The sequence below is a fragment of the Vombatus ursinus genome, unplaced genomic scaffold (genome assembly GCF_900497805.2).
Source record: "Vombatus ursinus unplaced genomic scaffold, bare-nosed wombat genome assembly UNPS02014812.1, whole genome shotgun sequence".
NCBI lineage: Eukaryota > Metazoa > Chordata > Mammalia > Diprotodontia > Vombatidae > Vombatus > Vombatus ursinus.
In genome coordinates this window covers 95,281,539-95,353,627 of record NW_020954590.1, presented here as the reverse complement: position 1 = coordinate 95,353,627, position 72,089 = coordinate 95,281,539, and the positions used below count along the sequence as shown (strand labels likewise).

Genomic DNA, 72,089 nt, shown 5'->3' with positions numbered 1-72,089 from the left:
TACTTCACTGTGCCATCAGTTTATACAGGGTTTCCCTGATTTCTTTGAAACCATCCCTTCATCATTTTATAGATTGCAGTAGTATTCCATCACATTTGTCACATTTTATATACCATAATCTTTTCAGCCATTCATCAATTTATGGGCACCCTCCCAAATTCCCATTCTTTGCCACTTCAAAAAGAGGTATATTTTTGTTCATCTTTAGAATTTATTTTACTTATGGCTAGTCCTTCCCTTAAGTTCCTCCTTCTCCCCTTTCTGTGTCCCTAATTTTCCCGTTTTCCTGTTGAGTGAACTCTATTTCTATATCCAACTGTTTGTCTACATTCTTACTCTGTTCATTAATTCAGATGAGAGTGAGGTTCAAGTGTGAGCTGCACTTTTTCCTCCTTGTTTGCATGTCTGCTTGCACACTCTGATTGATGAGATAATTTTCCATTACCTTCCTTTCCCCCCCCCCCCCCCCCATGTATTGCTCTTCCTGTTTCCATTGCCTTAAGATTGTCAAGACATAACAGAACTATTCTCAGGCTTGTCTAATTATATTTCGTCTATGACCTGATGTGTGATTCTTTCTGAATATAGCTCCATGGTACCAGAATTATTTTTTTTCCACTGCTTACAGTAATTTTTCTTTGACCTGGAAGCTCTGGATTCTGGTTATAATGTTTCTGGGAATTTTAATTATAGCATTTCTTTCAAGAGATGACTAGTGGATTGGTTAGATTGATGAACATTGAGTATAAACCTTTGTTCTGCTTCTGGTATTTCTCTTAGAGTTGTTGAGCAGCAAACACCATATCAACCATTCCTTGGCCGTTTTTGAAGCTACACTGGCTCTCAGGTAGATGACCATCTTCCAGGTGAAGGATCAACCTATTAAGGAGGACTCTAACAAGAATCTTGCCAGCAATGACTAAGAGAGAGACCCTCCCGCCTCCACCTTGTGATTGTCACAGGGCAACCTATTTCCTTTACCTTTATAGAGATGGACAATGCAGGCATCCTTGAACTCCTGGGAGATAATCTCCTCTTGCCATGTAACTGGGAAAATTTTAGTCAGCTTTTGTATGAGTAGACCCCCTGCCTTGTAAATCTCAGCTGGAATAGAATCAGCAGCAGGCACTTTGCCACACAAAAGGAGGCAAATGGTATTCAAAACCTCTTCTGCAGTTGGAACTTCAGCTAGGGAGGAAATGATTTCAACTTGAGGTATACAGTCAACAGCTTCAGCACTGATTGATGATGGTCTGTTTAGAACACTATGGTAGTATTCAGCTCATCTCTCCAGGATCATATCCTAAACTGTCAGTCATCCAACTCCATTTCAGAAAGCACAACTCTGACAGGCTGGCCATATTGTTCAAATGCCAAATGTATGCTTGCCTAAAATACTGTTTTACAGACAACTCACACAAGGTAGGCACTCATGTGGTGGTGAGAAGAAGCAATATAAGGAGATTTTTAAAGTCTCTCTGGAGAACTCCGGAATCAATTGCATGACATGGGAGATGCTGGTGAAGGTCTGCCTAGCATGGCATGCCTGCATCAAAGAAGATGCTAAGCTGTAAGAGCAAAACAGAATTTCAGAAGCTCAAAAGAAATGAGATGCACAAATATAGAGAATCCACCCCAAATGTTCACATGGACTGTTAGTGCCTGTCCTGTGCTACAGCCTTCTGAGCTCATGTTGGTATGATCAGCCACAGTTAGGTACAATGTAGCTTCACTCTAACCCAGTGGTGTCATTTTGGTCCTCTTCGAGAACGAACCAACTAGTGGATTCTTATTATTTCTACTTTGTCCGTTGATTCTGATCTGGGCAACTTTCTTTAAGATTTCTTCCAATATAATGTCTAGACTTTTTACTTTGGGCAGGACAGGCAAGTATGTCAATGATTCTTAAATTTTTTGTTTTCCAGGTCAGTTGTTTTTGTTGTGTGAGATATTTTAAATTTTCTTCTAGTTTTTCAGTCTTTTGATTTTAATATTTCTTGTCTCAAGGAGTCATTGATTTCTATTTGGTTCATTCTAATTTTCAGGGAGTTTGTTTCTTGGAAAAGGCTTTATATATCTTTGTGCCTTTTCATTTTTGTTCTTTAATAACTCATTTGTTCTCTATTCCTTCCTCTAGTGCTGTCATTTAATTTATAGATACTTTAACACTTAAAAAAAACCCAAACCCTTTTGCTTCATTTTTTTCCAGGAATTCTAGTTGAATTTGTGCCTGAGCTATTTTTCTTCTCTAAGGCTTTGCTTGTAGATGTTTTGGAGTAATTCTTTTTCTGGGTTTGTGTCTTCAGCATCCCTGACACTATACTAGCTTTTTATGATGGGGATTCTTTTTTCTTTCTGCTCATTCTTCTGGCTTGCTTTCTAACTTCATACTTGATGTTAGGGCCGGGCTCTGTGTACTTCTGATGGGAAAGTGTGGGCTGGTTTGGTTGCTGCTTTCTTGTGGTTTTGAGTGTTGCATAATTTCAGGATCTCTGAAGGACAGGTTGGGGATCTGCAAGCTTTCAGTGCTCCCAAAGTGGTCTGATCATGGAAAAATAAGATTGCTGACCCTTCAGCCTCATTCCCAATAATATCTCCCATCTGCGTGTAGGGTGTATTCAGAGAAGACTAGTACTTCTGGTGTGAGGGCTGCCAAGCCTTTTTTCAGGGCTGCTTCCCACCTGTGCTGTTCACATGATACACCCAACTCTCACCTGTGGTTCCAAGAAGCTGTAGGACGTGCAGCTGCCAAACCCTGGTAAACCATTTCGTCAAATGGGCTAAATCAGGTTGAGGGTAACTGACAGGCCTCAAACATGTCAGTGAGTTTGGGGGGAGGGAAGTGCCTACATCAAGCCTGTGAAAACTTCCCCCAGTGGAATGGGTGGAGAACAATTTGTTCCAGTGGCTATGAAGACGACTGAAGCAGGCACTGTGATGCTCTTAGAGCATGGTTAGACATTGAAGACACCAAGGTCATCCACTGCATCCTGAACCACCAAAAGTTATCTTGACTTTTGTCTTGCCACTGGCCTTTGATGACTCCAGAAGAAAGAGTGAACCTCACCCAACCCTGACTGGCTTGCTGTGGCCAGCAGAGATCTCACCCTTTGGTCAAAACACACACACACACACACACACACACACACACACACACACAAATACAAAAACTTTTGCAAAGATAATTCCACTCACCATTGGTACATGGAATGCGTGCACGCTTATGGACAACATAAAGTCCAGTAGACCTCAATGACAAACAGCTCTTGTTGCAAGAGAACTCAGCAGGTATTGTATCCAAACAGCAGCCCTATGGTAAATGAAGGCCAGTTTACCCAAGTTAGAGGTGGATACATGTTTTTCTAGAGTGGCCACAGTGAAAGGGAGTGCCATGAAGATGGCATTAAGTTCTGCAATCAAAACTAATTTAGGCAACAAGCTTGTATGCCTACCAAGAGGAGTGAATGACAGGCTCATGACAATGTGATTGCCACTTACAAGAAAGTTTCATGCCACCAGCATCAGTGTGTATGCTCCCACCATGATGAACCCTAATGAAGTCAAAGAAAAATTCTATGAAGACCTGGAGACCATGTGCCAAAAAAAGGACAAGCTTATAATTCTGAATGACTTTAATGCAAGAGTAGGTACAGACTACCAGGCATGGCAGGGAGTCCTTGAAAGGCATGGAGTCAGAAACAGCAACAGCAATGGTCACTTATTATTGAATACTTGTGCATCCCATGACCTCATCACCAACATTGTCTTTACCTAAATGCAACAAAACTTCATGGATTCACCCTCTCAGCAAACATTGGCATTTAACAGAATATGTGATTGTAAGAAGAGACAGAGAGGATGTGACAGTGACAAAGGCAATGTGTGGTGCAGAGTGCTGGACTGATCATAGACATCCTCTCCAAGCTAAATGTTTGCATCCAACAAAAATGGTGGCCCTAAGGCAAGATGACTACCAGAAGATTTAACATCAACAGATTAGAGTGCTTTTCTGAGAGGAACATCTCCTAGTTGCTTACTTATTATAACAAACTGCTAACTTGGAGGAAAGCTGAACCAACACGGCAACAGTGGAACAGAAAAGAAGTGGGCAGCTTTCAGAGATTTGGTGTACAGCAATGCGTTTACTCATTCGGGCCAGGACACTCGCACACATTAAGATTAGTTTGACAAAAATGATGGGGAAATCAGAAACTGCTAAATGTAAAATGAGAACTCCACTGGGTTTACTAGCAAGATAGTTCATCCATCTCTAAGAAGGCAGCATTTAACTCCATCAAAAGTAAACTGCAGGGGCAGCTAGGTGGTAGAGTGGATAGAGCACTGGCCCTGAAGTCAGGAGGACCCGAGTTCAAATGAGGCCTCAGACCAAACACTTGACACTTACTAGCTGTGTGACCCTGGACAAGTCACTTAACCCCAATTGCCTTAAAAAAGAAAAGAAAAAAAAACAAAAGTAAAGTGCAAATGAAGCTTAGAGATATGCAGGATTCTTAGCTCAGTAAGAAAGCAGATGAAATTCAGTTTTGCGCTGACTGAGTAATAATCCAAACTGCTTTTGTGATGATCTGAAGGCTATTTATGGGCCAAAGACCTATTGTGTACATCAAATACTCAGTGCTGATGGAGCCACATTGATTAATGATAAGGACAAGATCCTGGAGAGGTAGGTTACAGATCATCATCAATCAATGTTGAAGCCACAAACTGTATGCCTCAAGTTTGAAGTCAATCCCTCTGTAGCCAAATTTCCAACTGAAGAGGTTTTGAATACCATTTGCTTCTCTTGTGTGGCAAAGTGCCTGCTGCTGATTCTATTCCAGCTGAGATTTACAAGGCAGGGGGTCTACTCATACAAAAGCTGACTAAAATTTTCCCAGTTACATGGCAAGAGGAGATTATCTCCCAGGAGTTCAAGGATGCCTCCATTGTCCATCTCTATAAAGGTAAAGGAAATAGGTTGCCCTGTGACAATCACAAGGTGGAGGCAGGAGGGTCTCTCTCTTAGTCATTGCTGGCAAGATTCTTGTTAGAGTCCTCCTTAATAGGTTGATCCTTCACCTGGAAGATGGTCATCTACCTGAGAGCCAGTGTAGCTTCAAAAACGGCCAAGGAATGGTTGATATGGTGTTTGCTGCCCCACAACACCAGGAGAAATGCCAGGAACAGAACAGAGGTCTGTATACAATGTTCATTGATCTGAACAAGGCCTTTGATACTGTCAATCATAAGGGATTGTGGAAAATTATGGCAAAATTTGGGTGCTTGGAAGTTCATCAAGTTCATCAGTATTGTACATAATTTGTCATTGTTTCATGATGGCATGCTTGCTTAGGTTCTGGATAACGGACAATGCTCTTGCACTTTCCCAGTTACCAATGGAGTGAAGCTGGGCTGTGTGCTTGCTTCCATACTTTTTAGCACGATGTTTTCAGCAATGTTGTCAGAAGCCTTCAACAAGGACCCAAGGTCAGCTACCACATTAATGGTAAATTATTTAATTTGAAAAAGCTACAAGCCAAGACTAAAGTGGAAGGTGAGTTGATGCATGATTTTTGTTTGCAGATGATTTTGCATACAGTGCTCTGAAAGAAAGTAGAGAGAAGAGGTGTTAGACTGCTGACCATACTGCAGGTCTATAGACTGTTGTGCTGACCTCATTGTTGTATGCCTGTGAAACCTGGACAGTACACCATTGCCATGCCAGGACACTGAATTGCTTCCATTTGAATTGTTTTAGGAAGATTCTGAAGATCACTCAGCAGGAGAAGGTACCAGACACTGAGGTCCTTTCTCAAGCTGAACTGCCACGCATTCAAGCAGTATTGCAGGGAGTGCAACTCGAATGGGTTGGCCATGTTGTTTGAAAGCCAAAGGGATGTTTGCCTAAAAGACTTTTTTACCGAGAACTCATACAAAGCAAGCACTCATATGGAGGTCAGAGAAAGTGCTACAAGGACATTTTCAAGGTTTCTCTGAAGAACTCTGGAATCAATTGCATGACAGAGGAAACAATGACAAAGGACCGCCCTACATGGCGTGGGTGCATTGCACATCAGAAAAGGCACTCTGCTCTATGAGGAAAGCAGAATTCCAATAGCTCGAAAGAAACATGAGATGAGCAAATTTAGACAGCTCCACTCCGAATGTTCATGTGGACGCTGTGCCTGACGTATGGTGTAGCCTTCCAAGCTCATATTGGTCTGATCAGTCATTTGGACACACTGTGTACCTTGACTCTAACTTAGTGGTGTTATTTTGGTCTTCTTTGAGAACAAAGGGCAATAGCTAACCAACCAACTGACCAACAAATCTCCTATCCAAGCTCTGCAAGTTCCTGACTTGAGTTTAATTCTGAGTAACAATATATTGCTGCTCTGGTGGTTCAGAATAACAGAACTGAAAGATTCCCTTTGGTCTAGGAATACTGCCCTGGTTATCCTTTTGTAGGCTTCAGATTGGGCAAGAAGCTGGGACTAAGACCCTGTTCTGCCCCTGGGATCTGAGCTGCACCACTGCTGCTTGCTTCTTGCTTCAGGCTTTTAGGAGCAAGATTTCCTCAGTCTATTTTGGGTCTGTGACCAGGAACGTCATAGTGAGCAACAAAGCTACTTGCCACCTCTTCCTATTGAGGCGCCCAGTAGGGGCCTGGGACCTTTTCTTGCCCTGGTGCACAGCCTGTCCCAGTATTGGAATGCTTCCCACATACAACTTCTGGATAGCTACCTTCCTCAGTGTCTGTAGACTGTTTCCCTACCAGGGGTGGGCAACTTGTGACCTCGAGTATGGCTCTTTTCTGAATTCAAATTTCACAGAAGATATCCCCTTACTAAAAGGGCTGCACTTGAGGACCTTGAGGGTCACATGTGGCCTTGAGGCCGCAGGTTCCCCACTCTTGCACAAACCTGGACAGGAAACATGACTCATGGATTTCTCCATCAGAACTTGGTCTGATGCATTTTTTATATCTTTTTGAAGTTTTTTTTTTTTTTTTTTTTTTTTGGGAGGGGGGGTGGTGGTGGTGGTAGTTCACTGTACTGCTTCTTGTTACTCTACTATCTTGGCTCCATCTCCTTGGCAGTATTTTATTTAGGCACTACTACCTTTGTGATCCTGTGATTTTTTGGACTTAAACTCCTTTCTTTCTGCCTGCTGTATTTTTTTTTTTTTGATGTGGAAAGACTTTGGCCGATATTCCTGAGACTTTTCCTTTTGGGAATTCTTTAAGGAAGTGATAGGTATAGTCTTTCTATTTTTACTTTGGCTTTTGGTTATAATAGTGCTGGACAATTTTGTCATTTATGATGTCTTAAAATACAATGTCCAGGCTTTCATTTTAAAAAAAATTGTTTTAAGAAGTCTAGTGATTCTGAAATAATCTGATGAAATTTCCAGTTGAGTTGTTTTTCACACCAAATATATTTTCTATTTTTTTCAGTCTTTTAATTTTGTTCTATTTCTTATTCTCATGGAGTCATTGATTTTGCTTGGTCAATTCTAATTTTCAGGGAATCCATTACTTGGATAAGTTTCCTATTCTTTCTTCAAGATTTTATTTCATGTTTATGTCCTGCTTCATTTTTTCTAGGTATTCATGTAGTCATTTTTTTCCTGTGAGTCTCTGCTTTCAGTTGTTAGTAAGTAACTCTCTCCTTCTAGGTTGGATTTTTTGGTAACTTTAGGTATTTTGGCATTTATTATAATGCTTTGTAGTGATCTATATTTTCTTCAGTTCATTCATGTCTATAGCCTTAGTTATTGAACTGGAGCTTGTGCTAGGAACAGGCTTTGCTCTCTGCTATGCTTGAACTTAACCAAGGTCACTGGAGTTCCTACACCATCTCCCAGAGTCAGGCCCTTCTGGGTCTCTGAAATTTATAGTGGTGGTTTTTCAGGGCCATTTGTGATGGCTTAGAACTAAGTGCCAGGAAGCCTGGGGCCCAAAGTCTTGGGATGTCCCAGGTTGAATGCTGCCATGCATGGCGACACTCACTGTCCATTGTCTTTTCCCTCCTTCATTTTGTCCCAACACCCTCACCCCTCAAGGAAAACAAACAACTCCAAAAAAATCAACTTAAAAAAAGCTAATGCTTTGTTTAGGCTTCTACTAATGTTAATTTGTATTTCCTGTACCCAAATGCCAGATTTGGTAGAGTGAAGTAGTCAAAGAATGTGCTAAGAGGTATGGAGAAGTCAAGTCATGGAATAAATGTTTTTCCTTAGCTATACCACGAAGTATAAAATCTATATGTGGATGTTTAAAAAGTCAGCTCTCAATTAACAGAAATAATCAACTTTGCAAAATAATGTGTATTCATTAACATCAAATTTTATCTGGTGACATTTTAAAAAATATTGTTTCAGAAATCAAACTCTTCATTGGCAAGCTATTGGTAATCCTCGATGTCAAGGAACATGGAAAAAAGTTCGGCGAGTGGACCATTGCTCCTGTCCAGCTGTGCACAGTTTCATTTTTATTTAGAGCTTAAGCAATTTTTTAAAAAATTGTGAATATTTTTAATATCATAAAGAACATTTAACACATTTCACAATCTTAAAAAATTATCTGCTGTGTGTGCTAAACATTTAATTGTCATGTTTTGAAGAAAATAAAAGAATAAAGAAGGGAATTGTGGCATAGAATCCAGTCTCAAAATGGTGACTATCACACGTGACTGCTGTGGTTCGGTGGAGCTAAGGTCTGTCTATACTAGGTCACTTCTATGGGATCTCCTCGGTGGGAAGTCTATGAGACACACATGATGTACATTTATATTGCATTGAAGGTATTATCCCACATCCAACAAGGGTATTTACATTTCAAGTCATGTTAAATTTTTTTTTCCATGTCAAAAATCTCCTTTGAGCTTCCTAAATAGTTAGGAATGTTTCCTACTGAGTATTGGTCCTTATTCTCAAAAACTTTTCAGACAGGTTAAATTATTTAATCTTTCATAAGCACTTTATAACATTTATTGCTCTGTTAAAGTTTTTACTGGAGGAAGTAAATGGATACTAATGTTTTTGGTAGACAAGAACAATCCAACGTTAAATTGAGGGTCAAAAGAATTTACTTTTAATATTGAGTCATGAAGGAAACTTAGGAGTGGAGTAATTATGTTGGTTATAGAATTTCACTTCCATTAGCATCCAAGAAACATTTCAACTGTAAGAATTAAGTGCCTCAAAAAATATCTCAGAACTCCCATGGGGAGAGTTTTAAACCATGGGACATTGCTTAACGATGTGACTGCTTTATCTTTAAGAAATTGAAAAAGATCCTGTTTAAAAGTTGAAATAAAAATACTACTTTTGTTTCTTATGCATTGTTTTCTTTGGGATAAGAAGGGAGAAAGAGGGGTTGCAGAGGGCTGACAGCCCATTCACTATTATTATTATGATTATGATGATGACCTCAAAACAAAGTGGTAAAATATTACTGTCTCTCTTACTCAGGTCAGTTAAAAATGTATTAGGCACCTACTGTTCGCCAGCCTATTTGTTGGGTGACTGGGGCTAAAAAGAAAAATACCTTAAAGGAGAACCTACAATATGTATACAAGGAAGTAAATACAGCCTGGAAAATTGAGCACAAAGAGGTTAAATGACATAAAGCCAGTAAGGTGGCAGGATATTAAAGTTTTGGACTCTGCCAGTGACTTGCCCTGATGGAGATTCTTATCCTTAAGTCTCTGCACTTCATGTTTTAGTAACTGTATTCCAGTATAATTGGTTTCCTTTGCAATCCTATGCATTTTATTTTGTGCATTTAGAAATGTAGTTCTGAAAAAGGGTCCATAGACTTCACCAAACAACCACAAAGAGTCTATGACCAAAAAAAAAAAAAAAAAAACAAAACCAAAAAACAAACAAACAAAAAAAAAGGTTAAAACTCTTATTCTCCAAGATCCAGTTTGTTCAGGTGCAAAATATCTCTAGAAAGAGTATTACATAAGAATGACTATTTGAGGGAGAATGGAGCCTTATAATACAGCTAAGTGGCATATTCCAGAGTACTAGATGTGGAGTTAAAACCTAAGTTCAAATCTAGCCTCAGACCCTTACTAGCTATGTGTCTCTGGCAAGTCATTTTAACCCATTTGCCTCAATTTCTTCAACTGTAAAATGGGAATAACAAAAGCACCTACCTTGAAGGATAGAAAGGAAAGAGAACACAGCAAAGAAATACTTTAGAAAAGGTGAAGGAAATGTCCATCTGTTAGGGAATGGCTAAACAAATTGTGGTACATGAACATAATGGAATATTATTTTGTAACAAACATCCAGTATGATGAATACAAAAAATAGAAATATTTACAAAAACGGATGAGTGAAGTGAGCTGCATACAATCTACACTGACTACAACAATGTAAATGGAAAAAAACCCACAAAATTATTTAGAGTGAATTTTGCAAAATTAAAAGAAAAAGCATAGCCCTCAAGAGGAAGTATAAGAAGACACTCACCCTCCCTCTTTTGCAGACGTGTAAAGTCCTTGGGTATGGAACACTGCATAATTTTCTTTTTCTCTTCTCATTTTTTTTTTCTTTTAAAAATACTCTGTTATATGAGATGGCTGGATGGTGGGGAAGAGAAGAATCTTGGGAAAAATTTAGGCAATGTAAAAATAAAAGATATCAATAGACTTTTTTTTTAAAAAGGCACAGAAAAAGAAAAAAAAGACTAAAAAGGTGGAGAAGACGAGAGAAGTTTTGACTTAATCACTTAACTGAAGAGGATAAAAGAAGGGAAAAAAGGGAAACAATTATGTAACAAAAAGGGGGGAATAACAAGTAAAACTAGGAAAACGGTTGATAAATAGGAGGGAGCGGGTTTGAGGATGAGAACAAGAGAACCTCTAAGAAGCGAGCTGCCAAGATTAAGCAAAAATAAGTCATGGAGACAAGAAGAAGAAAAAAACATCTTGATTTGAAAAAAATACTAGAAACAAATGTAGGAAAATATAAACCTATCACATAATTTGAAATACAAGTGGATTAATGCAATAAAATGAGAGCAGGTGACAGAATAGAGCCAAGACAAAACTTTACAATCTATTACAATCTACACCCAAAAAACAAAAACATATATTGACTAAAAATGAGAGACTATTACAAAATTTACTATGTACTGGGTGAATTAAAAAAAAAAGGAGAAGTTGCAATCATGCTAAAAATGGCAATATAAAGGAAAGGTAATAAGCACTGATTAAGAGCATTTTATGTGCCTGGGGCCAGGACTATGGGAAATGCTTACCAATCATTTCATTTGATCACATCAACTCTGTGAGGTAGATGCTATTTTACAGTTGAGGAAACTGAAAAAGGCAGAGGTTAAGTGATCTGCCCATTATCACACAACTAATGAGTGTTCCAGGTTGGATTTGAACTCAGGTCTCAGGCCAGGTTTTTCTGACTCCAGGCCCAGTGCTCTCTCCACTGTGCCATACAGCTACCAATATAAACAGAAATAAAGAAAAAAATTACATTATGCTGAGTGGATATCTCAAAACTGATGTTCTGTGTTGTCCTTGTTTAGTTGTTTTCAGTCATGTCCGACTTTTTGTGACCCTATTTGGTTTTCTTAACAAAGATAGTAGAATAGTTTGCCATTTCCTTCTCCAGTATGTACCCATTTCACAGATGAGGAACTGAGGCAAACAAGGATTAAATGACTTACCCAGGGTCACACAGCTAGTAAATGTCTGATGTCACATTTGAACTCAGATCTTCCTGACTCCAGGTCTTGTGCTTTATTTATTGGGCCACCTACCTGACCAAGTAATTTTATTTTTTCAACTGCACATCATCCCCCTAGCATCCTGAGATAACTGAAATGACCCTTCATCAACTATAGGATTATAGGAACATAATAAAATGGTACTACTTCCCTGACCTAAGGCTACCAACTCCTATCTTATCTTCTACTTTTTAAAAAATTCAATTTTATTTGCAGTTCCAAATTTTCTCTTTCTTCCCACCCCCACCTATTGACAAGCAAAAAAAAAAGCCCATTACAAATATGTGGTTAGAGAAAACAAATTCCCACATTACTCATGTCCAAAAAACAAAAAGCAAGCAAGAAAAAGAAAATATATTTCGATCTGCACTCATCACTTCTGTCTGGAGGTAGATAGCATGTTTCATCATGAATTCTTTGAAACTGGGATTGGTCATTGTGTTGATCAGAGTTCCATCTGATCATTGCCAGTCGTCTTGACCTATGTCTTGCCACTGGACTCCGATGACTCTGGAGGAGAGAGTGAGGCCGATGACTGCACAGCTCTGTCTCACTTAAATTCAATTCAGTTGCAAGTCAAGACATCACCTTCCTCATGTCATTGGTTCTCTTAGAAAACAAAGGATGAACAACAAACAAATCAGAGTTCCTAAGTCTTTCAGAGATGAGATGACTGTTTTTCCAATATTTTTATTGTATAAATTGTTCTGGTTTTGTTCATTTCACTTTGCATCATTTCATACAAATCCTCTCAGGTTTTTCTGAAACCATCCCCTTCATCATTTCTTATAGCACCACAGTATTCCATCACATTCATATATACCATAACTTGTTCAGTCATTTCCCAAATAATGAACATCCCTTCAGTTTCCAATTCTTTGCCACCACAAAGGAGCTGTTATAAATATTTCTGTACATATAGGTGGGTCCTTTTCACTCTTTCTTTGGTTTCTTTGGGGTAGACCTACTAGTGGGATTGTTGGGTTGAAGGATATGTAATTTATTAGCTTATTGGATACAGTTCAAAATGGCTAGGAAATTACAGGAGGGGGAAAAAAACAGTCCCTGCCTTTAATAAGATTAAGGACAATTTGGGGAGTGGGGGAGATGGGACATGTACACAAATGAATATGATGCAAGGTAGACTTAAAGTGTTTCAAGAAAATGGAGAGCACTTATTTTCTTGAGGGGAGTTGAAATGAGGGAAGTTTTCTTTTAAAAGGTTACATCTGAGCTATATCTTGAAGGAGGATATGGATTTCCAGGGGAATGGTATACTAAAAACATGGAGGTTAAGATATTACAGAACAATTACTAGCTGAGTTTATCTAGAAGAAAATCCCTGAAGGGATGAAATAAGGGTGAAAACATTAGATGGTGGAGACTGTAGAGGTCCTTAATGCTAGTTTGTAGAATATGTTTTATGTCATAGGGAAAATGGGGCAACTGAAGGATTTGAGTAGGGAAGTAACATGGTCTGACTTGTGTTGCTAACTATGCATTGGTAGAGGTAGCTAGGTGGCACAGTTGATAGCATGCTGGTCTTAAAAGTCAAGAAGACCCCAGTTTAAATCTAACCTCAAATACATTTAGCAGGCTGGGTAAGTCACTTAACCTCACAGGATTGTTGTGAGGATTAAATGGCAAAAATAAAGTGCTTTATAGATTTTGAAGCACTACGTGTGTTAGCTATTGTTACTGTTAATGTTATTGGTACTACTGTAAGGATGGATTGGACAGGGGAGAGAATGGAAGAAATGGGATTGTCGTCATAATACTGGCAGTGATAAAAGAAATACGAAAGGAGATAGGAGTTATTTTCTAGGTAGAATAAATAGGATTTGGCTGCTGATTGGATTGGGGTGAGAGATGAAAGAGTCAGGTAATATTGAGGTTGCAAGCTTAGATGAGGGATATATGGTGGTGCCCTCATCTTAGAAATAGTGGATGGGGTAAGGGCACGTTTTGTGGGGGAAGAACAGATTATTTTGTACCTTTTGATTTTTAAGATGGCAAAGGGACATCCATATAGAGACTCCCCTGTGGGCAGACATATGGCTCTTTCCTCAGATAGAGCCCCTCTACTTCCTTATAAAGCTTATCCATTCACATAGCTGTAATTGTCACCGCTAAGGAAATGATTACAAATTTACCTATTTAGTCTCAAACTATTTCCCGAATTCTTTTGCTTTTACATACCCACACATGTTATTTATATGAAGATGTACTGTTAGTACTTTAAACTTCACATGCCACAAACTTTCTCCAAAAACCGCTGACTACACTTTTGATACAACTTCCTAACTTGGGTATGTTCCATTTTCGGCTTCTTTTTGTATATTGTCTTCCACCATTAAAATGTAAGCTTCTTGACGATGTTTTCATTTGAATTTATTATTAACAAATATGCTTAGCACAGTGCTGGACATATAGCAAGCACTTAATAAATGCTTGTTGCTTTATGCATAGAAAAATATTATTCTGATAAGCCAAAAGGCTTCAAACTGCCCAAGGGGCCCAAGATACAAAAAAGGTTAAGAGCTCTTGTGCTGTACTATAATTTAAGTTGACTGAAGCAAAGGGAGTGAAGAAGTTTAGCCAGTTATCAATCAGGCAATAGAGTTTGGGTAGCTATATAAATTTATGCATATTCAAATATTTGGCAACAATATGAGGATTTGAGTTTTTTTATTTAGTAATACACAATTTCAACAGCAAAAGGGTAGACTGAGTCTTTAAATAGAAAATGGAAAAGACAAAGACACAACTATTCTTATGCTTTCTTATATTCAGTCTACAAACTCCAATTTCTAATACTTGCAAGGCAATTCTAGAGTTATCATAAATAAATCTGCCATGTTACTTTCTTCCTGGTTTGATAATTTAACAAAGAAAAACATTCCTGCTAGTCCAACTAACGGGATGCATTCATGCATACAATTAAGTAATTCTATATGTTCCTCGACCAAGACATTAAGAACAAAATGCCTGAGATGAACAAAACAAACAGTGATGATTCCAAGAGCTATTCTAATCAATTTTTACCTAAGTGATATTAAAATTGCTAATTTGATCTATCAGAGTTCAAGTGTTTCTAGTACAATTAATACATTTTGTTGGTACTATGTTAAATAAAATCACAGAACTAGATATTTATGATGTATGTTTTCATATATACTACAAAAGTCAAGCTTAACATTTAACTTAAAAGTCTATCAGAACAAACTCAAAACAATCTGTCATGTAAGAAAATTTATTAGCCAATATTATGTTATTTCAGGTATGAAATAACAACCTCTCTCCTATTATGAAAACATACAATGCACAGAAATAACACTGTAGATTTATGATTTTATCAATGAGGCTTTGAAAGTAAGTGACACACTGACGCCATAAAGTCAAGCAACTGTATCTTAGCAGAACATTACTGTTCGACTCAAAACATTCAAATTTTGTTTGGCAGATTTTTTTTCCAGACTATTCTATATCAAACTGAGCAGAATGATAATAAGTATGTGGCATGGTTCAAAAAAGACAAAGTACTAAGAAGCCTGTCCAATGACTTCGTTACACAGAAAAATATACTATCACACCAAAACATTTAAAAATTTCAAAATACATTAACTGCCAATATTTTAAACCAACCAATTGATCCAGATGTTTTTCCTCATTTAACCCACCTTTTACAAACACATTCAGTCAGTCTTCACTGTCTGAAGAAACTAATTCTAACTTCTTCAAAGTCCGCCACCTGTCCTTTAACATAACATTTGTTCGATTGCAGAATGCGTAACTTGAGAGAATTTTCTGCCAACGTCCCTCTCCATATTTTCTCACCCCTAATTTCAGTTTCCTGTCTTCATCCGAACTCCACGTCTTTAGACAAAAATAAGAGAAAGTAAGTTTACCCTATTGTTCTTGATCCTTTGCCATGTATATTTCTAGATTCTATGTTGTACTACTGTCCAATTTCAACTATTTTGGTGATTTAAAATAAAATTTATTGATTAAATGTATGGAAACTATAATTCTTCCAGCACAGAGTACTGGTGGAAGAATTATGACTATTATTGTAATCAACAAAGATCATGGCAGTAGTATATTGAAAAGATTCAGAGATCTGTATTTAATATTCTTTAAAAACAAAACCCCCAAAACTATGGCTACAGACCCTCCAAAACTAAGGGTTAAACTCATTTCAATATTCATTACTTATTTCCAGTAGTGGCACATTCTCTACTACTGTTAATCAAGTAGTTCCTCCTCCTCTCCCTCCCTTCCCCACCCACATGTGATAAAATTCTCATAGTAAAGAAAAACTAGGAATCTATATTATTATCAATAGAAAACATTAAAAAAGTATTACCAAAAGCAATTCATTAAATATTGGTATACTGTATTTTTTTAAAAAGATAAACTATTTTCCACAGAAGGATATAATTAACTTATGATTAGTTACTAAAATATTCATCCCTAAGGTGACTAATATACACAATTCATCTAGGAGGCTATTTCTTTGATAGGAAGAGAAATGGTGTAATATTTTTGACTTACTTTCATAGTTATTAAGTCCAGATTTATGACAATCCCTTCACATATATTTTGACCTGGGAGCACCAAACATATTTACATAAAACATGTGGCCAGTGCTATAATATAGCCTATGAGTATGGGCAGGGAAAAAAGCTAACTGGCTAACATGGAGACTAAACTATTATCTTATTAGAATGGTGCTCTAATCAAATGAGCCAGTAAGCAACAGACGAGTATTTACTTTAAAGCCCTTTACTGTTTTAGATGAAGCCAATAAGCAAGGAGAGAATTTTTATAGCTTCTGAAAGAGGGGAGGCATAGAAAAAAATATGACATTTTAAAGGTATCCAGGAGAATATTAATAATTATGGAATTATTTACCCACTTTCCTACCTCAAAATTTTTATTAGAATAATCTACATATAAATCAATGGCATTCATGAAGAAGGCATGAAAAGGAAGCAAGCCTGTTTTTGTAAATGATTCTGTACATCAGACTTTTATAAAGAGGAAATGGGGGCAGCTAGGTGGTACAGTGAATAGCGCACCAGAGTTCAAATCTGGCCTCAGACACATAACACTTACTAGCTGTGTGACTCTGGGCAAGTCACTTAACCCCAATTACCTCACATTAAAAACAAAACAAAACAAAAAGCAAAACAAAAAAAAAACATACAAGTGAGATTTTGGGGCAGCTAGGTGGCACAGTGAATAGAGCACCAGCCCCGGAGTCAGGAGGACCTGAGTTCAAATGCGACCTCAGACACTTGACCCTTAGTAGCTGTATGATTCAGGGCAACTCACTTAACCCTGATTGCCTCATGAAAAAAAAAAGTGTATATACAAGTCACTTAAGCCCAATTGCCTCATTAAAAAAAAAGCATAAATATATATATATAGATAGAGAGATAGATATCTCTCTATCTATATATATATATAGATACAGATATATATAAATAGAAATTAACGGAAGGTGTAAAGAACACAATATCCTAATACACTTATTGTTGGCTATAAAAAAGCATTTGATTCAATAGAGTAAAATGTTGCCTTAAACTGTCTCACACTCACACACACAATTCCTTAAAAGATGTAACAGACCTAACTGCTTGCTTGATGACCCTCTGAGATGAAGGAAGGCATAAAACAAGGAGACCTATAGCTGAGAAAGGTGTTTGCCACCATCCTGGAAAAACTACAGCATCACATCATAACATCAAAATCAAAGAAATAACCCCTAGAGATGGCTATATCCTCCAGAAGCTCCTATTTGTGGATGACATTGTACAGGTTGTACCAATCCCTGGAATATAACAAAGCCTCATAAAGAGATCAATAATCACTCACGAACTATGGCCATCTAACTACACTGAAAAAAAAAAAAAAACAAGTGGAGAAGAGTTTCTGTTGTTCAAACTGCAATAAATGAACAAACTACCCATAGAATTTGTCCATTAGGGTGTATCTTAAACAATGAACAGAATCCCACAACTAAACAAAAGAGAGAAAAGCAGACTAAATTAAATATCTTAACTAAACAAGAGCCCATTTTTAAAACAAGTAATCTGTTGATGTTGTATGGTGGTGAGTCATAGGCTGCACTTAGCAATCAAGTAGTTACAAGAACAGCAGTATTCAAAGGATGTCATCAGAAAGATATATAAGCAAAAAAGATGTACTGATCATTTGATAAATGCAAGGGTAACTGAGAGATAGCCTGGGTATTCTATGTGATGTCTAGAGAATTAGGAAAAATATCAGTGGCATGACAAATGGGCCCACTGTGATGGATATAGGGGAACATAAACAAATGCCATATAGGATGAGAAGGCATAAAAATGTCATGAACTTCATTATGAGAATGTACCTACCTTGATAAAACCATAGATTTTCTGAAGAAAATTAGATCTTTTGTTTTTGGGAAATATAGTAGTAACACACGGACTTTACCAAAAATTAAAATTTTATTCTGAAAATCAATAAAAGCAAAACTTTTATAAGAAAAAACATTTAATAAGTAGTAGATAAATTTGATGAATTCTACAGACTATCAACTAATACACTCCTGTTATGGCAAAAACTACTGGAAGTGCATCACTGAGTAATTATTTTATTTCTGACCTTTGGGATTATTTTAATATTGCTACCATATGAGATTCTAACTGGTACATGATGACAACTAGATTCCTCTTAAGTCTTCTCTTTACACTAAGAAGACCCAGTTTCTCCAATTATTTTTCATAATTTTTTTGAACATTTAAAATGTTGCTTTCGAGTACAGATTCTTAAACTTTCTTTGTGTGTAATGGAAATCTTTTGATAGTCTGGTCAATCCTATTGAAGCCTCCAAAAATGTTAAATGTATTAAAAAATCACAAAGGGAACCAATTAGATCGAAGAATGTAATTGTCCCCCCTTCAAATTCATGGACTCGCTGAAAGCTATCCATAGATCCTATTGGCTCTGAAAGCCCTTTCCCCACACCACCAGAGGTACAGCAAGAAAAGATATCTTTGAAAGCAAAGTTGGAACTCCGGATAAAAATGAGTAGTACAACATGTAAAGATGTGTAGATTATATTTCTTTTTTGCCTTGTTCTGTGGCTTATGTAGTTATTTTATTTTATATTTTCCTCCAGAATTTTTTTTTAACATTTTTATTTAAAGTTTTGGGTTCTAAATTCTATTCTATCTCTCCCTCCCTGAGATGGTAAGCAATCAGATATGTTATACATGTGCAAATATGTAAAACATTTCCATATTAGTCATTTTGTACAAGAAGACTAGAATAAAAGAAAAAATGAAAGAAAGTGAAAAATAGCATACTTCAGAATGTATTCAATCAATATCAATTCTTTCTCTGGTGGCACATAGTAGGCTTCACCATTAGTCCTTTGGGATTGTCTTAGATTATTTTATTGCTGAGAATAGCTAAGTCATTCACAGTTCTTCATCAAACAATATTGCTGTTACTATGTATAAAGTTCTCCTGGTTCTGTTTACTTCGCTACGTGTCAGTTCATGTAAGTCTTTCCAGGTTTTTCTGAAATCATTGTGCCTGTCGTTCTTACAGCAGAATAATGTTGCATCACAAGTATATACCACAGCTTGTTTAGTCATTCCCCTTGATGGGCATCCCTTTGATTTCCAATTCTTAATGTATTTCAAGAAAGAAAATGTGTCCCAAATAACTGGCTTAAAATAGATAAAACTCACTAGTAACTTGGGGACTGTGAGTAATCTCTTCAAATATTTTCATTTATTTTTAGATTTCTATTATTTCTATTACTGCATTAAAATAATTTTCAACTCAATTTTGAAGATTAAAAAAACAAATGTTTTCACATTCTAAACAAATTAGAAATCCTCATTCCCAAAAACCAGTTTAACTTTAATGGCACTGACTTGCCCAAACTTTATAGCATAATGACTATTAAGAGTGTAACAGAAGTTTTAAAAAGCATTACATAACTAAATATTACTAGAATAGAGAGAAGTGTTATATTACAATAGGTCACGCTTTGCATAATTTTTCCAGTGTTTAAATATTTTGACAGTAAAAGAGACTATTATAGATTTCTAATATCAAAATGGATCAGAAATTTTTGTATTTTATTCATAACATTACTTTCAGCATTAGAAAATTATATGCTGGTAATTACTAGAAATGCTCTAATTATGTATAGAAATATTTTTTAAAATTACATTTATAATAACCTATATAAGACTTGTGATTATTTGGAGACAGCAAGTCTTGACTTCTACCAAGCAAGAAAAGTTTTGAGCACAAGTCTGTCTACTGACAGTTATCATGACCAACTATGGGAAGGTTCTCTGCAGAAGGATGTTCATGGGATAATGAATTCTTTAGACATGTTGAACCATGGGGGAAAAACAAACTGCTTCTCAATCCAGTGTATTGAGCTTCATCAGTGAGGATAATGGAAAGGAGGAAGCTAGTGCTAAGAATCACACAGTATTCAAATTGGCTAAGGACATTAGTTTAACTGCTGATACTCAACAAAGTGGATACACTGAGAACTAAATTGCAGCTATATTTACCATTCTTGCTACAAATGAAATCAGAAGATATATATTAATAGAGGAACAGGTCAGAAAATTTCCTCAGGTGAATGAAATAGTTAAGTTGATAAAGAAACATTTTGCAGACAAGCTGGTGATCTTACCTTGATGATCTGATGCATGACCATAAGCAAAAAGGTAACGATAAAGACAGTTGTAATTTTATGCCAACACATTATGGATGAGGTAGAGAGATTATATGAAGTCCTTGTCATTTACTGATTTTAATACAAAGGTAGACTCAAGGGAGAATAGTGAACAATATTAAAATTAAAAGGTATGTGATATGTGAGATATGTGAGCAAGTTATTCAGAACTGTCACATCCATAAACTATGACTACTTAAGAGAAAAGAGTCAGCATTTGTCTAGCTTTCCATAAGTGTATTAGCAGGATGAAAAGGAAAACTCTATACAGGAACTGTACATACAAAAGCTCTGCCTTAATATATCAGTTGGGAAAAATAGGGACAGACTGACTCACAAAACCAAGTATTGGGGCAGGTCACAGGCCAAACATTATTGCTCTCTGAAGCTCTCTAAAATATATTGTCAAGGCCCTGGCACCAGGTGAAATAAGATCATAGTTCACTATATAATCCATGAAGACAAAACCCAAAGATTCCAGAGAAAGGACTGAAATTAGGACAATATGACTTAAGAAAAAGCAACTTCTCAGACAATAGATGATAACCTAAACATTGGCATCTATAGTTTGGATTTCTATGTGGTACTAAAAAGTACAAGACAGGATGCATTGAGGTCAAACAGTTTCAGCAAAGAGGAAGCTAATCACTAATTTTGATAGAAGTACGATAACATTATTCTTGGCAAATACCCAGTTTTCTATTAAATGGCCAATAAAAATGATCTTAAGTGATTTTTTGAAAGTCAGAAGGTTCTGGACATGGAAAACACTGAATACAAAAACATAATTGCCAACGTCTTAGTAGAGTGAAAAAACATATTATTGGTTATTTCTTAATAAATTCTATGTGTACAGTCAGGTCAATTAATTATAGAAAAGTTCAAAATTGACATCAAATTAGAAGACTAAAATGAAAAGACTACACTCTGTGCAACCATAACAGCTTCAACCTAAAAAATGACAATAAGCTGTTGACTAAGAACAATCAGAAACGGATGAAAGATTAAAACTGTAACCTGAGATATTTAATTGATATAAAACTACTCACGCAAAGATGAGGCTGACAGAATAGATGCTATTTTGGTCAGTAAATACAAAGTTCTTGCTGATTTGAGAGAAAAGGCAGCTAAAGGAAACTTCCTTTTAGAGTATAAATCTTGTTAGTCAAAACATTAAGGAAATGGAGGCTGGAAAATTATGAGTACTACTGTCATTTTGAATATGAAGTCCTATTTTCCTAGGGAAAATGGGATGTGAACTACATATGGTTAACAAACTTGTCCTCCAGAACTAATAGACGGAATTATGAATTAAAGAGAGTATTTAAATAAATCCAGGTTTCCTCAACAATACCCCCCAAAACAGAATGCCATGACTGAAGGAAAAATGGGAAAGCAGTAACTTTCAAGATATTCAATAAGTTAGGATTCCATCTTTTGATGCATATTAATAAGTCACCACCTTTCCAAAAGGCAACTTAAGAAGACATCTATCATGAAAATCAAGAGTTAGGCAGGTTGTGCTTTTTTTCTTGGCTGATTACTCCTACAAAAAAATGCAGAACAAAACTGAGGCCTTAAAATGCACCACAAAGATAATTTTGTTCAACAATATTTGGATCAAAAGCAAACAAAATGTAGAAAAGGTAAACACATGTTCACCAATGGTATTTACCACTATCATGGAAGAGAGATGGCAGAAAGTTCAAATGGAATACATATGGTAAAATTCTCTGGATGTTTCTTTTTCTTCAAAATATTTTGTAAACCAAGCATTAGAAAACTACAGAACCTCTTCAATGAGATCCACAGCTACCTGCAATTTGTATAGTAATAAGCTTTTTTTAGCCATTCAGTCTTTTGCTTATCTCTCAAATTATGGCATGCAGCTTAATAAGTATTTCCTCATTTCCCATGACTGAACAAGTTACTTTGGGACTTCTCCACTCTGCCCTGGTGACAAGAGGCGCCTCACTGCCTCCTGCTTTTTAGCTTCCTTTTGTGTGTTGTCTTCCCCTGTGAGACTATAGGCTCCTTGACAGTAGGGGGTGCCTTTTCCCAATTTGTATCATTGTACCATCATTTGTACCAGCAAAGTGCCCAGCACACAGTAGGTGCTTAACAAATGCTTATAGATTATTATTGGATTACATATTATTATGGATTATAGTTGAAACTGTTAAGTTAGGCTATTAATATTTCATATCTTGGATACTTGCCACAGATAGACAATGTATTGGGCTTAGAACTGAATAGGAGTAAGGCAGCAGGTTGGACATTTTGGAAATAGTTCAACATTTTCAAGAACTCAACTTGCTTCTTGCCGCTAGAAGTTCACCTTTTTAAAAAGTGATGCTATATGGTTCTGACAGAACAGATTGATCACAGAACAAAAAAAGGCTGGTGACACAAAAAGTTGCATGGTAGATATAAACAGACTAAAGTACATTATTGTGTCCTATCTTGTGTTCTCAAAGTAGCTTAAAAGGCATATCAAAGATATTTATGATCAGAAGAGGCAAGCTGTTCAAATAGTCAGCACAAAGGTTAAGATGGGCATTCCAATTATTACAATGGTATTTTTCTATAAAATATGAAAAGATCCTTAAAGGAAGGCTAGTAGTACATTTGGTAGATCTGCGGAGGGTTATTATAGATAATGACAATAATAATGATGATGATGATGACGGTAGATAATAATCACACAAGAAGGTACAGATAAATTGCTATTGCCTCCACCCTATTTCTTTTTATGTGTTATCTTCTCCCTTTAGATTGTGAGTTCTTTAAGGGCCCGAGTCATCTTTTGTCTTTCTTTATATTCCCAGTACTTAGCACAGTGGCTGGCACATAGTAGTTGCTTAAAAATGTTTAACTGACTGATATTATTGATGCTAACTTAGAGATTTATTAAGCCAAACTGGTTTCTTTCTCTGTGTGCAGGCATGTGAAGATTTAATTTTAAAGGTATAAGTTTCCAAAGTAGGACTCCATGAAAACGTTTGGTTCATCATAGAAATTTGAATAAATAAAAACTTGTTTCCTCTTATTGCCTTTGGAATCACCAAATACAACAAATTAGGAGGCTAAGGTTGAGTGCTGTACTTGGAGTCAAGAAGACCTGAATTCAACTTCAGCCTTAGTCTCAGTTTACTAGCTATGTGACCCTGGGCAAGTAACTTAACCTTTGTCCATCTCAGTTTCCCATCTGCAAAATGGGGATAATAATAGTACCTCCCTTCCCAAGGTTGTTGTGAGGATAAAGTTCTCATGTTTGTAAAGCACTGTGCAAACTAAAAAGTGCTACATAAATTGCTAGCCATTATTTGAAGCAGCTGGTGGTACAATTGGAAAGAGTACTGGACCTGGAGTAAGTAGGAATAGTTGTTTAATTGTGTCTGACTTTCCGTGACCCTCTTCGGGGTTTTCTTGGCAAAGATACTGGAATGAATTGCCATTTCCATCTCCAGCTCATTTTATGAGGATGAGGAAACTGAGGCAAAGAGTGTTAAGTGACTTGCCCAGTGTCACACAGCTAGTAAGTAAGTATCTGAGACTAAATTTGAATTCAGGCAGATGAGTCCTCCTGACTCCAGGCCCGGCACTCTATCCACTGCACCACCTACCTGCACACTGCCAAGATTATCAGTCAGGAGACTTGAATTGAAATACAGTTTCAGATACTTACTAGCTGTTTGACCTTGGGGGCAAGTCACTTAACCTCTGTCTGCCTAAGTTTCCTCAAGTGTAAAATAAGGATAATGATAGCATCTATCGCATCCTAGGAGTGCTGCAAGAATGAAATGAGATATTATTTCACATTGTAGGTGCTATATAAATGCTTATTCCCTTTCATTCATCTCACTAACTATAGCATGGAAGTCTTGTGCACCACCTTTAGCCCCTAGATTAATTTCATGATGATCAACATAGAGATGCAATGCTAAAGCTTGAGCTATTATAATAATGCTAAACTGTTATTTCAAATATGATTTTAGTATTTCAAATAGGACTCAGTTTATCAAGTGCAATATATGCTTTTGCAGATGTACTTACCCAGTCCTAATCTCTTTCTAAATCTTCAGAATGGCATTTCCAACTGATGACTGGGACATCTCGAAGTGGATGTCACAAGGACATCTTAAACCCAAAATGTCCCAAACTGAATTCATCCCCTGCCTCCTTCCCTCCCCCCTCTCCCCAGCTTTCCTCTCTTCATGACTTTCCCTATTACTATCAAGGGTAGGCTTATAATCTAGATGTCATCTTACCCAATCTGTTGCCAAGGCCTGTCAGTTAGTTTAACCTTTGTACCACCATCTCTTATATATACTTTCTTCTCCCCACTGACCCTGCCACCATCCTGATAACAGGCCCTCTTCAACTCACATCTGGATTATAGCAATAACCTGCTACTCGGTCTGCCTCAAGTCTCTCCCCACTCTAGTCCATGCTTAATCTTCCAAATATCATGTCATCCAACCCCTCCTCCCCCATTCTGTAAATTCCAGTGGCTCCCTATCATCTTCAGGATCAAAAACTGCTGACTGTTCAAAGCCCTGCCCAACCCCGGCCCCTCCTATTTTTCCAAGTCTTCTACTTCACTTACCTCCAAGAACTTTGGATCTAATGATGTTCAATGGTCCCCTCCTTGCTGTTCCTCACACGTTTCTCCCAACTTCATTCATTTTCACTGGCTGTCCTCCATTTCTGTCTCCTGCCCTCCCTGACTTTTTTAAAGTCCCAGTTAAAATCCCACCTTCTGTAGGAGCCGTTCCCAATCCTTCCCTTAATGCTAGTGCCTTCCTCTACAGATCAAGTTTGTATCTAGATGTTTTCATGTTGTTTCCCCCATGAGACTGTGAGCTCCCTGAAAGCAGGGACCATCTTGTGTCTTTCTTTGTATATTCCAAAGCTTAGCATAGTGCCTGGCATGTTGTAGGCACTTAATGATTTCTGACTGCTTTAAAAAGTACTTTATGACTTTTTTTATTTTTGAGGGCCATACACTGAGATGTGTATATTTGAGAGCATTTTTTTTATCTTATCTATTTACATTGTCCATAAATATTTTTTATTTAATTTGAATTAAGAAACACCTACCCTCCTTTTCCATCGTCTAGGTCTTTCAGAAGTGTTTGTTTCACTGTTTGCCTTGTTTTTGTTACTGTCTTTAGTGGTTATTATATGGTTTTTAGTGCTTTTGCTACTGTTTTTAAGACTTTGCGTGATCCTTTTACCTAAAAGAAGAAATATTCTTATTAAACAAAACTGGATATTTAATTATTAAAGACAAATTCCCAGATTTATATTTTTCCTCACTATTGTGCAAAAGCACAAAATTTACTTATTTATTATTTTCCTAATTATTCAATTATTTTAAGAATGCCTAAAGAAAGTAGAAATATGTAAGCTTTAAAAAGAGATAGGGAATTTCAAAGTTTCACAAACACATAAATTACATTGTCCCAGCCAACTCCCTCCTCCCCATCCTGGGGGAGTAATCAATTATCTTTAGGAAATTATTGTTGCATTTTTATAATGGACATAATATTTGAACAAAGGACAGTAAGATCTATCAGTGTAGACATTTCCTTCACCAATACTGAGACCTCAATTCTCCTCTACATCTTAGCTGTGGCCCCCCCCCCAAATTCTAATTTATTGATATTTTAGGCCAAAAAAATTATAACTTATTGATATTTTAGGCTTCAATTTATTGATATACTTAGGCCTTTCCTTAGGACTTCATCGATATATTTTTTAATCAAAGTATTGCACTTAGAAAGACTTACTATAACTTGTGCTCTACTGATAATGCTTTGAAGAACCCAAGGTCATTTTCATACCAAAATAAAAACACTCACATAAGACATTAGTAGAGGTATGGGAAAAATTTAAAAAGCACTCTGCAAAAACAATAATGAGTTTAATAATCTTCTATAGATTTAAAGTGAATAAAAATTATTTCAATGATAAAGGATGGAAAAAAATGGAAGCACCATGTCAGAGTAGAGAAAAAGCACTGTACTAGGTGGCAGGAAACCTGGGTTTTAAATTGAGGTTCTGCTGACCTGAGTCACATTTTCCTTTTCTGTAAAATACAGGAGCTGGAATAAGATGATCTCCAAGGTCTCTCCTAGTTCTGAAATTCTATGATTACATTAGAAAACAATACTCACTTCCTTGACTCCTTATTTTTATTCTTGTTTCATCAGAATCTTGCTGTGTGTTCTCAAGTTTATTTTGTGACAAAGATAAGAGAGTTTGATGAGACCTAAATAAGATAAAATGTTGAATCTTATAGAAGGTTCCTGCATAAGGTGTAGGTAAAATTATGGAGTCAGTGGCTTTATCAAATCTTTTTTACTTGATACTCTCCCTCTACTTCAAGGTACTGACTCAAGTGTTCATTACCTCGGAACTGTTGATCCTTGGTATCTAGCCAATACCAGGGACACTGCTGCTGTCATGTCCCCTTCCCTCCAGTTCTCTTTCTCACCAACCCCTCCTAGCTAGGTTCTTTGTGGCTTCCAAGACCTTTATGTTTTCTAGTAACTGCAACAAACTTATCTGTGATAATTCAAATGTTTAAATTAATAGCTAATTCAAGAAATCTATAATACATACTTACTCACAGTAATATTCAGGTAGTCTTCTTCTGTTGACAAGTATTTCCTGGGCTCAAAGATTATTTCTATTAGTTTGCTTCCTGATGTTCTCCAAATAAGCCACTGGCCTCACTCTGGACTACTGCCACAACTTCCTCCTCCCCCACTCCACTACAGGACCCTTTACTGCTTGGCTCCCTTGGGCCAGCCTCAATACAACCCCCCTCTGGAAGCTCTTGAAACATCGGCAGGAGTGGAAAACTTACTGAGAAAATAGGGGAAGAATTAAAGTATCACATCAAAGCAAAGTATGAAATTGCTATACAGTAATGTGACTGATTCTGAGGTGTGGGTGGTAAGTTGTTTCCTACAATAAGAAAAGTTCCAAAAATGTTTTGAGCAGTGGCACAATAATTTAAACAGAAGCACAATAATCTGAACAGACACATAGGCTTCTAAGGGGACTAATTTGAAAGATAACATTCATTTAAAAGTTTTGTCATATTTAAATAATAACAAAAAAAGTCACAACAGTAACAAGTAATGGTTACAATCCACTGTTAAAATGCAATGTACAAAATGTGTGATTAAAATTGAAATACTTTGAATTATATAGATTTATGATCTAAATTAGTTTAGCATCTTTTGAATTTGTTAATATTCAAGTAAAGGCTCTAAGGCTTCTTTCTTGACATTACAAAGCAACACTATAGTGAAGGAACAAAGCATGAAAAACTCAGGTGTAAATAAGGGTTGTTCCACACATTTTAGAGGCAGATTTTATTTTTTAAATGTATCAGGACCCCAGGTAAGAATGTCAAAGAATATGTTGATTTTTTTCAGCTCAGGAAAACTGAAAGATTTTGCTTCAAAAGAAACAGAAAGACTAACAACTTGATCTGATGCTTATGACAGCAATAAGGAAAAATGTGTAATGAGGAAAAATAAACCACTGAAAGGCTTTAATGAATCACTCTTGCAAGTCTATTAAGTGGCCCTAAGGCTATCCTAATCTTCTCAGAGATAGTTATAAAATCTACCGCAAGAAGATCTTCCAACAATCCTGATAAAGCCGTTTCATTTCTTCAACTCCTCAATTGTGACAGTAAAAATAAAGTAAGGATTATTAAAAAGATAAGCACTTAAGACTGGAAAACTGTATATTAGATAAATCTTATGTGTCTATTCAACTGGCATTTATTAAGTGCCTACTATGTGCCAGGCACTCTTCGAACCACTACAGGAAACAAAGAAAGACATTAGTCAGTCCCTGCTCTCAAGGAGCTTATACTCTAATGGAAGACAACATGGAAACAACTGTGTACAAACAAGTTATATACAGGATACATTGGAGATAATCTCAGAAGGAAAGGCACTAAGACTAAGGAGGACCAGGAAAGGATTCTTATAGAAGAGTTGGGACTTGAAGAAAACAATGAGACAGAGACAATTCTAGGTATGGGTCAGCCTATGAAGATGCAGAATGTCTTGTGCAAAGAATAGCAAGGAGGCTGTGTTATTAGATAAGAAAATTATCTTTGTTTGGAGGGGGGAGGGGAAGAGAAGGAGAGTAAACTTTAGGAAGATTGGAAACGTAGAAAGGGGTCTGGTTACGAAAAGCTTACACAAGATTTTATCCAGAGGGCAACAGGGAACTACTGTGAATGTGGGTGTAAGGTGTAGGTGGACATGGTTATACTGTAACAAAATCAATTTAACAGTTGAGTGGAGGATGGTCAGGAGGGGGCTAGATGAGGTGGGGAAATCACCAGCAAGCTATTGCAATATTCTAGTTACTATGCAACTATGTTTAATAGATTTATAATTTCAGAAAGTTTTATGCTATTTTGATATACCATTTATAGTTTATTAAATATAGTGGTTGTCATCATTTCTATAAAAGTCACTTCAGAAACTTAATTCATTATTATGTCATTGTTTCTATGGGAAAACCAGATTCTACTTAAAAGCATTTAAATGTAAGTATTAAACTTGCTTATATATGCATTCTAACAGTTACATTAAGAGAATATTATCAATTAATCCTAACGGTAAACATTTCAAACCAGATGAGGGCCCTGAGGTAGCCTTCAGTTCACACCATGTATATTTACGTAACTCCAAGTAAATGAACTGGTAGTCTAATTTTATACCCCAATTTGTTCAATTCTTTCTGAATATATCTAGAGATTTTTCATTTCTCTTTTTCTGGATACAATTTTTGTCTTTTACGAAGTTATAAAGCAAAGCAAATGCTAAAAACTTGGATTTATTTGATCTTGAGATTATCCCATGGTATGTAAACAAATGAATGGGAGCATAGAAAATAGATTGTTGAACAGATTTACTCTGGAATTTTTTAATCCTACAAATCTAAAGTGTTTCTGAAAAGGACACTAACCTTATATCTAGTTCAATTTCCCACCGAATGCAGGACTCCATTTGACAACATGACCAAACTAATTTTATCAACTGGATTCTCACAACCAAGTTTGATGACACAATTCAATGAGTTTTTGAAAATTATGACAACCTATTAAAATAATATTAATTATCCGGGTTTTAGTTTTGCCCTTCCTATCCTGATTGAGAGATGATATAGTGGACACAAAGTATCAGACCTTGGTTAAGGAAGCCTGGGTTCAAATCCTGAGTAGGTTATTTACTTATTAGGTACTTATATATATTCATCTGTAAACTAAGGACAACAATACTTATACTACCTACCTCACAGTTATTGTGCAGACTGTTTTAGAACCTTAAAGCCTAAATAAACAAGAGCTGTTACTATTATTTAAATCACACCATCTGGGTTACTTACCGTATTTAAATGTAGGACCAATACTTGGTTGGTTCATTCAATGATTTTAAAATTAAACAACAGAAAAATGTAAATTCATTTTACCTGGTTACGGATGTTGAACTTGCAGGAGATTCCAGTTTTGCATTTTGTTTTTCACTAATTTTTAAAGAAAAAGAATCAAGAAATTAAAAGGTTTTCACAAGTACTATCCAATCTGTAAAGTAGATTTTTACTTTTACTAATGAAACACAAACTTCCTAAATGCAGTCTTGGTGTGGCTGCAGCTGCCACTTAACAAAATATTTGTGACAAAGCTCCATTATAATATAGCGTATTAGTTAGATTTACTGATGAGCAAATAATTCTCACCTCAAAAGAATAAATCAAATACAGTGAAAGAGATAGAAATCCTTACAACTCAGTTATATTATTTTCATTCAACCATTTGTTTATATATTCCCCCAAACTCAAGTCCTTACCCTTTTATGTCCAATTCTTTGTTCTCAGGTTTTGAAATCATTTAAAATTGAGCCCCACTGTACCGAGCCAACCTTATTTTCAACTGCTCTTTAATATACACCTTGTCACCCTGTCAGGCAGGTCTTCATGGCTAACATCTTGCTCCTCATTCATTTATGCTCTTCTCCTTGCATGTAAGGCTTTTCCTTTCCCCCTTAAAATTATGTTCATCTCTCAGTACTTATGAAATGCTGTTTAACCGAATTTAATGATAGCATTGCCTATTGAATTTGGAGGAAAACAAAGCTGGAACGAATATCCAACAAGCAAAATAGAATTGATATTCAACAACTCATAAGGATAATAGGCTAAAGCTATCAAAAATAACATTGAACAGGGATAGATGTAAAAATCCAAAGTTAAAATCAACTGCCTAACCATGTGATAGTTTGATAGTTAAAAAAGCAATCCCTGCAAAAAAGACTCCACAAGCAGATCAAAGCCAAAAAGGATGTATACATATATACTAAGATTCATAGAAGCAATTTTTATGGTAGGAAAAAAAAAGGACAAGTAGGAATCTATGAATAGGGTATAGTTGAAGAAATCAAAGCACATGATCCTAAAGGAATACCATAGTGCTTTAAGAAATAATGGATGAGTATGAATTTCATTTAAAATGCTGCTAGAAGCTGTTGCACAAACAGATATCATTGCAAAATTAGTATTTTTTAACCTGAGTTTGGCTGGCAAGGTTAATAAAATTTCTAAAAAGGTTTCATTTGCATTTCCATGGAACTTTATTCTCAATTGTTACTCAAATAAATTGTGGCTGTGAAACATACAGACACATCTAGACTTATATATTTGGTCTAGACCTGTGATTTCATTAGATACAGTGAATGCCCTGTGTGAAAACTTTCTCCGCCAAATTCTTATCTACCACTTCTGGTCTTCGCTGTTGGCTGGGAAACTCAAAGATAACTTGCCAGCAGTCACAGTTAGTATGTATCAGAGGCAGAAATTAAACTAATTATCCTAATTCTACAGCTAACTCTACCCACTATCGTATTTTGTCATTAAAATAAAAAATATAAATAATTTTGAGATAGCTCAAATTGTATTTAGTAAATTCAGAGGAAATGTCAAAATTATTGTGCTATATACACAATTCCTATATTGTATTCATTGTACTTTTGGAAGAAGTTTTTTTTTTTTTTGTTATTGTTGCACAGTGATGGCAAATGTTGTAAAGGGTTTTCACTTTTATTGGACTGAACACATCATATAAAGAAAACCTGTATAATAAAGTTTTTCCATTTAAAAAAAAAAAAGGATGGATGAGGAATTCAGAGAAAACACAAATACACAAGATTTATATGAATTGTGAAATCCAGGAATACACACAGTGGAAATCAAAAGATCTATAGAATATTGAATTCTTGTGAAAATATAATGATCAGTTTCGCTTCCATATTTACAAAAAGTTCATCACAATGGTTCCAAGAGAACATATGATGAAATACACCTAGCAGAGAGTAGGACAGACATGGAATATTACACACCCTATCGCATGAAGACTTTATGTCAGTTTTGCTCAATAACTTTTTTTTTGTTATGAAAGGAAAGTTATGTTTGTATATGTCTGTACACATACATGTCAGGAAATGATTGAGTTTAAAGTCAAAGAATCAATGAAACTTTTCAAAAGACCTAGTGGCTATAGTGTATCTTTAGATTGATGAGTGAGCAGTATGCCAATGAAATCTTTTTTTACATACATATTTAAGGAACAGAAGGAAAAATTGGAGCTAAGAAAACAATAAGGGAAAGTAACCACAGAAGATGATGGAGAGACACCATAACATGAAAGAAGGAAGTCAACACTAAAAAGAAGTCAAGGAGAAGAATAACAGATATAACACAGCCATTATTTCCTTTGGGAAAGTTTCAGCAGAATGGTGGTGAAGCAAGTCATATCAAGAGTAAAAGTATTAAAGAGTAAAAGACAGCATGTGTAGTTTATTTTTTTTAAGATCATGGCAAAGAAGGGGAGGAAAGAAATAGGATAAGGACTTGATGGAGTAGCAAGAGAAAAGAAAAAGGATTGTTTTTCTTTTTAATGAGGATATCTGACAAGGTATATAGGCAAAAGTAAAAAATTCAGTGGAGACAGAAGAGAATGAAAATGAATAAGAATGACTGAGAACAAGGAAGATAACACATCGATATGGAAGGTGGTAAGTTTGTTTAGAGTACATAAGAATGCTTTCTGATGTGTCCTAAATTTTGGAAAGTATTACATTGGCCTGGGGTTTGAGGACTACAGGATCCAATTCCCTTTTCAGAATGAAACTCTCATCAAAGATTAGACTTCTTACCCTAGCAAGGCATCTTGCAGCAAACACATATTGTTGGTCACAAGGAAAAATAGGAGAGTGGATAGAGGGTTGAAATAAATTCATCACTGTTTTTAATTTAACATAATTTCTGTATGTTAAACATGTCAAATAATGGATTTACAAACCTATTTTCTGTTTCACTACTCGAGCTTTCAACAAAAGGACCAAAAATTTCTTCATCTTTTTTGCTTTCCACTACTTTTAATGCTGCCTATAAAAAAATAAATTGGAAATATGTTAAAATCAAAGAACATTAAAAATAAATTTAAGATAAAAATGCTTAACTCACTAAGTTTTAACAAATGAAATGTCTTTTTTCCCTTTTATAAATGCATATATATTTTAAATATTTTCCCCCAATTACACATAAAAACAATTTTTAACAAACAAATGAAACTTCAAAAAAGTTATGCTGAATCAAAGATTCAGAGTCCTATCTATTTCAGGTTCTGCCATGGTCCTTTGTTTCTTTAGTGCTTCATTTCTATAGAATGAAACTCTGGGTCGTCTTATGAATGCTTAACATTTCAGTCCTCCCAAAAGCCAACTAGAATGAGAGACCTCAGATCTGTGCTCTTTTACTCATGTGATAATGACCTAGAAAACACTAGAGAAAGTAAAGGGATAACTCAAGCCAACTTGTTGGTATATGTGTATTACGTAGCACCTTCTCACTGAAACAGATCAACAAACTGACCACCATTTTACAGATGCAACATTACAAAGTCTGGTTCAGTTTAGGTTAAGTTTACATGTAATGTTTCAGCAACAGATTTAATCTGTCATCTCTGGAGCGAAACAGAGAGGTTTATCACCATTAAACTTACAGGTAAATAATGCGATATCAAAGAACAGCCATGAAACTTATGCCTAGTCATAGCAAGCATATGTAGAAGCAAATGACAGATATTACAAAGAGGGAAATCCAGGTTTGATGCAAGAGGAAAAACTTTCTAACAATTAGAACTATCCAAAAGTGAAATGGTTTGCCTCATGAGGTAGTGGGTTACAAGACAATCCCAAAGGGTTCATCATGAAAAATGCTATCTGCCTTTAGAGAAAGAATTGATGTCATCTGAATACAGACCAAAGCATACTTTTTCACTTTTTCTTTTGTTTGAATTTTCTTGCACAAAATGACTAATATGGAAAAGTTTTACATGACTGTGTAGGAATAATCTATATCAGATTGTTTATCATCTGGGGGGTAAGGGGAAGGAAAGAAGGGTAAGATAGAATTTAGAAATCAAAACTTAAAAAAAGTGTTAAAAATTGCTTTTACATGTAATTGGGGAATATTTAATTAAATTTAAAAAAAAAAGAGAGTTAGTGGATTGCCCTCTTTCACTGGAGGTCTTCAAGTAATGAGTATGTTGCAGTATGGATTTTGAGAGTAGGCTGAAGTCTCTTCCAAATCTGAATTTCAGAAAGTCAGGCCTAACATGATAATGTGAAATTTAAAAGGGACAAAGAAAGGAAGACTTGTTTGAATTAATGCAGATTAAAGTGAGCAGAACAAAGCTAACAATGTATATAGCAATAAATCTCTAAAGAAAAACAGCTTTAAAATTAAGAACCTGACAAATACAACAGACAACCAGCACTTGAAAGAGGGGTGATAAAGTTGTGGTGCATAATGAGAATACAATTTTTTGGACGTGCAGATTTGCTTGGCTTGTTACAAGGACCATATTTTTCCTTTCTGAGGGAGGAAGAGTTTAGGGTAGAGGGGACTAAACTGAAGCATTTAATAGTAATAACAATGATAGCTAGTGTTCAAATAGCACCTTAAGGTTTGCAAAATGCTTTACAAATATCTTATTTTATGTTCACAACAACCCCGGGAGGTAAGTACTATTTATCCTCATTTTACAGATGAGGAAACTTGAGGGAGACAGGTTAAATGACTTTCCCACGGTCACATAGTGAGTTCTATCTGAGGCCAAATTTGAACTGAGGTCTTCTTGACTCAGAGCTCGAGCCACTGTGTATTTCAGAGCAGAGAAGTTCAGAAGAAAACAGACAAGTAGGAAAGCTTTGAAAGTAACAGGAGGCAGGATGTTACAATAGAAAGATTACTAATTCTGGAGTTAGAAGGCCTGGTTTCAAATTCTACTTCTGATAATTACTCTTAATGTCTCTGAAACCTTGCACAAGAAGCTTAAGCTCCTTGGCATTTAGTTCCTCATCTGTAACACACTGGGCTTTGGAACAGATAGGATGGCCTCTAAAGTCCTTTTCAGCTCTCATACTATGATTGTTTCAACTTATTGCATACTATTTTTTTCTTAAAAAGCAAGATGTCCACAACAGGGAGTCATGGTTTCACATACAGTCTTCTTTTTCTGTTCTCTTTTGTATGTAGAAATGCTAAAGATGAATGCATGTGTCTCTGTGTGTGCGTGCACACACATGTATGTGTGTATATAAAACTCATAATTTAAAAAATAAAATTAAACAAAAAAATTTTAAAAGGCATTTATAAATGTAAAGTGTTAAATGGGTTCAAAAAGTCAACTTCACAAGTACAAGACTGAGGAGTCATGGATTGATAGAATTTTTCTGGAAAAAAAATCTTGGGGTTATAGTGAACTAGAATAGAAGTTCAATACAAATCAACAGTGTGATACGGCAGCCAAGAACGTCAATTTGACAAACTGCATTCCAAGAGGAAGAGTCAATTCAGGTATAAGGAGGCGATAGTAGTATTATTGTAGATTCTATTCCAGTCAGACAATATCTGGGAAATTGTGTTCAATTCTACACCAGAAATGTTCAACTTATCCCCAGAAGGTAGAATGTGGTAGAATAAGTGGGAGTTGCAAAGATCCAAATATAGTCTTCAAGTAAGGAAATACTTCTTAAAAATTAGAGCTATTATTCTCAGCAATACTATAATCCAAGATAATTCCAAAGGACTCATGATGTAAAATGCTATCCACCTCCAGAGAAAGAACTGATCAAAGCATATTGTGTTTCACTTTCTGTATTTTTTAAATGCTTTTCCCCCTCTTTGGGCCTATGTCTTCTTTCACAACATGACTAATATGGCAATATGTTTTGCATGACTGAACAAGTATAACCTGTATCAAATTGCTTAAATAGGGTGGTGAGGGAGGAAGAGAGAAAATTCGCAACTCAAAAATTTTTAAAAATGAATATTAATAACTTCTTTATGTGAAACTGGGGGAAATTTATTATTCAAAAAAAAAAATAATCAGCATTCTTCAGAGCCCCTCCCCCCAAATTAGAGCTATTAAGGGGTAGTTAGTTTTCTTGACATTGGAGGTCCTTAAACAAAAAGTTCTTTTTCAGGTTTGGATTGAACTGCCTGACCACTGAGGTCTCTTCTACACAAATTCTGTGAAAACTCAATATAGTTCTTAGTCCTGTGCTATCTCCTCTTTAATAGCAATAACAAAAGTATAATGGGGAAAAGGGGCAGAAGCTGCTGAGGTTGTGTTTTTAGACTATCAAAATTAACTTAAATTATAAATGTGTGATCCTTGTCATAAACAATGAACTGGCATACTCTTTACTCTCTCAAGGACTCACATGTGATATTGATATTCATATGATAATGAAACCAAAAGACAAAAGGAAGTTACAGCTAGGTAGATCCTCTGGAGGGATCTATGACAAACATGAACAACAATCACATAGTATGAAAAGGCATAGATAGATTACAATTGTGAATGTGGCCCTGAAGCAAACTTAACCTGTTTTCTTGAGTTACCATATTTTCCAGAACTATACAGGAGACTCAGCTGAGCCAATGATGAAGTCCCCTTGAGCCAACATAATTTACAACTCTCAATCCTAACAGAAGCCTCAGTGCACCCTTGGAGCTGAGTCAGCTATAAACCTAGCTCTAGCCAGTCTATCCCAGACTGACAACTGTTCAGTTGGGACCCTTTCACATAAGCAGAGCATCCTATTTTCATGGTCTACCAGTTCCCAAGAAGGAGGAAAGGCTGAGGTTCCTCCTGCTCCCTCTTGCTCTCTCTCCTTCCCACTGCTGTCCCTTTCTCCTCCCATTTGGGAGGGGACTGACACTTTCTCCTTCCGTGCAAACCACCCAATTTCACTGTAACCCTTAAATACCCAAGATTTTGTCTGCATTGCTGGCCTCATTTGTACTCTGTAATCAGGTGACCTAGCATGCATGTTTTTCTGCTATCTCTTGTAATAAAGTAAGTTACTAGTCAAATCTTTTGGAATCATGTCTGCTGGTTGATATAATCTATATTGATGGAAGGAATAACCACACTGATGCAATCACAGGCCCTGTTAAGTACAGAAATATAAAACATAATTTAAGGAGCTAGTCTTACTATGATATAGAATGAATATAGCCATAGTGGTTAAGTATTAACAGACAACTTGCAACTTTGTGACTGCTCAATAATTTGATCTATAACCAATTAAACTACAATACTTTAGCTATGACATTATAAATGCTGAATCTGTACATTCATTCTAGCTTTGTAGAAGTGGGTATTAATATCCTTATACATGGTTTTTGGTAACCAAAAAGACAGCAGACCATTTTAAAGCACTATAAATATTGACTAAATCACAAAAGTCCTAACACGACACTTGTACATAAAACATTGTGAGGCATGGATAGAAAATATCTGTATCCTCATTTGAAAGGCAAGGAGATTAAATAGCAATGATATTTATTCTGGCTAGAGTACAAAACAAATCAGTCAGTTATACCTGCCAGATTTTTCTTTTGTATCCACTCTTGCTATTTTCATTTATCCAAACGTAAAAATTGGGTTTTCAAACATCCACAAAGATCAGGTTTTTAACTTTGTCCTTCTTTTCTAACTAACTATTGATACAATTCAACAAAACAAGATTTAAAGAGTATCACTAAAACTTCATACATACCTTCATTAGAAAGCTTGATGATTTTTCAGTTAACACTTGATTAGCATAAATCTTCACTCTGTCTATCATGCATTTATAAGTGAAGCGTTGAAAAAAAGGATGGTATGGATCTTTCTTATTGATTATCATCAACAACTTCATTTTTAGAGGCTAAAGAAAAGATAAGAGAAGAGTAGAAATTCACAAACTATACTAATTGCAATTTTTCAGAATAAAAATGTGTTATATGTATGTATGCAGTTCAAGTTAAAAAAATTTATTGGCCATGAATGTGAAAAGTATTGTGCAACCTTATTAAATTTCCAGGCCAAAACAGGTTCAAAGGAGGACTATAAACACCAGTATAGACATTTAAAATTACTTCGCAATTTTTTACATTTAAATAAATAAGATTCATTCCCCAAAACGAATAACTTATCTTCCATTCCCTAAGTTTCCATTATAATTCTTTGGTCCACCCATCTCCATTTCTTTTTTCCTATATCTAGTCAAAATTAGTATATACTTTGTTCTGGCTCTGCTTTTTCGGTCTGCATATTTCACAAAATTCTTTCCTACATTTTATATGCCCCATACATTCACACTTATTGCATTATGGTATTTCATTATGTTATTGTATCCCCAAAATATGCCTTGACATTTTACTTACATTTTCTGTCTGGAATACCCTCTCATTCCCACCAACCGCCCCCATCCTCTCATTTAAGTCTACCTTAAATCATACTTCTTTGCTGAAGAATTCTTTGCTTGCCCTACACTCAGTAATCTCTCCCTTCCTCTGAAGGACTACAGTACTTCTTGCTTGCACTATTGTACTATTACACCTTGTACTATTAATATTTTCATACATCTAATCTCTTCAACTAAAGAATCATCTTTTAAAAGATCATTATGCCTAATCCTTCATTTTATACATGAGGAAATGGATACCAAGAAAACTAAAGTAAGTTGCTTATGGTCATACAGTTATTCTGTGGTAGAGGCAGATTTTTAAACATCCTGGTCTTCTTACTCTAAATACAATGCACTTTGGGGGGGGGGCACAATGCTGACTGTTAATCCTCTTCCTTCACTTTAAGAACAAGCCAGCTATGTTACATATAACCTTTAATAAATTCCACTTGGATGCCAGTATTTTAAGTCAGACTCTGCTCCAGCTTCTTACGACTGCAACAGCACTGCTTACCATATTACCAACTACTTAAGAAAGAACATGCTGCTAAATGTAGGGCAATAACGATGGTCACCTTTCACTCCAACCTCCAAAATTACACTATTCAAACCCAAGATACCTGCGCTTGAAGATGATATATCAAGTTAGGGGAAGTTACTTCCTTCTAATGCAGCACATTCTCATTTTTGAGTAGTTCTGGTTGCAACTAAGTTTTTCTTTTTATTGAGCCAAAATCTGCTTTTCTGCAATTTCTACCCATTGTCCAGTAATTGTGACATCTGGGGCCAAGCGGGATAATAGTTAACCAATCTCCATATGAAAGCCCATGAAGCCAGTTATTCTACACTTCCCTCCCACCATTCCCACCTTGGGCTTCTCTTCTTTAAGCCAAACACTCCCAGGTCCTTCAAATGATCCTCAGATCATTTTGCGATGGTAATTTGTCACCTTCCTCAGTATCATTCAGTTAATATCCCTCCCCAAAAACATGGCACCAGAACCGAACACAACAGTTCAGATTTTATCGGGGCAGATTTATGTTTTCCACTTCAACAAAAAGCATTCTTCTGTTTTAATGGTGAGAAATTTAGATTATACAAATAGGTTTAAATTAAATTACATATCACAGAAGTAGACTGTGGTTACAAGTCTTTATTACTCCATTACCTCAAGAAACTAAACGTGAAGTTAATTGTGGAGGGGAGGTAGTTTGGTGTAATTGAAAGAACATCATTATGGAATGAAAAGACCTAGATTCAAATGCCAGTTATGCAATTTACTACCTGTATGACTTCAGGAAAATCACATAGTTTTTGTGGGTTTCAGTTTCAGTTTTCCCATTTGTAAAATGAGTTGGCTAGACTAGAAATTCTAAACCCTGGGATTAAATGGTATTCTCAAGTAGCATCTGCAATATCTTACTAGAGTTAAGACGACCTTAACTGGCTAACAACAATGTTGCTTCACAAGTATCCAAAAGTAGAATGAAGTGATTTTCCTAAAGCAGAGATCTGAACATGTCACTCTCAAACTCTCTCAACTACAGGGGTTCCTTGTTATCTAAAGGACCAAATGTAAAGTCCTTTGTTTGGCACAGATGCAACAAACTGGCACAATGGATGGGACACTGGGCTTAGAGCCAGATCCAAGTTCAAATCCAGCCTTAGACATTTACTAGCTGTGTGACCCTGGGCCTCAAGTTTCTTCAACTGTAAAATGATAGTAATAATAATACTTAACCTTCCAAGTTTGTTCAGAGAATCAAATAAGACAGGCCCTTCATTAATCCTCTTGTTTCTTCCAAAGCTCTTTACCAACTTTGCCTTGTTAACCTTTCCAATCTTCTTATGCATTACTAATACTACATGATCTCTGTGACCCAGGCTGGTTCTCTTGTCCCCCATGCCTAGTAGAATGCTCTGCTTCCTTACCTTTGTCTCCTGCTTTCCCTTTCAAGACTGCTCAAATCCCACCTTCTGCAAGAGGACTTTCCTGGGTCCCTTCAGCTTTGAAAGCCTTCTCTTATTATGGCTACTTTCCATTTGTAGTGGAAAGGGCACTGGACCTGGGGGGGGACCCCCCCCCCCAAAAACTCTGAGTTTAAATTCCACCAGAGACATTTATTAGTTGTGTGACCCTGGGGAAGTCACTTAATCTCAATGTGCCTAAGTTTCTATATATGAAAAATAAGGGCTGAACTCTGATTTCCCAAGGACCCTCCAGCACTAAACCTCTGATCCTTTACTCTGGGTATTGTTGCATCATTTTTTTTTTCCAGTTATGTCAGACTCTTTATGACTCTATTAGGGATTTTCCTGGCAAACATCCTAGAGTGCATTGCCATTTCCTTCTCCAGCTTATTTTTCAGATGAGGAAACTGAGGCAAACAGAATTAAATGACTTGCCCAGGGTTACACAGTTAATAAGTGTCTGAAGCCAGATTTGAACTCAGGAAGATGAGTCCTCCTCACTCCAGGCCGGGCACTCTATCCAGCGTGCCACCTAGCTGCCCTTACTCTGCATATATCTTGTACCTATTTATATAAACTGTCTTCCCCAATATGAGGGGGGGGCATTTCCACTCATCCTGATCTATATCTTGCCACTGGACCCAGATGGCTCTGGAGGAAAAAGTAAGGCTGGTAACTTTGCACAGCCCTCCCTCACTTAAACACAATTCACTTGCAAGTCATGGTAAGTCATGGCATCACCTTCTTGTCATGGTCCACTTCAAGAATGAAGGACAAACAACAACTTCCCCAATATAATGGAAAGTACCTAGAGTGCAGGGAACTATTTTTGCTTTTCTTTGCAAAACACTTAGTAAGAATTTAATTATTAGCCTTCTTTACAAGAGGCAGCCTCAGGAATTGGACACAGGTCTTAGAACTTACAGATAGTGCTTTTGCCATTCTATCACAGTGCTTCTTTTCATAGAAAAGACTTAATTCATTAATACAAGTAACCAAATAGCTCTCTTAAAAATCTTTGGGTATGTTAATATTAAGTAAGTTATCTCTTATACACCTCTCTAAGATAAAGTATATCTTTAAGCAATTTTCTAATTTATTTTCTTCATTCTGTGTATATAACCTCATATAAAGTCTTAAAAGATCATCTGACTTATCTGCAAATATTTTCCCGCTCAAAAAAGAAATTATCCACCAGATAGAGTATTTACAAGTGAATTTGTAAGAAAATACTCTAAATAAGGTACATCAAGAATTAACATAAGAGTACTTGAATACTTAGAACTCTCATTCAGGGTCTCCCCAAGCAATAAAGGTTCTTTTTGTAGAGAATAAGGACAGAAAACTAGGGGGCTGTCCCTCAATAGGAGAATGGATGAATAAATTATGGTACATGAATATAATTCACATTACTGGGATAAAAGAATGAAAATGGTTTCAAAGAAACCTGGGAACACTTGTATGAACTGTTGCAAAATGAAGTGAGGAAAATCAGGAGAACAATTTATACAATAATAACATTGTAAAAAAGAAAACAAAAACCTTTGAAAGACTTAAGAATTCTGTCAATGTAGTGAACAACAATGATTCCAGAGAATGAAAGATGAAGTATCTTACTCATGCCTTTTGATAGAGGCGATGGACCCAAGATACAGAATTTATTTAATATACATTTTTGGACATGGTCAATGTAAAAATTTTTTTTGCTTGACTATTCACATTTGTTGTTTCATTTTTGTTTTACTTTCAGTTTGGGTAGGGAAGTTGAGAAGGTGAGAAATGAAATGTTTGATAACTCGAAAAAGATAAGAGAAACCAAAGCACCCTGAACAAAAGAGAAATCAAAATCATAAAAGTTATGAATCAATTTAGGTTAAGAAATCAGAGTTTTCAATGGAGATTTTAAAAACACAGAAAAGAAAATAAAAACTGAATACATGATGGATAAGCTGAAAGAATTCAAGTTCTTAGAACAAAAGATTTGAAAAACAAAAATACTGAACTAGAGAAAAATATGGCAGAAGGAGGAAGGAAAAGTCAACATTGTTCAAAAAAGATATAAATTCTATACCAGGCAAAGCATCTGACCCCAAATAAAGAGATTCAGATGTGCAAAGATAAGTTAACAATTCTAGGCATTCCAGAGGAATGTGATCAATTAACAAAAACTGAATATCACAATGCAGCCCCAAGATTCAGAATCCAGACAACAGAGCACTATCAAAAAAATCCATCGATCACCAGGAAATCTAATAATTCAGACTCGACTGTATGCAATGCTTCAACATTAAACAATTTTACATATTTACCGTATCATCCTCTGTGTCTCCATATATCCTTTCAAAGACTCCTTCGGCTTCTTTATAGCTTGCTTTCTCCATGCAAACTGCAACAGCCTAAGAACAATGTTAAAGATAGTCACAAACACATTGCTTCACTTTCTAAAAGTAGTAAGATCTTTCCTAAGATGGCATTTGAAAAATTGCACATTTTACATAATAGCTTTATAAAAAAATTTAGTTAGAAACAATTTTTTCTTTAATGATAAAACATCTGACATGAGAATGCCTGAAAATTTTACTTTGGTTAAATTCCTGTTTAATGAATGGTCAAATCACAACTCAACTCATGCTCAAAGAATCTTCCAGTTGGAATGGACATTGGAACCTATCAAATTTACAATATCCAATACAAATGGCTATTTAGCTTCTCTTTGAAGACCTTCAGTAAAAAGAAATTTTTTATTAAGTTTTTTCTTAGAATGAATTTAAATTTGGCTTCATATAGCTTTAACTCACTGGAACCCTTGTTCTGCCTATCTGGACCAATAAAAACAAAATCCCTGATTGTTCCTCCATATTAAAGTCAATCTATTTTTATACATTTAGTATCATAATAGCATTTGAGAAAACTGTGGCATATGAAAGAAAATGCTCATTAGGCAAATTAGAATCTTTAATAGAAATTCCACTTCTGAATATCATGTAAGCTATAGTGAAGAATTTCACTGTTTTGTGGCCAAAGCTGACTCTAGTGATGTAATGAGAATGTCACTACTCCACCATCACTGCCCTATTTTTTATGACACAAAAATTATTTGCAAGGTTAACCTTTCCAGTAACAAAAAGTACTTTGAAAAAAGAAACAAAGGAACCTTTGCTACTCTGGGAGTTTTTAAGAAACTTTATTTCCTTTTTCCAGTTTAAGTCTTACTTCACTGTTTCTCATTTACAAATGGCACTTACCACTACTCCTCAAAAATCAATGAAAAAAACTTTTTAGTTTTTGTTATATGTGTTAGAAATGGGAAGCATTTGTATATGTGCTATAATTCACACCTGTATCCTATAATGATTTATTTTGGACTTACAGCTTTTAATGTTTTGTATCTAAAATTGTTGTTACTTTGCATAATGACTTTTCTGTTTTGGTGCAAACAATGAAACATATTCTGTTTTCAGTATTTACTATACCCAACCAAACTTGTTAGTAGGTTTTCCTCCTTTTTGCAGACTTGACGACCCTGATAATAAACTGTATATATTTTAAGGAAGAATAAGTCATTTAAACTGTCTAGCCTTTGGCAGAGAGCTCTAAAGTTAAAGTTAAATAAATTCCTAAAAGTTTCAACTATCTTATTTCCATTATGTTCATGGCAATTTTTTTTTCATGGCACTTAAAAAAAAAAAGATTCCAATAACATATCTATTTTCACTATATATGTAAAAAGCACAGGGTATTAGGTACAATGTACGGACTTGAATTTCAAGTAAATCATGGATTTGGTCATGAAGTGCTTCTTTTTCCTTTCTAATTTTATTCCAGATCATCAAGGCTGATTCCAATGGAGTAAGTCGTGCATCACTTTCAAACTGTGCATCTTAAAAAAAAAAGCAAAAGAACGTGAGTAATTTTGGAAGTTAAAAAGAAAACAACCGCAGATTTACTGTCACCAGCTTATTTAATATAACAATATAGTAATTCATCTGTTTTGACAAATTTCCATTTTAAAATCAAATTTTTAAATGGGAAAACCTGTTTTACTCAATGAAAAGTTTTTGGAAATAGACTAGATTAAGGAGTAATGAGTTCATGCGATACCAAAAGTTAATAAGTTTATTAGGTTAAAACTGATTTCAACAAACCTCAAAGGATGGTCTTAAAAACTTTTTGCTGAACTGACAAAAATACTGTGGTGTTACACATCCTCTTATACTGTGTAATTCTGGCTTCCCTGAGAGGAGAGGAAGAAGAGAGAAAAATCTGAGCCAAATATAGAGAAAATTCTAAATGTGAACTGGAAAAGTCTGAGGATAATTCAAAGGAGAAAGAATACGAGGAGGGCCCAATCCAAAGAAAGAAAAGGATTAAATATTAAATGAGTACCTTAAGACAACCATAAGAGTAAAAGGAAAAGGTAAGATGGCAAAGGAATGCAGAAAAAGTAAATAAAACAAATTACTAAATTGGTAAGCAAAACAGACTGGTAGAAAAAAAAAGAACTTAGTTAATGAGAAAGGGTGTGGCAGACAAGATAAATTTTAAGTGGCTTAGGAAGTGATGTGTGAAGACTCACAAACAGCTAAACAAGGCTAACTATAATAATCACTCTGGAGAACAGGGAGAATACTAATAGTGGCTTGTATCTGAGGTTGAGATGTTTATAGTTCTGCCACAGTCAAGTCTTTGCTATATATTATTCAAGAGTAGGTTTGTCTTCCTAAAAGTAAAAGTGAAGATAGTTCCATGAGATCAGACGTGGTCATCAGGGACAGACAACCAACCGTGCCTTGGAGGAAAAAAAATGTAAGTGGAGATCAACGTGAGACTCAAATGAGATAACATGCTTTGTAAATCTCAGAGTGCTATATAAATACTGTGGTTATGTATTAATATTGCAGGATATTTATCTATCTGAGGCCCCTTGGAATGCTGCTTCCCTTAGTTTTGCTGAGGCACTGGGGGACCTGATTGCTGTAGAATACTGAGGCACCTGGTGGTTTTCCAAGCTGGTTTCCACTGGTTCCCCTACCCTCATTGATGCACTCGGGTATCCTGGTATTGGTGTTTGCCTGCTCCACCACCTGGGGTTCAGGATCTCCTCCTGGTATGCTGAGGTGGGACTTTCCACTAGCTTGCTGGGATGCCTCCCGTTCTGTACTGCTCCCCTTCCCCCAGGGCAAGAGGGGCCTTTCTCTAATCGCTCAAGCTACCTGGGCTACTGGACTGCTGCACCCAGTCTGATATTTTCTGGGCTTTCAGAGATTAATAAGGGAGGGTAAGAGTGATTTACTTCTTACGCTTCCATCTTGGTTCCTAGAAGCAGAAGTCCCTATGTATTAATATTGAAATAAAGAGGGGTAGCTAGGCAGGGCAGTGGATAGAGCACTGGCCCTGCAGTCAGGAGGACTTGAGTTCAAATCCAATCCCAGATAATTACTAGCTGTGTGACCCTGGGCAAGTCACTTAACCCCAAATGCATCCAAAAAAAGAAAGAAAAAGGAAAGATTAACTTTCTTTCCAATTCAGTCCATATACCTTCTGAAATTTATCCTTTGGGAATCTATGGTTCTCAGGTTAAATATAAGGGGAAAAAAGAGCTAAAGTTAAAGAGGGAAAATTGCCTTTCGTCGAGTTACTGAATAGAAGAATATCACAGAGGAAGAAGGGTGGGACAGTTTATCCTTCAAGGAATGAGAAGTTAGCCACCCAGAAGCTATCCAGAAAAGAAGAGCAATTATTTGCCAACCTCAAAACTGAGAAGTTTGATGCTCCCCCAGGACACGTATCCATATAACAGGGAACCTCTAAATAGTTATCAAAATGGATTACTACTCCCCATTTTTGGCAATCTGCATGTGTATAAATAACAATGCCAGAAGGGATCTAGAAAGTATTGGAGAAACTTTACAGAACTGGACAAAATAACAAAATTCATTTGAAGAAACAAAAGAACTAACACAAAACCAAAAATGTAGGAGCATAGCAGGAATAACACTTCCAGACTTCAAACTATTATAAAGTAGCAACTAGAACTATTTGATACCTTCATGATTTTATATATAAAATATGTGACTTAGAAAGACAGATCAATGGAACAGATTAGAGAAGGAAGAATCAGAAATAACGAAACTCAGTAGGGTTCACTAAACCCTAAATATAACATACTTAAGAAAAATGAAAATTGAAACGCATCTGACCTTTTGCCTTACACACAGCAAATTTACAAAGATAATTAAAGATGGGAATCAAATTAACTTTGGAGGGGTTATAAAAGAGCAGGGATACTAATAACATGATTGGTGGAGCTGTGAATTGGATCAACCATTCTGGAATGCAATTAGGAAGTAAAAAGAGTAAATACATATCCATACCTTCTCAAAGGGGACCTCTAGGTCAAACCTCAAGATTCCATTTCTAGGAGGTTTATACCCCAAGGAGATAAGTGGCAAAAAGAAAGGACCCATATATACACCTAGATATATGCAGAAGCATTTTTTTTGGGGTAAGAGTAAAGAACTGCAAACAAATTACTTGCCTATCAATTGGGTGACACTGAAATAAGTTTTGGAACATCAATGTAAAAGATTATGGAAGATCTGGATACAGATTTTCCTTGAATGGATACAAAGCAAAGTAAGCAAGACCTCAGAAAACAATATGTACATTCATTACAACAACATAGAATTAAAGAACAAATCAATCAAAGCTGAATATTTGGGACACAGCTAGGTGGATAGCAGATAGAGTGCCTACATGGAGTCAGGAAGACTGGAGTTCAGATACTGCCTCAAATACTTATTAGCTGTGTGCCTGGGCAAATTATTTAGCCTTTCAAGCTTAGTTTCTTCAACTACATATAAATAGCACCTACACCTCAGATTGGTTGTGACAATCAAATATAAAGTGTTTTGGAAACCTTAGAGTGATATATATTGTTCTTATGTATTATTATTGAAATAAAGATATAACTTCCCAATTAATTTCACACATTCTCTGAAATCTACCCAAAAACCCCTTTGGGGTCTATGGCTCTCAGATTAAGAACCTTTACCATAGAAGCTTTGTGTATCAGGAAAACAGTGAAAATAGCGTGTTGGTCTCAGAAATAAATAGGAGAAAAGAAGGCATGGATTGCCTTGAGGTAACTGCCAAGCTCCTTTAATGATCTCAAGTTTCTCCCAGAAAAAAGTCCACTTCCTTAATCTCAACATCCTACAGCTGTTGTCATAGTACACTAGTCTTTGAAGTACTAAGAACGATTACCACAGAGAGGGCAAAGGAAAGATACACGGCAGGTGTGAATAGACTTCAATATGTGAGGAAGTTCAAAAGAACAAGAGTAAAAGATAATCATCAAAACTACTTGGTACTGATTAAGAAAAAGAGCAGTGGATCAGTAGAATAGGTTAGGTACACAAGACACAGTAAGTTAACGACTGTAGTTATCTACTGTTTGATAAACCCAAAGACTCAGCTTCTGGGATAAGAACTCATTATGTAACAAACACTATTGGGGAAAATGGAAAATAGTATGGCAGAAACTAGGTACAGACCAACATCTTACACCATATACCAAGATAAGATCAAAATGGGTAGATGATTTAGACATAAAAGGTGAGACTATGAGCAAATTAGAAGAGCAAAGAATAGTTTACCTCTCAGATCTATGGAGAATGGAAGAATTTACGACCAAATAAGAGATAGAGAATATTATGAAATGCAAAACAGATAATTTTGATTACATTAAACTGCAAAGTTTTTGCACAAAGTCAATGCAACCAAGATCAGAAGGGAAGCAGAAAGCTGGAAAACAATTTTTATAGCCAGTATCTCTGATAAAGGTCTCATTTCTAAAATATATAGAGAACCGAATGAAATTTATAAGAATATAAGTCATTCCCCAATTGATAAATGGTCAAAGGATATGAATAGGCAGTTTTCAGATGAAGAAATTAAAGCTATCTATAGTAATATGAAAAAATGCTGTAAATCACTATTGATTAGAGAAATGCAAATTAAAACAACCCTGAGGAACCACCTCACACCTATTAGATTGGCTACAATGACAAAACAGGAAAATGATAAATGTTGGAGAAGATGTAGGAAAATTGGAACACTGTTAGTGGAGTTGTGAACTGATCCAGACACTCTGGAGAGCAATTTGGAACTATGCTCAATAAAACTGTACCTACCCTTTGACCCTAGCTCTATATCCCAAAGAGATCATAAAAATGGGGAAAGGACTCAAAAACATTTATAGCAGCTCTTTTTGTGGTGGCCAAGAATTAGAAATTAAAGGGATGCCCATCAATTGGGAAATGGTTAAATAAGCTGTGGTATACGAATGTAATGGAATACTATTGCTCCATAAGAGATGATGAGCAGAAAAAACCTAGAAAAACTTACATGAACTGATGCTGAGTGAAATGAGCAGAACCAGGAGAGCAATGTACATAGTAACAGCAACACTGTGTGATGACCAACACTGACAGACTTAACTCTTCTCAGCAACACAAGGATCTAAGACAATTCCAAAAGACTTGTGATCGAAAATACTATCGACATCCAGAGAAAGAACTACAGAGTCTGAATGCAGATTGAAGCATACCATTTGCTCTCTTTGTTTCTTCTTTCTTGTGGTTTTTCCTTTTGGTTCTAATTCTTCTTTACAACATGACTAATGTGAAAATATGTTTTAAAAAAAGGAGTAAAACATATAATAAAAATGTTCTAAGGGAAATGTATTATAAGAAAAGAAATGGTGAAGATAAAAAATGACAGAAATCCTGCCTGCGATGCTCCCCAAAATATTAGGAAGAAGTAAGGAAGTCCTTCAGATTGTAAAGTCAGTCTTATGGTGATCTTAATCCCCAGGAACAGGTAAATATTTCTGTGTAATCCTGGAGGGAACATTGAAATCAATGTTATCAAACATATCTGAGTATCTGGGTTGACTAAGAAATTCATGTAGACACACAGGGAGCTCACTAACAAATTCAAATTTCAAAGAGACACAGACATACTTTGAAATGATAGGTAAACATAGGATAATTCCTGTTAAGAGAATAAAGCTGGAAGTGCTAAAGTGCAGAATGTACTTACAATGGCTAATAAGGCTAAGGATAACATAAAGAGTTTTGTAGCTATGCTGTGAGATAGTGAATCCAAGAAGGAAGAGGATTGTTCATTTCTGTTTCAGCTGCTGAAGAGAATGTCCTTTGCCTTAGAAAGGACAGAACAAATAGGGAATAAATAGAACAAACAAGTAGGAGTTGAGTGGCTAGATAATTAGGGAGAAAAGAACCCAGCTGAATTGAATATACAAATATTGAAGGAACTGACTGATGTTATTGGGATTATCTATTTACTGTCATTTATCTTCGTGAATTGTGGCATCTAGAAGAGGTAATAAAGATCGAAGAAAGGTAAAAGATTTAGTTTTCAGAAATGCACAAAACAGAGCCTACAAAGTATAGAAAGGTGAGCTAGACTTTAATTCCTGGTAAAACTCTAGACTGTTTTATTAGAGGGATACTGAAATTGGATTCCTACCTTTCTAACTTGGCTTGGGAAAATCAATGGAAACTGCAGTAAAAAAAAAATACTTTGTTGACAAATTAAATGTTCAGTGTCCCCGGATTCCTCAAGTCAAAGAATACTGTGTTGTGAGTAAAGTTTGAGAGTGACTCTAACCAGTCATTATTTGATTCCACAGACAACTAATAGAAAATGACATCAGTAAACAACGTGTTTTAACAGGCAATTTCATTTTTTGTGATTTTCAATGTTTGTAATTTAGTACCTTCCAACTCTCTTCCTGAGAAAAATTTTCAATAATGTACTGAAGTGAGTTAGTAAGCTCCAAGTCCCTGTTGGGATACATTTTTATTGTAAACTATAGTTACCAACATAATTTCCTAACTTTTCTCCTCTGTCCCTTTTGTCAAAGTTACCAAATATCGAGGGTATGGGGTATGTGTGTGTGTGTGTGTGTGTGCATGTGCATGCATGCATGCACATGGCACACTCTAGAGCACTTAGTTTGAAAGATCTTGTCATACTCTTCATTGAATGTCTTCTTCGTCCTCCTCAATGTTCTTTAAAAACTCTGGCTACTGCCTTTATGTAAAGTATTGTGGTATACGTGAAAATTTATGCAATGAAAAGGATGCTTTTTAAAAAGCTATATTTTGGTAGCAAATAATCAGAAATTATAAGATGAAGAATTGTATTACTATGTAACATGATTATAAATATTAAGAACATATTAGGAAAATATCAATTTTATCAATTAACTGAATAGACATTAAGTTTAAAGTGCTAAATGTTTCACAGTGGTCTATGAAGAGTAAAGTCACAGGACTTGAATGAATCAGGAGGAAACACCACAAAATTTATGATCTTATATTGTCTGATATACCCTGTAAATTCTAAGAAAGGTATTTGTGAAATGACTAGTATGATGTCAAGCATACATTGACAAAACTATTTTTCAAAAGATGACAGCTTCTATTTGGTTGTTATTCCAACTGACATAACTTTCAAGAGACATGTCGTAAGTATTTATATAAAGGACTGAAAAACCTACTTACCTAGTGTTTTTCCTTCCACTATTCTTGTTAAAAACTGACACACATATATAGTTCTTAGATGATGTGCTGTTAGTTTGGATAGTCCATGAATAATGGCTGAAACAAAACATGAATTAGATTAAAACAAGAAAAGTAATCCAGCAGTGTCACTATGTGGCTAGTTAAAACAACAACAACAACAGATATAAGCATTTAAAAAAAAATCAGAAATCAGAAATATTTTTTTCTATCCATTTGTACAGATAATATAATTAGGGCAAGGTTGGAATAGCACATTAATGCTTTCATTATACAACTTAAATCCAGTTACAATTTGACAAGTATATATTTCACAAAGTATGTTTATAATTATGTTTACAGATAGCTGCTATTTTGATGAAATTTTCTTTTGATGAAATATTCCTGATGAAAAATAGTCTTATGTAAACATATAAAACCAGTATGGAACTCTGCAATATCTACTCTCCAATTCCTTGGTCCCTTGTTCTACAACCACTCATTTTTTGCCAAGGTCCAATCTTGAATTACTACCACCATCAGCCTTCTCTACCACCAAAGAGAGCTAAAGAAAGTTTTACCTAATCTCACTAGGGCTTCACTACAGCAAAGAAGTCTTTTTACTCCTCAATTGATTCTAACCTACATTAGTATATCTATTCCAAACCTTCAATCTCCTCAAACCTCCCAGGCTTCCAACTCTTCTCTCCACTCTCAACTATGCACCCTTGTTGCATACTTTACTGGAAAAAAAAAAAATTGAAGACCATTACCCATGAATCTCCTCTTTTTCTCTTCTCTGCATCCTATATGACCTAGTTGACATTATCTTCCATTCTCTCTTTTACTGGTCTGATGAGGTAGTCCTCACCAACCCACATTGCCCCCTAGACATGTCCTTGATCCACATTCTTCTCTAGATTCCCCTCACAATCATTCCTTCTCTAATCTTCAGTCTCCCCAAGTACCAGTTCCCAAACCTCTCCTACCCAGAAAAAACCCCTACCATATATCTATACAAGCTAGCACTCTATCTCTCTCCTCTGTTACAGACTCTGAGAAAAAGCTGTCTATGCCCATTGCCTCCATTTCTTCTCCTCTTAATTCTCAACCCTTTTCGATCTGACTTCTCATCTCATTAAACAAAAAGTGCTCTCAAAAGTTACCAATGAACTTAACTGCCAAAATCAATGGCTCATCCCTCAATCCTTGTCTTTACTGGCTTCATGCTATTCCTGGAACAGAATAAACCACCCTCCAATTCAGAGCATTTTTATCAGCTGTTTCCATGCCCAGAACACTCTGCCACCTTATCTCCAACTTTTAGCTTACATTGGGCTTCCTCCAAGTCTCAGCTAACATTCCACCTTCTGCAAGAAACCTTTCTCAATCCTCTACCTTAAGAGGATACCCTACCAGACTACCCCAAATTTATCCTGTATATATACACATACCATATTGTTTACAAATAGTTATTTGCACATTGTCTTCCTATTGGACTGTGAGCTCTTTGAGAGCAGGGATTTTTTTTGCCTTTCTTTATATCCAGGCACTCAGCACAGTGCCTGACACATGGTACGTGCTTAATATAAATGCTCACTTGCCACCTTCTATATAGCATTTGACAATATCGACCTCTCCTCTCTAGGTTTTTATAATACTGCTCCCTCTTGGATCTTATCTTACCAATGTAAGGGCTCAGCTACTAACTTTGGGTATATCATAAGGCTATTCTGGGCCTCCTCTTCTTTCTATACTGTCATTTGGTGGCCTTGTTAGCTCCCTCTGGGTTAACTATCATCCCTATGCTATGACTTCTAACTTTACATATGTATATATATAAATAGGCTATTTTATATTTATCCCATTCTCTCTCTACTCAAAAGCCACATTAGTTCACATATACCTCGGACAATATTTCTTCTTCAAGTGACTTCCCCCAACCCACAAGTGCTCATCACCATTTTCCCTACACTCACCTTACTTCTCTAGTTCTGGATTCTCTCACAAATAGGTTTGGTAATTTGAACTTTTCAGAGCATATTGCAGTCATGGGCCCCATCCCTCCAGGTCTTAGGTATATTACTACTGAAATCAAATTCACTTCCTTTTATTAAGTTATTTCACTTTATTATCTAAGCTTTATCATACTTCTGTATCAACTGCAGATATGGGTTTTATTGCTGGCTCCTTTCTTGGATTTTGTCTCCTGTTAATTACATATCTACAACTATTCTTATTAGACATGTTAGCTATTCTTTATGACATCTAGTTTGGTAGAGATGTGTAAGGCAGCTTTCTCCCTCATCTCTTTTCTTCTCTTAACCAGATTTTTAAGATTCCAAGGACATTTTTTTTTTTGACTAGGCCTTATTAGCCTGCCCTATTTTTGGATGATCATTCATAGCTTCATTCAAGACAATCCAAATCTCGTTCTTAAACACCAATGTCTAAACCAGCTGTTTTCTTTCTTTCCAATACCTCTGCTTTGAATCAGCAACAGTGATGAACACCTCATGTGTGCCTAAGTTCTTTGATTTCTTGCTTAGGACACCTCAAACCTTAGGAATCTTTTCTAGGCTCCTCCTGGCAGTATCATTTGTTCTCATATCAATCATGAAAGTGATTATTACATTTGACCAATTTCAGGAAGGGTTTTGTCAAGTTCCAGATATTTGACTCCAGGAAGGGAGACCTCTTAAATATTAGTATCAGGTTGTCAATCAGTGCCTCTTTATAGTAGGTTATATGTATACAAAACAGTGATGCATAATACTGTATGTCAAAATAAGTGCTTCATACAGTTGTTGCCACAGTTCAGTTGGGTAAATGTCTTTCATGTAGGTTAGACATGGATACATAGGCTGGCAAGGGGAGGGAAGGTTATTATAGTGGAGAAAAAGAACAAGTGCAGAAGCAGGAATGAAGATGAATGTTCAAAAGAAAGGAATTATAGTTTGGTAAGTAGATTTAGTAAGTATAACTGGAAGGCTAAGTGGTGCAGTATATACAGCACCAGGCCTAGAGGCAGAAAGATTTGAGTTCAAATCCAGCCTCAGACACTTACTAAGACCTTGGGCAAGTCATTTAACCTCTGATTGTCTCTGTTTCCTCCACTGTAAAATTCAGATAATAATAGCACCTACCTCCTATGGTTGTTCTGAGAATTATAGTAATAGGTAACATTTATATAGTTATCTCTTCCACATCCAGGGGCACAAGGGTACGGTACCCCAGCAACCTGGAAAATCCATGTAATTGGACCTCCCTTTGTATCAGAGAAGTCGTTTGAATTATTAAGGTATTAAAGGATTAAATATGTTGATATTATACAATACTAAACATATATTTCATGCATTTCTGAGTTTCTAAACTTTTTCTGTGTCGTCTGCTAGCCTCTGCATATCATCTGCAACTTCAGAAAAACTCCCAAAAAATTCCCATTTAATTTCTTATGCTAACCTGCGATATATTGAAATGTGGAAGGGATAACTGTAGTGCTTACTCTGTGCCAGATACTGTGCTAAGTGCTTTACAATTAGTATTTCATTTAATCTTCTTAATAACCCCGAGAGGTAAGTGCTATTATTATCCCTATTTTACATAAGGAAACTGAGGCAGATAGAGGTTAAATGACTTGCCCAAGGCCACACAACTAGCACGTGTCTAAGGCCAGATTTGAACTTAGTTCTTCTTGACTCCTGGCACAGAGCTCTACTAGGCCATCTAGCTGTGCACAAATGAGATACTAATTGTAAAGCACTTAGCACAGTACCTGGCATACAGTAAGCTCTGTATAAATGTTAGTTGTTGTTGTTATTAAAAGCTTGAGAGGTAGGATGGAAAAAGATTGCCTGAAAATGTATATTCACCTTTCTTTGTGCAAAAGAAAACCATTACGTGTTCTGATGAGATGTAAAGATACCAGTAAAATATAAAATTTTTAAGGGCAAGTACTCTTTTTTGTTTTGTCTTTCTATGCCTTGAAATTTTTGGGGTCCTTATTTGGGATTTCATCCAAACCCAAAATTTCCTCCTTATCTATGAATGCACTTTGGTGACTTGTCTGGGCACTGAGAAGACTACATGAATTGCTCAGGGTCACAGGCAGTATGTGTTGGAGCCAGTATTTTAATCTAGGTCTCAACTCCTAGATCAAGATTCTCTGCCTTGCATATAGGAGCCTAATAAATGCTTTAATTGATTGATATTAAGGAAGATTAATTTGTCAGCAGTGTGCAGAATGGAAAAGGGAGAGTATAAATGTTCATAAATAACTGTAATAATCTAGTTGTGTAATAGCAAAGAGTATGGATTAAATGTAGCAAAAAAAAAAAAAAGGGAAAAAAGATGTGGTTAGCCACAAATTAATTCCTTTTTTGGTTTAGGACCACTGATTTCATTGGTATAGGGAATTCCCTCATGAAGAAAATCCCCGCTCTATCAATAAAGATGATTATTCTACAAATTACAGTCTAAAAACACTTGCCTGGAGAACAGAAAGTTTAAGTAACTTGTCCATAATAACAAAGCCATTATGTGTCAGAGCTAGAACTAGGAAGGCAGGTCGTCCAAACCAGTCCTCTATTCCATGTTGCCACCCATAGCTTAATAAGTAATTCTTTTAATAAACTAAAATTTAATGGACTAGAAATGAATCAACAATGAAAGGGCTTCTTATGCTAATAAAACAAATGAATGCAAAAGCAAATTAAAACTTAATTATACTGAAGTCTATCTGAAGTAATTCATTCTCACCTAATTCTACTGAAGCATTAACTACTGAAACAGAATGTTTACTATATGTGTAAAAAATAACCAAATTACTAGGTTGTTAGGAAAAAATTAAAGTGCTGAAGGTTCTCACAAGAACAAAAAACATACCAAAGAATAGAGAAAGGCAATGCAAGTTGGAAGAAGAACTGAACAGTTAGATAGACATTTACCCCCTCAGAATGAGATTAACAGAAAAGCAAGGGCAGAAGATAGAGGATAATTTAAGAATATGACACAATTTCATAAAAAGAATGAGTGTCACGAGTACGTAAAGCTCAGAATGGGCTGAGAGGTGTCAAAAAGCTAAGGACAATATAAAGGATTTTTAAAACTATGTGGAGGAAAGAGAAAAATAGAAGAAAGTAAACCTTGAGTTGGACACGAGAATGATAAGAGAGAATGCAGTTACTCAAATTTTTATTTTGTATGTTTTCTCTGCCAAGAAGTGACTTTTGCACTGGAAATTAAGGAACAAAAATGGCTAAGAAAAGTATAGACATGATAAGTGAGCACCCAGTTGTCTTTGATGAATTTAAATCAACTGGCTCAGACAAACCACATTTTTTGGAAATAATTGGTAGATGTGATTGTTGAGCCATAGTCAGTGACTAGCAGAGTGACTAACACAATATAAAAGCAGAATAAATGCTTCTTCAATGTGTAAAGTGGAGAAGGGGCAAATGTTATTTGTATATTCAGAGTCCACAAACTACAAGCCAGTTAGCTTGACTTCAATTCCTGGAAAATTCTAGAATGGATCATTAAGATGATCATCAATGATAATCTTGAAAAGGAAGCAACAATGATTAAAATGGCTTCATAAAGGACAGACCAATCTAATCTCCTTTTTTGACAGGGTATTACTAAACTGGCAGATCAGAGAAATGTGCTACAATTTAACTAAATTTTCTTGATGGAAAGATGTGGTACTACAGTTAGATGGATCTGAAATTGGTTGAATGGCAAAAAAAAAAGTCATTAATGAAGAAGCAGCAATGGTTCAATAGAAAGAGTAATGGATTTATACTTAGGGGAATTCAGTTCAAATCCTACGTCTGCCCCTAAATACTTATATGACCTTGGGCAAAAGTTCACTTTCTGTGGCCCTTAATTTCCTCTCCTGTAAAATAAGAGGGTTGGTCTAGATGGTCTCTCAGGTCCTTCTTAGCTTTAAATCAATGATCCTAACAAATGTCAATGTTAATTTGGTGCTTTTAGCAATGATTTGGATAAAGTTATAAAGAAAACACATACTGATAAAATTTTGCAGATGACAAAGTTGAGAGACTTTGTTACACTGCAAGACAGATGGAAAGATCCAAGATTTTGAAAAGCTAGAGCAGAGATTCTTAATTTATTTGGGTTATGGATTACTCAAAACAGTGTTCCTAAATATGTAAAATAAAATGTATTAGGATTACAAAGGAAACGACATATACTAAAACACAATTATCAAAAATTAAAAAAAAAATCTCTGATATAGGTTAAGAAAGCCTAGACTAGAGCACTTGACCGAAATCCATGAAAATGAAACCTAATAGGGATATATATGAAATCTTACACTTGGGTGCAAGAAACAAAACAAAACAACAATTTCAAATATGGAATGGTATTGGCAGGAGTGGCCTTGGGGGGGAGGGACAAGGTGATTATGGGCAAGCCACTTACCTCTCTCAGTGACCCTAGGCAACTCTCTAAGATTAAGTGACAAGGACTGCAAGTGCGGGACAAACACAAATTATTCACACTATGTAAAATCTGAAACTGACAAGGTTTTATAAGTAGAAATGACTTAAAAAGATGCATGAGCATTTGCTTTGCCAACTGTACCCCAAAGAACATCAAACCTTTCAATCTGACTTGCAGCTAAAACCTCCTATGTGTGCTTGTTGTCTTCCCCCGCTAAACTGTGAGCACAGTGCCTACAAAGGGGTAAGAAGAGCTTAATACTCCTTCCTGCCTTTCCAGTTTTCTTACACCTCCTTGCCCTCCACATACTCTTAAAATTCTGTTGTTCCCCAAATAAGACCCTCCTTTGCCCTACTTGCTACATTTCATTGGCTATACCCAATGCCTGGAATTATCTCCATCCTCCCCTGACTGGCCTCTCCACCCTACTCTTGCTCTAAGATAAAATTCCCCTTAGCCTTTCACGATTTCCAATAACAACAACAACAATAATAACAGCTAACACTTATCACCACCTTCCTGGCACCAGCCTTCCCTCTATTAAGTTATGGCCAATTTATTTTGCATATATAAGCACATGTATATTGGGGTATGTGTGTATGTATGTACATTTGTATGTATTTGTTTGCATGCTGTAAGCCACTAGGACTGGTTTTTTTTTTTTTTTGGAGGGGATGACAGTCTCTTAATGCTAGTACCTTCCCTTTGTTAAATTCTTTCCAACTTACATTACATAATACATACAAAAATACACATTTATCTTCCACATATAGAAGCAGTTTGCACACATTTGTTTGCATGTGTCTTCTCCGTTAGACTGTGAGCCACTAGAAGACGAAGATTTTTTTTTGGGGGGGAGTGTTATTATCCCCTTAATGGTAGTACCTTCTATTTGTTAAATTCCCTCTAATTTATATTACATATATACATTTATCTTGCACATATATGTACATATTTAATTGCATGTTGTCTCGCCCATTGGGCACTAGAAGAGTTTTTTATGGGAGGGGGTTTAGGGTGTCATTCCCTTAATAGTAGTGCCTTTCCTCTGTGAAGTTATCTGCAATTTATCTTGCATACACAGATATACCTTTGTACATATTTGTTTGCATGTAGTCTCCCTCATTAGACAGTGAGCTATTCAAGTACTGGTTTTTTGGGGGGTGTGTCATTCCCTTAACGCTAGTGCCTTCCCTTTGTTAAATTCCCTCCAATTTACATTACATATATATATATGTTTTATCTTGCACATATATATGTCCATATTTAATTGCATGTTGTCTTCCCCATTAGACTTTGAGCCACTAGAAACAAGGATTTGTTTTGTTTTTGGAGGCGGTGCCTTTATATCCGCAGGATTTAGCACAGTGCCCTGGTACATAACAGGCGCTTAATAAATGCCTGCAGATTTGACAGGGAGGGTCTTTTCTGTTAGTAACATCCTCACTGTACTACATAGTACATAGCACATACATAGTACAACATACCTAAGTACTTAACGGTATTTAAGGGCACCATCGGCAGCCCTAAACCAAGACAAAAGACAACAGCGCAGTCTTTCTCTCCAGAGACCCGGGGAAGCAAGGGCCGCGGAGACCGCAGGGGGCAGCCACCCACCAAACCCCTACGGTCCGACCCCCACCCTGGAAACTGGAGCAGGGAGGAGACTGAGGGGGGATTGAATGAAGCCACAGCATCCCGCCCACTCCCGCCCCGCCCCCGCCCCGCCCCCGGGCCACGCCCGCACTGCGGCAAACCCTGGAGCTGGCCTTCACACACCAGCCGAACCCCCCGCCCCCGGCCCCTGCCCCGGAGGGCGCGGAACCTCCCGGGCTCTGCCCCCTGCCAGCCCGCCCGCTCCGTCTCCTCTCACCCTCCGCAATGTTGCGGTTGCGCTTGAACTCTTCGATGTCGTCTTCGCAGAAGGCCTGGCAGAGGTTGAGGCAGAAGAAATCCAGCATCCATCCGCAGGCCAGCGAGTCGGCCGCCGGATCCACGGTGTAGGGCACGGGCTCGTCTTCCTCCCCTTCCTCACAAGGGATGAACTGCCGCTTCATGGCCCGGATATATGCCCGCTCCCGCGACGACTTGGGCGCCATGGCAGTGCCTTCACTTTCCAGCAACCAAGGAGCCCTTCCGTCCAGGTCTCTCTCCGCAGCAATTTAGAAAGAGGCTGACGGAAGCGAACAGGTCGAGGGAGAAGGGACCGCCCACCTTCTTTTATAGTCATCTTCTGCCCCCTGGGCGAGCTTCCATGACCAATCAGAACCCGGAAGCAGAGTAGGGGTCCGTTCTGATTGGCTGGAGGTTGCTTCAGTCATTCTGACGCGCATGCGACCCGCCTTCTCTGCAGCAAACGAAAAATTGATCACTTTTCTGCATCTGTGGTTCTTTGAACTGTCTAGAAAAGATGACATAATGACAGAATAAAAACAACAACAACAACAACAACACCCGAGAATTATGTATTGAAAACAGAAATACTTGCTGCCTACAGTGCTTTGTTATTTTTTTTGCCTCAGGTTGTAGAGAAAACATGAGTCTGGAGTGTAATGACTTTGCTAATAATTGACTGTAGCATCTTGAGCCAGGAGACAACCTTTCAGGGCTGGATGGATGGAAGGTTCGGGGACATCTTTATTCTTCCTAGCTCCAGGGTTTTATTTTAAAAGTGTACAAATAAAACACTATCACTATTCCACGGTAACATTTTATATCCAAATGTTTACCACAATGTAGCTACGCAATTACAAGAACTGACATTCTTACAAGTGGCCACAATTTTTTTTCTAGGACATCACTAGATAAAGGATCCTGGATTTCAAGCAGAAAGAGACTTTAGAAGTCATTGAATACAAAATATTACAAATGAGGAAGCCTATACTCAGAGAAATTAAATGACTGACTGGAATCACACAGCTAGTAAGAACCTAGGATAGATAGATTCCAGGGAAATTTTGTACAAGAACAGGTACCAGGTAGGTGTTCACACATTTTAAGGAAAGGATAGGTTCGGCCTGTGAGTTGCTACCAAAAAAAAAAAAAAAAAAAAAAAAGGAAGGAAAGAGTAGGGAGAAATGAAAGGGAAAAGGAAGACAGGCGAGAGGGTGGGAAGGAAGGAGGAAGGAAGAAAAGAAGGCAGGAAGGAAGGAGGAAGAGAGGAACAAAGGAAAAGAAGGAGGGAATGGAGCCAGAGGATTTTATATTTTATTTTGGGGGTACTAGGGAGTCATTAGAGTTAACTGAATAGGATTGTGTGTAACATGATGCGAACTGCACTTTGGGAAGGCCACTTTAATATACTTGAGTTGAAGATGGGCTACAAGTAGTGGAAAGATACTTGAGACAGGGAGACCATCAGAATTCTATTGAAATAGTTCAGGAATGAGGATGACACTTAGGTTGCAAGCCTGGGTGACTGGGAGAATAAGGGTCCCTCTAAAACATTAGGGAAGTTAGGAATGGGGGAGAATTTAGTGGCAAAAATAATGAGTTCAGTTTTGGACATATTGAATTTAATTTGGTTAAGGCAATTCAGTTTGAGATGTCCTATAGGCTAGTTGGACACTGGATGCTGGGAGAGAAGTTAGGTAAGAGGTTAGGGAGACTGGTAGATCAGAGTCATCTACATAGTGATGGCAATTAAATCCTTGGGAGCTGATAAGGTTTGACCTGGTTGATCCAGGAAAGGAGAGTGAGAAGGAAATAGATAGGAGAACTAGGAGGGAGTAGTGTCATGAATTTCTAGAGAGAGAAGAGATTATATTCCTCCTATCAAAGCTTTGTATTCATTGAAACTATGTAGAATACTATGATAGATGTGGGTAATAGAATGAAGTACATGTAAGATATGACTTGTCATGAAAGTTTCCAGTCTAGTTAGAGAGGGAAAAACTCATAAAAAACTAAATAAATAACAAATGAAAAGCAATATAGAGTTTCCAAGTAAGTGATCAGATAATAGGTGTTAGAAGGGTATGGGATGGTCAATGAAGTGTTCACAGATGAGATAAGACTTGATCTGGTTAGGATTTAAATAAGCAAAAAGATACAGGGTAGATGAGAAACAAATGATGGTGTTTAAAAAGTATTTATGAAAGGGCGATTTTTGGAAGTTCTAAAAAACTGGGCTATCCATACAGATTATTAGCGCAGTAGATGCTACATATCTGGAATCTTAGAATTAGAGAATTTCAGAGTTGGAAAAGTTAAGACCAGTTAAATTGTGACTGGCACCCACAGTCTATTCCACAAAGTCTAGTTTGTGAGAGTTAAAGGATCTTCCCCTAATGCATATAATGTTTGTTATTCAGAATTTATAAAATGCCGTCCTTTGTGAATATAAATGAATTGAAGGTGTAAGCTTTGGTGTATATAATGTTATTTGTTATCTGAAAAAAAAATTTAAATACAAGGCTACCTTTTCCTTTGTGAATGTAAATAGATACATATTAAGCACTTAACAGCTTTCCCAAGCATTGTACTACACTCTGGGGATACACTTAAAATTAGCAAACAAGAGTGGCCCTACCCTCAAGAAACATATTCTAATTCTAACCTTACATTCTTCTATTCTAACAACAAATTAAGGAGTACTAGAAAGATGAGAAGAAAGCAGAAAGTGATGGAAGAGAAAGAGAAGGAAAGCAGAAAGCCCCCACACACAAAAACCCCAACCCCTGCCCCCCCCCCCCAAATCCTCACCTGTCAGAGCTGGAAGGAGCCAAGAGTGGAGTCTGTGGGATAGAGGGAGTCTGAGAATAAAACCATGGTAGGGAGACTGCAAGAATTTAAGACAAGGCAAAAAGCATTCCAATCAAGTGAAGGTGGATTGAACAGAGAGTATACATGCATGTACACATTTATGCTTAGCTATGTAGATAGATGAGATCTACCCTCTAATGATATGCATATTACTTGGTTGTTAGTTCTTTTTTTCTTTTACAATTTCCGTTCCCTTACTTTCTCCAAAATCAGATCATGCTTTCTTATGTGGATTTCTAATGGATACTAAAACCCCCTGCCAGTGAACCATTGTTTTTTTTCTGGGGAAGTTATCCAGAACTGATTCTGGCAAAGTTCCAGTAATTTAAAAATGAAGAGAATTCTGTCAGGGTTTTGGGTATCTATACTAATTTTTAAATTACTCTGCACATGTCAGATACTAAGTGATTTGGGTGTTCCCTTCAACTCTAAAGGCAACAATAGCATTCTTGGCTACCCATAATTGTGAAACTTCTGATCATGTCCTTCCTTAGTCAATCAGTCAGCTAGCTTTATTAAATACCCAGAATGTGCTAGGGATACAAAGAAAGGCCAAAAAAAAAAAAAGAATACAAAATCAACCAATCAAGCAACAACAAAACAGTTCTTACTATCAAGGAGATAGGTAATGATGACCACTACTACTATCATTTCAAGGAGATATAATCTAATGTGAGAGATGACATATGAACAACTATGTACAAACTCATATAGCATATAAATAGAGAGTAGTAATTGAGAGGGAAAACACAAAGTTTAAAGAGGCCTGGGAAAGGCTTCTTTAAAATGAGACTTTAACAGAGATTTGAGGGAGCATGAAGACAGCTAGAAGGCAGAGGTAAAGAGGGAGAGTGTTTTAGGCAATGTGAGATAACCAGTGAAAACTGGCATTGGAGATGGAATGGCCTATTGTAAGATCAGGAAGGAGGCCAGTGTCACTGGATTGCTGAGAATGTGGAAGGGAACAAGGTGTCAGAAGACTGGAAAGGTAGAAAGGGTACAGTATACGAAGGACTTTAGAAGACAGAAGGTTTTATATTTTATCCTGAAGATGATAGGGAGTCACTGGAGATTATTGAATGGTGATTGGGGGCAAGCAGTGATATGGTCAGACTACTTACATACTTCATCTACTTGGTTTATTTTGTGTAGATAGTAATGTGTGTCTTCCATAGTGCCTTGGCTCTGCAAAGTTCTGGGGCTTGATGCAACCAGCACAATGTCATGTGCAAATAGGAGGATCTGGCAGAACCCATTATCCATAGTGAATCTTTTAAATTTGGATTTTGCTCTGTATCCCTTCCATTACAGTGGCTCCCTGGTCTATGCCTCACCAGATAGTAATGTTCAGAAGATCATACAGCAAGGTTATTTCCATTGTTCTGTCTTTCAAGGAATCTTGGATTTTCATCTAAGGATGAAAGACAGTTTTACTAAAGAGAACTGTTACTGACTTTGGCATTCACTAGTCATGCTCTTTTAGCTTTCTTATTGTAGTGCTTTAATTTTTATCAGTTAAACTTTGCATTAAATGATAATAATCAGTGTCCATGGCCTTGTTTCCATCCATTATCCATTTTTATTATTATTATTTTTATTATCACACAAATAATGTCAGATCTAAACAATTAGAAAAATATTAATTGCTCATGGGTAGGCTAAGCCAATATAATAAAAATGACACTTCTACCTAAATTAATTTACTTATTCAATGCCACACCAGTTAAACTACCAAAAATTATTTTATAGAGGTAGAAAAAAATAACAAAATTCATCTGGAAGAACAAAAGGTCAAGAATATCAAGGGAATTAATGAAAAAAAAAATGAGAAGGAAGGTGGCTTAGCAGTACCACATCCCAAACTGTATTATAAAGCAGTAATCATCAAAACAATCTGATACTGGCTAAGAAAAAGAGTGATGGATCAGTGGAATAGATTAGGTATATAACACACAGTACTCAATGACCATAGTAAACTAGTGTTTCATAAAACCAAAGACCCAAGCTTTTGGGACAAGAACTCACTATTTGACAAAAGCTTCTGGGAAAACTGGAAATTAGTAGAGTAGAAGCTAGGTATTAGACCAACATCTTACACTGTATAACAAGATAAGGTTAAAATGGGTATATGATTTAGACATAAAGGGTGATACCATAAGCAAATTAAAGGAGCATGAAATAGTTTACCTGTCAGATCTATGGCTAAGGGAAGAATTTATGACCAAACAAGAAACAGAGACCATTACAAGATGTAAAATGGATAATTTTGATTATAGTAAATTTAAAAAATTTTTGTATAAGCAAACCCAATGCAATGAACATTAGAAGGAAAGCAGAAAACTGGAGAGGGGGGAATTTATAGCAAGTGTCTCTGATGAAGGCCTCATTTCTCAAATATTTAGAGAACTGAGTCAAATTTATAAGCATACATGTCATTCCCAAATTGAAAAATGGTCAAAGGGTATGAACAGGCAGTTTGCAGAAAAAGAAATCAAAGCTATCTCTTGTCATGTAAAAATGCTCTAAATTACTATTGATGAGAGAAACACAAATTCAAACAACTCTGAGGTACCACCTCATGCCTATCATATTGGCTAATATGACAGAAAAAGAAAATGATAAGTATTGGAGGGATGTGGGAAAATTGGGACACCCATTGTACCATTGGTGGAATTGTGAACTGATCCAAACATTCTGGAGAGCCATTTGGAACTATACCCAATGGCTATAAAACTGTACATACCTTTTGATCCAGAAAGACCATTATAGGTCTGTATTCCAAAGAGATTTTTTAAAAAAGGGAAAAGGACCTATTTATATAAAAATAATTATAGCAACTCTTGTTGTGGTGGCAAAGAATTGGACATTGGGGAGATGTCCATCAATTGGGGAATGGCAGGACAAATTGTGGTATATTATTGTAATGGAATACTATTGTGCTATAAGAAATGAAAAGCAGGCTGATTCCAGAAAAATCTGGAAAAACTTATATGAACTGATGCAAAGTGAAGTCAGCAGAACTAGGCAAACATTGTACACAATGATAGCACTATTGTATGATTTCCAACTGTGAATGACTTAGCTATTCTCAGCAATACAATGATCTAAGACAATTCCCAAGGACTTGTGGTGAAAGGTGCTATCCACCTCCTGGGAAAGAACTGATGGAGTTTGAATGCACATCAAAGCATACTGTTTTTCACTTTCTTTATACTTTTTGTGGTGAGGTTTTTTTAGTCTGTGTTTTCTTTCAAAACATGACTAATATGTTGTATGTCTTGCATGATAGCAGATTTATAATCTATATCAAAATGCTTACCATCTCAGGGAAGGGAGGGAAGGAAGGAGAGAGGGAGAAAGAGAATTTAGAATTCAAAATTTTAAAAAATGAATGTTAAAAACTGTTTTTACATGTAATTGGGAAAAATAAAATATTATTAAAAACAAATGGGTCAGGATTGAATTCTTATTCAATATACTATATTTTTCTCATTTTAATTTTTTTTTCTTTTAACTTTGTACTGATTTTGACCTTTGCTTTAACAAGTCAGCTCTGACTGAGAGACAAATAATTCAGAAATGACTCTCACATCAGTAACACATCATTTCCTGTGTGTTAAAACATAATCAAGTTCTTCTCTTTGTGTGTGGTATTATTTGGTGCTCACAATGTCTAGCGTCTAACTAATTTACTCCTGGGGGAAAGTATTCATGACATGTAATCAACCAAACCAGCCCCTCTCAGTTCTTTTTCCTGACTCATATTTTCTGATGTATTTCTCACCATACATACCTGTTCCCACCATTGTGCTGATGTCTTGAGTTGTTGTTTGTTGTTGTTTGTCCTTTGTTCTTGATGAGGACCATGACATCATGGAGGTGATGCCATGACATGCAAGTGAATTACATTTAAGTGAGGGAGGGCTGTGCAAAGTCACCAGCCTCACTTTCTCCTCAGGAGTCCTCTGGGTCCAGTAGCCAGATACACATCCGGAAGTGTATGTTGATTTAGTTTAGGGAGAGTAATGAGTTCTTCATAGAATTTTGCTACTTCTTTGTTACTGTAACTGTCATTATTACTGCAGATGGTGAAAGAGGCCATTCAGGACTGAGGGCTGTTTTGCATTTTTCCTTGTTTCCTGGGTAGCTGTGGCTAAAGAATTTATCACCAAGTAATTAGCCTACTGATGAAGATCATCTTCCTCTTTAGATACATTGATCCTCAGAAAGAAGATTGTTACTTGGACCAAAGTCAAAGCTTTTCTAGCAGAGTGAAACCATCTAGCTTTTAATTCCCTGTCATAGATTTTGAGAACCTAGGGTTACTTACGTGCAACAATGCAGAATTGAAATAAGACATTATGAACTATGGACTATTCAGGTTTTTTTTCTCCTCCCACTGTAACTCACAGTTCAAAGTCCATTTATGTAGGATTATCTTTGTTGGTAGAGATTGATTATTCAATCTTATTCAACCTTTACCTGTGTGAGGAGTGGAGTTGATGAGAGATTAGGAGAAGGGAGATTCTGGTCTTTTAGCTTCCAGCCCTTAAGAGAGAGGATGTACAATTCTAGATTCTTCAAGTTCCTGAAGAAAAAAGACTCGGGGGAGAAGCTGACTTGTGGAGGAGCCAGCACCCTGATCATGTTTCTGTCCCCAGCTTGCTTCACTAGTGAATCTGGGGAATTTGAGTAATATTCGGGACTAACTCTTTTGTTTAAACTGAGATATCTCACTCCCAATGGGAGAGCACGTTCACTCTGTATATTGCTTGGTATACATTCTTATTTGTATATTTTCTCTGATAGCTGTTCGCTATCAGCTTGGGCAAATTGGTTTGTCACTTGGTACATCTTCTTTTGTGCAAATAGCCTTTCAAGCCTAGGATATATAGTTTGGGGTGCTCCTTCTCCATTAAGGGATAGTGAATAGGAGCTCAACTTGAACCTAAAAATTATTCCCCAAGACTAACAATATTTAAAGGGCTGGGCTGATATAAATCTAGCCTAGTACCTTTCTCTGAGGAGAAACGAGTGGCTAGTCTCTGGCCCTAACCTCTTGTTTCCCTCCTGGAAGGAATCAGAATCTCCCTTGGAGAAAAATGGGCAGGGGAGACACTAGAAATTTTTGCTCATGCCTCCCTACGAGCCACATCTGGACAGATTATTTGAATACATATAACCTACAAGAGCAAAACACACCACATGCCTCTTATGCATTTAAATGAGTGAGAAAAAATATTTTCCATTTTTAAAAATTATGACTTCATAAATGTGTCCATCTCAATCCCAAATGAAAGATTGTTTATAGAAATTATACCTCTAGATTTGTAAATAAAAAAATTCTATCTTCTCATTAAAGGACTTGAAGCAGAAATAATGGAAATGAGAATTCTAATCCTATGGCAACTCCCACATTTCCTTCAAACAATCACAACACTCAAAGAAACTAAATCATAGATTTGGTTGTGGGAGTAGAAGTAGCAGATAGCTAGCTCCTTACTTCTCCACAAATTACTGCCTTAGAATCCCTGAAAATTAAATGGTCAAGGTAATATCCTTAATGCACATCAGAGATGGGCCCATTGTGGATAACAAGGATGGGTAGAGAACTACATTAATTCCCAGAAACTGATTTGATACTGTAAGAAACTAGTGGAGGCAATCCCAAGATGCAAACTCAAAGACTTTCAGCCTTATTTCAGCCTTCCTAAGGCTTCAGCTGACTATACAGAATGCCCTATAATAAATCTAACTTGATTAAATTACGTGATTTATGTGTGGGCTCTCATTTTCCTTTCCTATTATGAATATTGATTTAAAATCACTCATTTAGATAACTATTTAATGCTAAACAGTAGGAAGTGAGATAGGTACTAGAGATCGATTAGCTCTTCTTTTCATTTATTCCCATCCACCTAAAATTACATTAATTAATGAAAATTAATTTAAAAGGATCCTCAGAGGACATCTATTCCAATCTATGCCTCAATATGATTATCCCCTATGACATATCATATGCAACCATCAATCACTCAGCAAGCATTCATTGGGCACCTACAATGTTTCAGGAACTACACTAGATACTGAAGATATAAAAATATGGTATGTTTTACTCTATCTCCAGGAGTAAGGAAGCTTTCTCTTAGAGACATAGCATATCACTGGACCTTACATTTTCCTAGGGAAATATGACATGTTCACAGATAAGTGAATCTAACCTATGAGGTATAATGATAGGAACTGGACCTATGATTTCACTAGCAAAAGGAACTTCTGGATAAAGAAAAATGCAGATAATATAGAAATGGCTAATGCAGGATTTATTTTGCTCACTATTTTCTCATTTTTCTTACTTTCTCAGTGCAGAGGGGATTGTGGGAAGGAGAAAAGTCAGAACTCAAAATAAAATAAAATTGAATTAAAAAAAAGAAAGTCATTCAACAAGCATTTATTAAGAATCTACTTTATGCCAGGTACTATACTAAGCTCTGGGGATAAAAAGATTCAAATGACAGTCCCTGCCCTCAAGGAGCTCACAATCTGATGGGGAGGGGTTGTTCAGCAGACAAACAAATTTATACTACCTATATATAGAATAAATAGGAAATCATTAAAAGAGGGAAGGCAATAGAATTAAAAGGGATTGAAAAAGGCTTCCTATATAAGTTGGGATTTTAATTGGAGCTTGAAGGAAACCATGAGGCTGAGATGAGGAGGAAGAGCATTCCAAGCATGGGGAATAACCAGAGAAAATGCCTGGAGCAAGAGATGGAGTGTCTTGTTCATGGTACAGCAAGGTTAGTGTCACTGGATTGAAGAATATATGGAGGGGGAATAAGGTATAAGAATACTGGAAAGGTGTGTGTCCTTTGGGGTAGGTTATGAAGGGCTTTGAATTCCAAACAGAGGATTTTATACTTGATCCTGGAGGTGACAGGGTGCCACTGGAGTTTATTAAGTGAGAAGTGACATGGTTGGACCTGTGTTTTAAGAAAATCTCCATAGCTGTTAAATGGAGGATGAATTAGAGTGGGGAGTGACTTGTGTGGTAGGCACACCCACCATCAGATTATCTCAGTACTCCAAGCATAAGGTTATGAGGGCCTGCTCCAAGGCGGTGGCACTTACCAGAGAGATGTTGAAAATGTGAAATTGTTAGGCCTCAGCAAGAAACTGGATATGGGTGGTGTGAGATAGTGAGGAGTCAAGGATGATGCCTTAGGATCATAAATTGAGGAAGTATGGTCCCTTCTATTGTTCACCTTAAGCTGGAATAATGGGGAAGGCTCAATCTTGTTTATTAAAAATCTTTCACTTTCCAGTGAAAGAGGTGTAAAATTTGAAAAGACTTTGCTAGCTACGTACACATAAAAAAGGCAGGGCTGTATCCAGACTAAGGGAAGATTAGGAATTTGCCTCTGTGCTTTCCCCTATTCCCCCTGTCTGCTCACCTGCATAGAACAGAAATGGTTTTGCATTTGAGAAACTACTTGACTCTACATTCCAAAAGCTATTGGCAGTTTGGTTATTTTTGGAAAACTGCTTCTAGGGCAGGGGATAACATTTTAACCTGAGGTATACTGACCTCGAAGGGGTCATGAACTTGGATGGGAAAAATACACTTTTTTTTGGAAAAATACACCTTTATTTTCACAAACCTCTAACTGAAATTTAGCATTTCCTTCAATTACTTAAAAACATGATTCTGAGAAGGGGTCCATAGGCTTCACCAGATTGTCAAAGCAGTCCACGACACAAAAAGGTTAAAAAAATTTTGCTCTAGGTGAGAATGCTGATTAAGGGTAGCATGACTATCTGAAAATAACCTGGAAGACAAAAAGAATTTCCACCCCAAACAAGAATATGATCTCAGCTGAAAAGGCAAACTTCAGTGACCAGAAAATTCTGTATACTTAAGCTCTAAAGTACTAGGTATCTGGGTTCTGCTTTGTATTGGAAAGGGCTCTGAAAGCAAAAGACAAAACACTCCTTGAGTGACTGGAAAGATCATTTTTCTCTCACAGGAAGGAATTTCACTAGTCTAATAGCTGAGTGTTGTAAACATTGATGTTTTCTAAAAGACTTCTAGCAATAAAAACAGCCTCTAGGTTTTCAGCTGAAATTTCACGGAAGTACCACTAGGTGGCACAGTAGTTTTGGGTCTGGAGTCAGGAAGACTCATCTTCGGAGTTCAAATCTGGCCTCAAGCCCTTGCTAGCTGTGTGACCCTACACAAGTCACTTAACCCTGTTCGCCTCAGTTCTTCCTCTGCAAAAATCCACTGCTACACACTCTGGTCAGCTATAAGTCCCCAAGTGACTTTGAACAATATCTGATACCAATAGTCTTTAGCAGCATTTTCCTAACTTTTCTTCAGGGGCAGCTAGGTGGCGCAATGGATAGATTGCCAGGGCCTGGAGTCAGGAGGACCTGAGTTCAAATTTGGCCTCAGACACTTACTAGCTGTGTGACCCTGGGCAAGTTACTTAACCCTGTTTGCCTCAGTTTTTTTTTTTTTTTTCATCTGTAAAATGAGCTGGAGAAGGAAATGGCAAACCACTCTAGTATCTTTGCCAAGAAAACCCCAAAAGGTATCATGAAGAATTTGGCATGACTGAAAAACTACTGAACAACAACTAGGAAGAACCCATTGTTCTCATGAGAAGGTAATACTGCATCTAGGAATCCAGATGAAGCCAGAAGCTTCCTTTTAGTTGAGGCTAGGAGCTGGAAGCGGAGAAAACCCCCACAATCAAATGCCCAGTGGAGTTACCACTTGTAGGTAGATACCAGCAACAATCATTGGATCAGCAAAGACAACATGCCTGATGGTGGCATGGCAAAGAACAGTCCTGACGACAGCAGTGTGAAAAGAAATGAGTTTTCTCTTCATATATGTGTCCTAGCCACATGTATTCCTTATATGTCTGCTTTTTTCACAGGTGACCTATATGACCCAGATTTATGGGGGAAATGCTTTGCTGCTATTTTTCTTCCTGTACTATTGCATTAGATGCTTTTACTCTGAACTAATTGTGTCCTTCAGTTCTCTAGTAAAGGTAAACGTATTGGTAGGGGCTCATGAGCCCTGGTTTTGAATGGATTGAACCTTCAGATCACATTGAATTTTAGTTATTCTTGTTGGTAAATTGGGGGTGCCTCAAGGAACTATATAAGAATCAAAGCATATATAATGCAGAGTGAATGAGTTTTTAGATGTAAATTACATTTGTATTATGAAAGGAAAACTATCTGGACACATTTATTTGGATTTTCAAAATGTTTTCAAGATGTTTAATGTAACTGTTTGGAAACATTCTTTAATAGCTTTTTGAAAATTGTTACCATGTCACACTATTTGATGGAACTACGTTTAGACTGTAGTTAGTTTGAAAAATATGTGGGGGTTTAAGTGGGCTGCAAACTCAATATAAGTCCTGCTTGTTGCAGCAGGCAAACAACAACAGTGATGATGACGATGGTGACATCCTATATTGGTCTACGTTAGGAGAGGTATAGCTTCCAAGAATAAGCAAGGGATAATTCCACTATATTCTACCCTCATCAGGCCTTATCTAAATATTGCATTTAGGTCTCAGTCCCACATTTTAAGAAGGACAATTGCTAAACTGGTGAGCTTCTAGGGGAGGATAGCCAGGATGATGAATCCTTGAATCCATGTCATATGAGAATTGGTTGAAGGAACTAAAAATGTTTAGTATGGAGAAGAGAAGGCTCAGAGGAAAACAATGAGGCATGCTATAATGAGTATTCATTTGGCATATGGGTTAGACTAGATTGGGGTAAACTGGATTCAAATCCTGTAATTCTGTGTAATGAGGTATATGTGAGGATTGTAGTGAGAGTGATGGAGGAGACCTATAGGGAACAATAAGGTTAAAGGATGAGACCTTTGTTTTGACTTTGAG

The 72,089-nt window shown here is 36.5% G+C and overlaps 2 protein-coding genes across 6 annotated transcripts in view; one reads left to right on the top strand and one right to left on the bottom strand.

Moving 5' to 3' along the window:
- LOC114053685 (somatomedin-B and thrombospondin type-1 domain-containing protein-like) overlaps positions 1–9,340 on the top strand; it is a 53,751-nt gene extending 44,411 nt beyond the window's left edge. Inside the window, exon 5 of the mRNA XM_027876801.1 lies at positions 8,383–9,340. Within this exon, the coding sequence (XP_027732602.1) occupies positions 8,383–8,500 (118 nt within the window). The 3' untranslated portion in view covers positions 8,501–9,340. The remainder of the gene's footprint in view (positions 1–8,382) is intronic.
- A 2,987-nt stretch (positions 9,341–12,327) lies between these two features.
- On the bottom strand, positions 12,328–59,575 carry LOC114054320 (telomeric repeat-binding factor 1-like). 5 transcript variants are annotated; one of them, XM_027877537.1, is made up of 11 exons: positions 59,267–59,575; positions 50,932–51,027; positions 44,095–44,216; positions 42,646–42,732; positions 37,694–37,843; positions 32,920–33,005; positions 30,036–30,089; positions 26,702–26,796; positions 25,623–25,759; positions 15,439–15,634; positions 12,329–12,367 (listed from the first exon to the last, which is right to left on the bottom strand). In XM_027877537.1, exons 1-10 carry the CDS (start codon positions 59,490–59,492, stop codon positions 15,458–15,460), a joined length of 1,230 nt encoding a protein of 409 aa, XP_027733338.1. In that variant the 5' UTR covers positions 59,493–59,575; the 3' UTR covers positions 12,329–12,367; positions 15,439–15,457. The 5 variants fall into 5 exon arrangements, with proteins under 5 accessions (XP_027733340.1, XP_027733338.1, XP_027733337.1 ...); XM_027877538.1 differs by lacking the exon at positions 12,329–12,367 and adding an exon at positions 18,163–18,260 and having other exon boundaries at positions 15,517–15,634; XM_027877539.1 differs by lacking the exon at positions 15,439–15,634 and having other exon boundaries at positions 12,328–12,367.
- Between the last annotated feature and the right edge of the window lie 12,514 nt (positions 59,576–72,089).

What these genes read in the sequence shown, in the direction of transcription:
- LOC114054320 (XM_027877537.1), bottom strand. Translation starts at nt 59,492, where the DNA reads ATGGCGCCCAAGTCGTCGCGGGAGCGGGCATATATCCGGGCCATGAAG. An exon ending in AGTGGAAGGAAAAACACTAG is followed by an intron (nt 44,217 to 50,931) that starts GTAAGTAGGTTT and finishes TTTTTTTTTAAG; the next exon opens with ATGCACAGTTTGAAAGTGAT. An exon ending in CATCAAGCTTTCTAATGAAG is followed by an intron (nt 33,006 to 37,693) that starts GTATGTATGAAG and finishes ATTTTTTTATAG; the next exon opens with GCAGCATTAAAAGTAGTGGA.